Below are 51,541 nucleotides of genomic sequence, written 5' to 3'. Positions count from 1 at the left end.
TTCAATCCCAGAATATTAGTAAGATCTTCATATCTCACTTGGCCACTCTCCACGTGAATACCAAACCTACCTTCATGCTTTCCAAGTGGAATCAGGCGCAGCAGGTTCTCTTCTACCAGCAATTCCTTCATGACCAAACTCGGCAGAGAATTCTGTCCTGGCTGTATTGAGATGTTATTATGCAACATCCTGTCCTGTTTTTAAAACACCACTGGCTGATCCTGCATGTATGTATTGAGTAAACGCACCTGGAGCCCTCCTAGGGTTGGCAACAAACAAAATTTTTCCGGCTTCTTTAGCTCCATTAGAACAGTTCTCAGTTGCCAAAAGCTATCAAATGTCTTCAAAGAATGTAAATCGAGGACTAGGTGCAGAAGTACTGGCAGATGATCAACCCACAAATTCATGTCCGACTTTCCTCACCACTGCATCCAAGTTCTTGTTCAACATGTGGAATTTAATCAACAAGTCAACTGCAACAAAGATTCGGGAAGTATACAATAAGGTACACTGAGTACAGCAAGAAATACCTGTGCATGATATTCACAGCCAAACAAAAGACGCAGAAAGTCCGATTAGATAACTAAGAAGAAGAAGAAAGGTGACTTCCCACTAGTTTCAAGTTATCTCACTGCATATAACACAAAAATCACTTCGTATTATCCGTGTAGGGTAAGAGGAGCTAACTAACTACTTACTACCGATTTCTGACAAAGTTGATGGGCAGAAAACCATGTGAATAAGCAAAACTCTTCATCACCAATAATCTAAATCAACCCAAACTCCATCGACTTGTCCGGCGGAATTTTAAAAATGGTGTAAGCGATTCAAAATCGACAAGCAAACACGTTCTACCTCTGAATGCAAAGAAAAAAGAGAGAAGGCAAAAAGTGGGTATCTGCAATAATTCAAAATCAACCAAAATTGAAGAACTGGGGAAAAAACAAAATGGAATTGAAAAAGAAAAAGAAAAAGAAAACAATAGCGAAAACAACCTGATAATCAGCAGTCACTGTTTTTCTTCGTTCCAGGTCATTCTTCTACCCCAAGCTTGAATTGCTACGAGTGGCGCAATCGGAGCAGATATGGAGAAATCAGAGAAGAATTGATTTTGGAAGAGACAGGAAGTGAAGGGGGATCAAGGAATTCAGACTAAAGGGTAACGTAGCTTACGCCTGCAGGTCTAATCTTGGCCGTCGAAGATCAACATTGCCCAGGATCAAGCTGCAAAAAGACACAGACGCCATAACCATGACAAGGGATGAAAAATAGATTGGATCTCTCACAGTCTCTGCTCAGCTTGTTCCCCCATATGTGGGACTCTGATTCTAGCAACTTTGAAGTTTTTCTGGGAAAACAAGGATAGGAAAATAATAAAATATTAACTCAAAGCGAAAATAATGGAAAATCCCGAAATACACTTTCATCCACCCGTGCTTCCCTCGAAGTCTCGAACTTGTCTCCTCAAAGTTGTTCTGGATTTTATTCTCGTTAACTTTCTCTCGCCAGTTAAATTAAACTATTTTATTCTGGTTTATACGAGGCTCGCTCGCTAAACTAACATTAAAATACTACTTTTTATTTGGCCCCTTGGAAACTACCGAAGCGCATCCATCAGACCCTGGCTGTCTCACGTGTCCTCTCTTCCTGCCATGAAGTGGCTTCGTGCTGCCCTCAAATTGCATTTCCTATTCATTTGGGGAAAGTAAGCATTTGATCCTATAATTCTAGTAACTTCTGAGTTTAGCCCCAATACTTTCCCTTTTTTTGGTCATGAATCCCTGACAAAGGTACACACAGTTTTTTTTATAAAAAAAAAAAACCCCAAAAAACTTAAAAACTCACTCATCCAGTCCTAAATATAGTATAATTTTTTTATAAATAAGCCTTATTTTATAGTGTAAATACAAAAAGTCTTATATTAATAAACAAAAACAAAAGACACTAATATTTTTGTACTTTCATATTTTTGTAAGAATTCCTTATGTGAGATTTAAAGAAAAACAACATAAAAATAGTTAAAAATTGTAGTATTCTAATTTAAGTACTTAAGAAGTCAAAATTCTAAAAAAAAAAAAAGTAACGTGTAATATGGTATTCTGTAAATGTAGTTAAATGACAAAAATGTTCTTATATCTAAAAGTTTATTAACAAGTTGTGAATTGATAAGAACAAGTGTTAAATAATAAATGACAAGAAATGTATTAGTAATAAAAAGTTTTTATTAACGAGTTGTGAACTGATAATAACAAATGTTGAATAATCAATAATAAAAAATGTACTAATAATAACAAGTTTGATAGCTTTTTTTTTTTAAAAAAAAATGATACAAAGGTATTTTAGTCATTTGACTGTATTTGAAAATATCATATTAGACATTATTTTTTCTCCTATGATTTTAACTTTTAGATACTTGAATTGAAATATTACAAATTTCAACTTCTTTTTATGTCATTTTCCTCAGATTTAATAACTTTGAAATTCTTTTTATGACTTTTCCTTTTCTTTTAGATGCTTGTGCGACACTGCGACACGCGACTAGTTCCTTAGTTGAAAAGAAAACAAAAGAAATTTTTTTGAGAAAAATAGAGAGGCAAAAAAGTTGAAAAGCATGAAATTAAAAAAAATGAAAAGGACAATAAAAGAGATTATGCCAAAACTATCAGGCATAATATGTATCTAGCGACCAGCATTCTAATTTTATTTTTTAGGTGCATTCACTACATTAGTTTTATGTTTTGGTGCATCTAATACCCTGATATTATTTTTAATCACATCCAACACTTAAATCCTTAAAGTGCTAGATACATTATAAATAAGACTATAATATTGTATTTATACTATGTTTGGTATGAGAAATTGAGAGATAATAGGATGGAAAGAAAATTTTCATGAGCTCGTTTTAAAAATTGAAGAAGTGAATTATAAAATTTTAATAAAAATGTAAAATAAAAGAGTAATAAAAATTAATTAAATTTTTTTTACTCCATTTATTAAAAATTTTCCTTCCTTTTCCTCTTTTTTTCTCTCCATTTTTCTCGTACCAAACGGATAATATACCATAAAAATAAGATTAAGATATTAAATGTATTAAAAAAAAAATATCATACTATTCAATGCACCTCTGAGGGCACACATCTACCCATTTTATTACAAACAGGTATGCTTCTTGTGTACCGTGAGTGCTCTGCTAACGTGCCTGTGTCTACAAATTATTTACGTAACCTCATTTAAAATTAAAGTTATCACTTTTTCCTTCGAGGGAGCGTAATGGTCCACTCATGCAGTCAACATCCATCCCTAAAACCAGACACACAGAAACATCTAACCACACCTGACCAACTCATTAGGTAGAAATCTGAAACAGCACACTCAAAAAGCACATGCGACAAAAATTTTGGATTTTCAATGAGATGGGGGCGTCACTCACGTTAACTGGCCACCTCCATGGTGCCTTGTTTCGATCCTTAACGCTATGTTTGGTACGGGGTTTTCGGAGGGAGGGGAGGGAATTGCTCCCCTCCTCTTGTTTGGCTGGTATAATTTTTTAGAAGGGGAGGGAAACTCCTCCCCTCCCCTCGTTTGGTTAAGATATTTTTAAAAGAGGGAGGGGTTTTTCTCCCTTCCCTTCCCTTCTAGCCTCCCCTCCAAAGTGAGGTTTTTTGGAGGGGAGACGAGAGATGATATTTTAATTCCTTATATACCCTTTTGATTTGTTAACTTCTAATCTGTCATAAACATTTCTACATAAGAGAGTTCTTTGAGCATCTAATAAGAGGTTATTAAGATATTATCTCCAAAATTAGTAACATTTGTAAACTTTTTTTTCTTCTTCTAATCTAAGAGGCCGTTGGTATTTTCTTTCACCTTCAAGGTCTTTTCTCTGATTGAAATCTATCACTTGTGAGTTTTTGTCTTGATATTCTATAAGTGTGTGACTCTATCTTGTAAATCAAAATTAGTGAATTGTATTATATATATATAGTTATATCTTAACAAAATAAAAGTGAGAAAATTCATTTAAATTTTATGAGGCTAAAATAGTCAATTTTTAATTAGACAAAATAAGGTATTATTAAAATGCTCTCCTCTCCCCTCCCCTCCAATCAATCCAAACAGGAGATCATTAAATCCCTCCCCTCCCTTCCCCCTCCCTCCCCTCCCCTTTGTAGCTACCTTCCCCTTTCCTCCCCTCCCCTTCCCTTGATTAAAATCCCTCCCCTCCCCTTCCTCCATCGAGCCAAACATAGATTGGATCAATATGTAAATTGGAGAGGTGTAATGTGAGTAAACTTTATGGATCATTAGGACTCATTTTCGAATTTGCTTGCAGTGCTGCTTATTATCCTTCTGTTTATTTTATTCCTGCGTTAAATGAATGCCTTCATTTTATACTCAGACTAAACACTTCTTTTTTGGATGTTATTTGGCAAATGAGACGAATTCCCAACGATTTGACAATGTAGTTTATTATTAATTTTATTCTAATTGGTTTAGTAATTGCATAAGGTTAAAAAAAAAGTCCTCCTCATAAAAAATTATTTTTTTAAAAAAAATAAAAACGATATATGTTTGTATATTATAATAAAAGGGTATAATTAGTATAATTATTTAAATCAAACATTTTATATTACACATTATACACATTAGACAGTTATATAAATTTAACGCGAAACAAATAAAATAAATTTAGTAAAACTAAAGTATCCGGCTTTATACTGCCGCGCTCTTCTTTTTCTTGGAACAGAAGTCTTCTTGGTTTTTGTACAATTTTTACGTGGTTCATCCCATTCTCCGACTACACAAGAGGATCAAGCTTGTTTGGATTGGCGATACACTAGGCTGTTACAAATGGCTAGCGCATCATTTTAATTCCTCCCCTCATATCTTACCCACTTCTTGGCAATTTTTGCGGAAAACGAAGATCCCTTCTGAAGATGAAATGCTACTTTTAAAGACTGAACAACAAATTCCTGACTTCTAATTACTTCAAGACTCATCACTTGAACATCACTTGAACATCATTGAGATTTATCCTTTTTGTGGACATACCTCTGAATCTCCACAACATCTCTTTTAACTAGCTCTCTTTCTTAGGCTTTTCTGGTTTGATTCATCACTTGGCTTTCATTTTCATTCTGATTCTTACATTTCCTTGACTAGCTGTATTTCCTTTGGATTTTATATATTACAAGGAGAAAACCATATAATCTTACCTTTCTATCGTCTGGTTTGGACTCCTTATGGTTTTTTTCGAAAGTAATCTTTTTTGCAGGTAAAAGATTGCACCTCATGAAAGGTGGAAAATATGCAACAAAGAGGGCGATTCAACTTCTCACACTCAATCAGGATCTTCACGCTCCCATTATTCTAATTCTGAAAAGGGGTAACCCATATTTGCATTTGCAGACGCAAAAAATTGCGGTCACTCTTCATGTCTTGTTTGTTGGACATTGAGCTTCTATTTCAGAAAGACAGGAGACTAGAAGTCCAACACATGGACATTTTCGTTTACTGGAATCATCAGCATTCCCATCACTGGTCCTTTTATCCTCCAGTCATAATGCACAAATTACAGTTGCAACTGATATTGCTCTAGTTCTAAATGAAAGTCACTTGTGGGGAGCTGTGATCCTAAATGTATATAAGTCATTTGTAATATATTTAATAATTATTTTTCAAATTCACCTTTATTTAATTCTTATTGAAAAGAGAAAGAGAGAAGGGAGAGATATGAGAATAATTTATAAATATATAAAAAAAATTGGAAAAAAAATGCAAAATTGAAAATTTTTGTTAGTTTTTTGTTGTTGTTGTGGGAGAATATACCATAAGTGACTTGTATTCATTTTTTTCCTTTTACTTCTCATTATGCTGTAGCTAATGTTTTTTAATTCCCCTTAGTTATTATGTTCTTAAAGCTTATTCAAAATGGTTTATAAATAGTTTTTCAATTGTAATTTGCAGAATATAAGGTAAGTATACAAAAAGAGTTCTATATCGACTTACATAAAATATGCTTAATAGTAATTTCAAATGATAATCCAAACAAGTCTCTAAACTATTTTGAATTCTGAAAGTTATGAATGTCTTCCTCCACAACTTTATTAATTTGTTCTTAATATTTGTTTGTGCATTTTAACAACCAACTCATCATTTAACAACCACGGATCCAATCCAACTCATCACCGCACAATCATTGCACAACTAATTTCAATTGTCACAGCTTTAATTGTTGTGATTTATTGAGTTGAAGTTGTTGCTTATTCCCTTTTATCTTTATTATAACTTCAAATAACCAGTTTGTTTATAATGAATAATTAGTTAAAATTAATTAAAAATAATAAATATGTAAAAAAATACTTTTGTTTCCAAAAATATTCTTGTAATAAATAAAAAATGATAAAAGAAAAAATACAGAGAAATGTAATAAGAGAAAGTGTGCAAGTAAAGAAAGAGAATAATAATTAATGGTGAAAATAAATAAAAAAATACATGTTAAAACAAACCTAAATTAAAGCTTATGAAATGGATTACACCCCTCTTCAAATTTAAAGTTTATAAATAGGACTAGAAGAAATATTAAACTATTATTGTCACTTTGCATTTTCATTTTTTATATTTTAAATTAAGGGGTATTTATATAATTTTGCCATAATTTAATTCCAAATCACTTTATATGGACTTTTTAAGGATTAATGGTTAACCTAGAATCAGACTAGTCACGATTAAAATCAAATAATTTAACTAAAATATATAAAATATTCACATATGACTCTTAAAAGAATAATACTTAAATAAAAAGGCATTATTAATAAGTAAATGAAATATTCAGGTATAAACCAAAAAAATTCTAGAAAATAGAGTTACTAAATCACAAATATAACACAATGTTATTTTCTTAGGATTGAAGATGAAGTTATATTAGGTTTAATAAAAAGAAAAAAGAAAAAATCTAACTCAGATGATCCATCCTAAAACTAGTTAATGGACTAATTCAATGGGTTTTAAATTGTACTACCTCTTGTCTTAATATAAGATTATGTTTGACTTTTATTTTGATCCTAAATATAAGACCACAATCCACTTTTTCTCTCATATTTATATTTTTTTTCAAAGTATTCATTCTAACAATGATAGTTCTAGTCAATACACTTGATTAGTAAGGATATTTTAGGAAAGACAACACTTATTTAGGACAAATAATTAACTCAGCTTGTTTTTTAATTTTCTCAAATTAGTCAATTGGCTCTTATAATTAGGACCGGAGTAGTAGTAATTTATAAATTTGTGGACATTTTTGTGTCCTTACATTTTATTATTTCATTAAAACATTTTATTATTGATTATGATTAATATCAACTCTTCATCAATAAAAGGAGTGAAACTTAATAGTTTATAATTTTTTAAAGTTGAATAGTTCTTCTTCGTCTTATTTATATATCTATTATATTTAAATAAATGCCTATTTATGTTTTCTTTTCCTTTGGGAAAAGAATTGAATCGGAAATAGTCGCAAATTGTTCAGACAATGACGCGATGATTTTCCCCGCACCGAAGATCGACACGACGATGGTGTTTGCCTCCCATTTACATCGGGTCCAAAATCCAAATAAAAATCGAATCGAATTCGAATGCAGCGGTTGCGAATGTCGAGTGTGCGCTTTCTAAATATCACATTCACGCGCATTTGCGGACGTGTCCCCTCTTCTTTTCTGCACTTTCCCACCCCCACTCTCTCTTCACCACCCCCTCCCTCTTTCTCTTTCTACTGATTCCTTCTCTGAATTCTCTCTTCCTCTTCTGTCTCTCCTTCGATCTGCATCGATTCCATCGGAATCGGGGGCCCTCGTAATGGCCGACTTGCAGGAAAAACGCCGGAGCTCTTCTTCCAGTTCCAGCGATCTCTCGGTCAGAGTTCAGCATGAAGTGCCTGATGGTGTTGGGAGTGGAAGTAGCAAAGGAATTGGAATGGATGGTAGTAGAGATGCCGCTAATGGTGCCTCACTTGATAATGGTGGCAGTAGCTCTTCTGGTTTGTAAAATTATCTTTGTTGGACTCATCTTCTCTTCCTCCTCCTTCGTCTCCTGAGTTTATGCTTTGTAAATTAAGAACAACAGAAGAAAATTGCATTTGGACTTGTCTCTAGACAACCATTAGTCAATGGACTTTGGTTACATTATAACAGATTCCTTAAGATTTTTTTTCCCCTGAGAAGTTCTATGTCATTAATTATAGTTACCTCTTACTTGATTTCTAGAAAACTGAACGACCGGCAAAATCCGATCGAAATAATCCTTTGAAAATTTGAAGTTGGCGGCTTTGGAATATCACGGACCAACTGCCCCAAAGATAATCAATACGTGGGAGACGGGATGGGCTTATTTAATTCTAACTTGTTTGCCGTGCCAAGCGCACCTCTCGCGGGGAAGGTCATTAAGAACCTTTGGGATTTCGTCGAATGGATTATTTATCACTGTAATCCACCCCGGCAGTTGCACTTATTTTGCTATGAACATTGCGGGTTATACTGAGATTAGCCACTTGTAGTCATAATAGGCGGGATTATACGCTAGGTTATCCGACTTCCCAAGAACAAAGCACAAAGCAAATTCCAATTCCTTGTCACATAAGTAGTCAACTGTGGGGATTAATGAAGTCAACAGGGTTCACAAATGTCATTGTGGATGTAATGCTGTTAAATTAAGGATATTCAACTTCCTAGGAACCAAGCAAAGGACTACAGCTGTTGTGCGCGCGCGCGCATGCGCATGCATGCATGTTTCTTTAATGTATTTATGTTTCTGCGTGTGCGTGTGTTGTAGAAGTAACAGACAATCCGAGGTTTAGTATTGTCTTTGAGGAATCTGATATCTTTAGACACGTATCTCATGGTGGAAAAAGTTTTATATTCTTTCAGTGATATGAAACGCATCTTTTTTCTCCTCCTTTTTTGGTTGAATGAAAAATCTTATTCCGAGAGCAGAAGCATTCTAAGAGCTGCTATGTGGATTTTAGTCTCACTGACATTTGTTAGTGATGCCGTCTCACTCTACTCCATCGTAATTTGTATTGAAAATTTTTCAAAATAAATTTATCCAAGTTGGGATTTACTGACTAGTTTGGCCACTTAATGTCAAAAGCTATATAAGTACCTGGAATGTTTTATCGTTGCTTTTTAGGGAAATCTCAAGTGTTCAACAAGATTCTCTGGCGTGCAAAATATTGAACTTTAAGCCTTCATTCCTTTTATGAAATAAAGGGGGGGCCAGATATTTGTTGTGAGACCACAAAATTGTTGGAGGCTTGGCCATCAGTGTTTAATGAAAAGCAAATTGTGGAAATAGATACAGCCCAAACAACTCATATTATATGATATCCTTTAATCTTATCATTGGCATGTTGTAAAATGATTAAATGACTGTATGGATACTTATGTCATTTTGAAATGTGCTTTATTAGAATCATGGTCACCTTATGCTAAATAGTTGATTATTAGTGTATCAACGCTTAGTTACGTCATCTTGTTTTGTGTGTGTTTGTGTTATTATTGGATTTTGCATTTTCTTTGCCTCTTAACTTCATCATGTCTTCTACAGGCTTTTCTTGGTATTTGATCCTTCCAGGATTTTGTGGTTTCTTGACAGTCTAGTTGCGGATCAGTAATGATCTTTGTTCTTTGCAACATTTTTTATGATTAACTAGATGTGGGGCCTGTGCTATGCGCAGAGCCTAACACAAGCTAGTTACTATTCATATGTCAAATGGCTCTCTATAGCTTTTATAGACTATATAGATATATAGATTCTCTTCTTTACGTGCAACACACATAGATTAAGCGTTGGTTGCCTGATATGGGTGTCATGACCTCTTTGTCTATTACATTTATTTGAAAGTTTATCAGAAACTGCTTCTCTCCTTTTTGTTGGTAGATTAATTCCTACTTCCTATAACTAACCTATTGTGAGGTTCTCTGTCAATCGCACTCTATCATATCACAATTACTTTTTTTAACATTATGTTTGATGCCTTGACTTTGTTGCTCATTTCTGGGTTATATCTAGGGTACTCATGTTTACTGTTCTTGCTCAGGGATTTCTGGGAGAGGGTTGTGTAAAGTGAGCACATTACCTATAGGAATATCACATACTGATAAGTTGGAGTCAAATTCAAGCCAGTCTAAGTTGGAAAGATCCAAAACAGAGAGACAGAGACATCTACGGCCCGAGGATGCGGCACAAATTTTTGATGACAAAATTCCTGTCCAAGAGAAGGTAATTTACTGTGATCTATAAACTTTTGCCTTCCCTCACCCCATATGCTGGTTTCCAAGCATTCTTTCGTCACCCACTTCTAAAGACTAATGGTAGCAGTTTTATTACCTAAGAATAGCTACCTAATAACTAAACCAACTAAAGTGAAAATAGGCTGACTTTGATTCCATGTATCTGCTTCAATCATTATAGAACAGTTGGATATTCTAAATAGTCAAGTTCTGACAGTCTTCTTTTAAGCATAATTGGTTTTCTTGTGAGGAAGTAGGAATTCTTTGGCCAATAAAAATTTCACTGATTGGAACCTAATGAATGTTTTGGGCAAAAAAGTGGTCAATGTTAGTTTTCAACAATCACCATGCTCTTTTTGACATCATTATCATCATCATCTTATATTTTAAGCTTATCAGCATGAACCCTCAGTTAAATTTTATAATTGTGCAGCTTAAATTGTTAAACAGAATAGCTACTGTAAAGGGTGATGGAACTGTAGAATTTGAAGTTCCAGGAGATGTAGAACCTGAAGCCCTCAGGGCTCAATCCAAACATGCAGATAATGTAGTTGATGATGATTCGCTTGATGCAACAGACCTTCAATACATACCGCCATTACAGATAGTAATGCTTATTGTTGGTACACGTGGTGATGTGCAACCATTTATTGCAATAGGCAAACGATTGCAGGTACATACTCTATTCATTATGCCTCAACTTTTGCTTGTCCCCTTTTAGGGGTGGCGAAACTCCAACCCCGATGGTTAAAAACAAAAACAAGTTCTGTTCATAGTAACACATTTTATTGAATAAAGAAAGCACCATACATCAACTGGCGACATTGGTACCAGTGGTGATTCTTTGAAGGCTTAGCCTTTGGGTTTCAAGATGGAGAGCTGGTAACAAAGATCCAGAACATAAAGAAACCACATCACATCAACATATTTTCACCGGAGTCCTCTCAAATTCAAAAATAAAATTGGCAATAATTTTTTTTTTTGTTGAATTTGCTGGAAAAATGTGCTAAAATATTGAATACTTCCAAATATTGCAAGCTGCTTTATAATTATTAGTGGTGTCATGAAAATGTGGCCGGTCTGAAAGCCATAGCCTTATGTTTTTTTCTGTGATTATGGAATTCCTTGGAGCCTCTTTTGAGCTTCATTTGAATGTGGGCATGTGTTGCGAGATATTTTATTTTGTTATGGGGAAATAACATAAGGAAAACACCTAGAGAAGATTGATAGAGGCTTCCAGGTGTCATTCACTCTGAAAACATGCAGTATGAAGGTCCAGTCATTCTTTCATAACTTTCATGCTTTAAAACGTTGCTTCTATTCTTTATATCTTATCTATCATGCTGCTTCATAGACTATGACAACATAAAATTTGGTGTATGTCACTTGTAGATTGTCAAGGCTAAGTAGTCATCCTAGTTGGCAGATTAAAGAAATTGTTGTGATTCTCTTGGTTTACAAGGGGAAAGACCATATTAGAAGGAAAAAAATATTATGCATGCAGACATAATTATCCTTTCTCATTTTCATTATCCTCCCAGCAAAATTTTCCTCTTAACTTTATTTTGTTTCAATTCTCTTATAGGTTTTAGTCAGCCCTCGTTGTAGTATCCTGATCTACATGCATTGGCTGCATTATAGCATTTCAAACTTTCAAAAAATTTAGATTGGGGTTTAGAAATGAAACTGGGTGTTTGATGTCTTAATGGTATTTAAAAGTCTTTGCTTGAAAACGGGTGCCTGATACAGTATGCTGTCTTGACTATTGCTCAGCTTTTACAACTTAAAATACAATTACTCCATTTTTTCCCCTAACTGCTGCACCAGGGGTTCTCTGCTACCCAGTTTAATTCTCTGGTATTATTTCCTTCCTTGCACAAAGGTGTTAACTAGCAGCTAACTGCTATTAAGTATACTTTGATACACTACTCCAACTTCTGTTAGTGAAAGGTTTTTGTTTATTAAATTGTTCAGACTTCATGTTAGAAGAAACGATGTGTCAATTGCTCGGATAACTATCTTAGAAAAAATAATGTGTTGATTGAATTTTGAAGTTTCAAAGTTTGAATTCCATTGAAGATTCTTTGAGTTAAAATTGAGGCTCTTATATGCATTTATGTGCAGGACTATGGTCATCGTGTTAGGTTAGCTACACATTCAAATTTTAAGGAGTTTGTCCTGACAGCTGGCTTGGAGTTTTATCCGTTAGGCGGTGATCCAAAAGTCCTTGCTGGTTGTATGTACCATAAACCCATGTACATTTCTACTAAATTATCTGAGTAGTCGTTGTTTATCAGTCCTCCTGCTCATTTTGTTTTGGCTTCTTGCTTGTTGTCGAAACTGGTTTAAGGGTATCTTCTGAGGAACCTCTGTTTCAGCCTGTTTCAAAGCACTACTATATATGGTGCATTTGGGCTTCTGCTTACACTATAACAAGTGGGCTTAAGTGTATATTGATATCATCCTATTGAGGCTTTTGACCTCAATAGTGTGTCCATCTGTGCATATACATGTGCATGTTTGTGCATTACCTTTTTTTAAAAATGAAATTGTATTTTTTTTGGTGACATTTAATGCAATAGTTTTGCAAAACAGTCTAATTTGTTAGATCTTTCACATTGGGTTCTCATAACTATATGGAATTTTTTGTCCTGTTGTTGATCAAACTGCGGTTGGGATTTTTGTGCAAGCTGTGCTTGTGGGTGCTTATTTTGTTAACTCCTTTGATTAGATGTAGGCGGCTGGGACTGCTTTACCACTTCTCACACACACACACACACACAGAGTTAAAGGGGTAGGCACTGTTAGCCTGAGGTTACAAGCAGGATCAAACCAATAACTTGAAACTCTCATACCACTAGGCTACAAGGCCATTGTCAGGACAATCAATTTCTAACTGCTCCTAATTTTTGCGAAAATCACTTTCTCGGCAATGTAGGCCATTTCAAAATATCTGTTTTGAAGTTTTGGTTTTTTATTTTCAAAGTTATAAAATTTCATTGAGTATTAATTATTTTTGTACAAATTTATCCTTCATTAATTACAACAATCATAAGTCCACTGATCTCAAATTTGCTTTCTCCATTATTTAAGGATATTTTAGTCCAAAACAAATTAAAACCAAAATTTACTATAAATCTAGATCATTTAATAGCTTTCATAAATTGTATGCATAACCTTAAACGGTAGATGTTTTGAAACGGATGTTGTATGCTTTTTGCTTTTACCCTAAAATTCCCCATGTCTATCCTCTAAGTCTTGTTTTCCATTATCATTAGAGGAAATGGCAAGGATAAGAAACCCTTATGATTTGCAAGAAAAACTTAAGAAAATGGCAAGAAGTGAGGTGCTTGGTGAGACCTAATCTTTATCAGATTATTTGATCTTTTATGTATGTGTATCTTAAATCATTGTAAATCCTGCTCTGTCAACTCCCGTATGATTTTGTAACCGTTACCTTTCTAAGTTATGGATAGCTAAGAAAAAACTGGATGCCTACTCTTACAAAGAATTGGCTGTGCAATATGTTTTCTTCACCCTACTCATTTTCTAAGTGGCAAACTCTTTTGCTTGAAAGAAGCTTGTTTTCCTGAAATGGTCTAAAACAGTGCTTTTGGAGTTCAGATCATGGGATTATAGCCTTCTGTATAATTGTTTTTCTATTTTATTTTTCATTTTCCTTTCTGGAGCAGATATGGTTAAAAATAAGGGCTTCCTTCCATCAGGACCTTCTGACATACCTATTCAGCGAAATCAAATCAAGGAGATCGTTAACTCCTTGCTTCCAGCCTGTAAGGAACCTGATATTGATTCTGGTGTCTCCTTCAAAGCGGATGCAATTATTGCCAATCCACCAGCATATGGTATGTTTTCTTGATCAACACGTGTAAATACGACGGGTTGAATTTGTGCACGTAGAGAGGAGTAAAAAAACATTCTTGTATATTTCATTGATTCTGAATAAGGGGATATATACAGCAGAGGCTTATCAATCTGGGCCGAATGCTTGCCCTGATGCTTGCATTTAAAGGTGCTCCACTGATGGAACTCTTCATTAGCTAAAAGCATAATTTGTCTTACTTGCTCAATCTGATGGAAGAAAGCTTCCATAGTATTTCTTTGAATTTTTGAGACGTGACACATCTAAAAATTTTCTAGTTTATATAATTCCATATCCATTAAAATATTTCTTTTATCACTGTGAATGAAAAATAGTCTGGAAAATCTGCCTCAGAAATAGACCTTGAGCTCCACCAATAGACTTTATTTCTCATCATATTCCAACTTTAGTCATTAGATGATACGCCATGCTGTCTTGTATCTTGGTGGCTTCCAAATTTCTTTTCTCATCTCCGCTGGACATGCTATTATGGACTAATTCTGCTTCTACTTTGTAATTTTGGTTGCTGTTTCTATACTGCTCTTTTATTTGTTTTACTGTGCCTTTTCTGCCTGCTGGTTAATTATATTTTTCGACCTGTCTGAAATTGTGATGCCAATCTTTAGGGCATACCCACGTGGCAGAAGCACTGAAAATACCAATACATATATTTTTCACTATGCCATGGACGTAAGTCTCATCTATGTAATCTTGTTTCACAATTTCATCCAGTTATTCCAGTCTACTGTTATTCATTCATGTTCTTTACCTATTGATTGCGTTGGTTTTAGCTTTGTTGGGGGATTTAAATCCACATTATATGTATTTTTCCTTTTCCTTCCAGACCAACCAGTGAATTTCCACATCCTTTGTCCCGTGTTAAGCAACAAGCTGGTTATAGGGTGAGTTATTTATTTCATATCTGTTATCATCTCCTTTCATCCCTTTTATTTTTGTTGCCCTCTTGTTTCACTCAAAAGTGATCATTTGTAACTCCTTCAGCTTTCATATCAAATTGTCGACTCATTGATTTGGCTGGGAATTCGCGACATGATTAATGATCTTAGGAAGAAAAAGCTGAAGTTGCGACCAGTCACGTATTTGAGTGGTTCACAAGGCTCTGACACTGATGTTCCACATGCATATATATGGAGCCCTCACCTTGTTCCTAAACCAAAAGGTGGTTGTTTTAGGTGTCAGTTTTACTGCTTTTTATGTCAAGTCATTTATTTTATTCGGAGTTTGATAGATACAGTTTCATATCGTAGTGGAGATTTCTTGAATTCTTCATTTCATAACTCTAGTGCCTTGTGTTATGCTTATATTCTTTATGATAAAAATAATTAACTTAAAATATATATTCATTATTTTCATTGGTCTCTTTTTGTGGTTAAATGTAATGAAAAATCTAATTCTCTTGACTGGCAATAGTTGCATTAAAGGAGGATGTTTCTCAGAACTTTTGTGATAGGTTGAATTATGTCTCTTGATATGCAATTTGGATGTTTTACTGTTTTTTCTTGGTTGGCAGATTGGGGACCAAAAATTGATGTGGTTGGGTTTTGCTTCCTCGATCTTGCATCAAACTATGAACCTCCTGAATCCCTCGTAAAATGGCTTGAAGCTGGTGACAAGCCCATTTATATTGGATTTGGTAGCCTGGTGAGTCTTCTTATGTTTACTTTTTATGCCTTTGGTTCGTACATGAATTCTGTATGCTAAATCTAGCTTTAAGAATATGGTTTGGTGACTCATCATTTTTACTGTGGGTAACAAAATGGATTCTGATGACAAGGTGCCTCAAAGCATCTATCAAATGTTATCTTGCTTCCATCTGCTGTAATACATGGGATAACAAATTAAATTGTATTTTCTATTCTTAGAATCAAGGAACTTAGAACTAGTATTATCAATGAGAGCACGATCTGGTTATTTTTTCTGATCTATTTTGAATTGTGAATCTGAAAAATTAAGGAAATTATATTGCAAATCTTGAGGTAATTGTGATAAGGTTCGACTTTTGAGTATTTACATTTTTCTCTTCAAATACTAGGCATCATATGATTTATTTTCAAAGCCACTGCTAGTCAGTCGCCTTCTGATTTTGATTTGGGGAATGCTTGATTTCATATATTTTTTCCCATCCTATAGTGTCATGGAATTACTTACAAATTTTAAATCTCGTTTATCAAATGTTTTATTATTTTGTTTGTACTACTTCCTGTTCTAAATATAAGAGCTAGTTGACTAATTTGAGAATATTAAGGAAATAAGTTAAACTAGTTATTTGTAATAAATAGGTGTTGTCTTTTCTAAAATATCCTTGTTAATCAAGTGTATTGACTAGAACTACTATTATTAGAAGGACTACTTTGAAAAAAAATGCATAAATATAAAAGACAAAGTGGATTAGGGTTTTATATTTAGGACCAAAGTAAAAGTCAAACAAGGTCTTGTATTAAGGACCAGAGGTAGTATTTTTTAAGGCAATAAAGTACTTCATTGTTTGAATTTCTGCCATCTGTTTTTTGATGTTTGTAATATTCTCTCTAAAATAATGATTTTGGTTGTGCAAATGCTCTTTTGCGAGTAATAGATTAGATGTGCAGGTTTAATGTCCTGCTTGATAATAAAGAGAAATCAGGCTTGTTTTACCTCATTGCTTGTCACTGTTGCCTTCTTATTACAGCCTGTTGAAGGGCCAGAAAAAATGACTCAAATAATTGTGCAAGCACTGGAGAAAACTGGACAGAGAGGCATCATCAATAAAGGATGGGGGGGTCTTGGGAATTGTAAGGATATCGCTTATTCTTTCTTCTTCCATGATGATAGTTTATTTGCTTATTTTTGACTACGTATGCTTTTTCCCAGTGTCAGAACCAAAGGATTCAATATACTTATTGGATAATGTTCCTCATGATTGGCTTTTCTTGCGCTGCAAGGCTGTGGTAAGATTTTCTTGTTTGTTTACTCTGGTTCAGCACATTATGAAAGTAACCTCGATGTTACGGAAGCACAAATTTTCTCGTAGTTGTAATAATGGAGAACTGCAGACTTATGCTAGGCATAAGAAAGCTTAGAATTCTGTGGCCAAAAAGAAAAAGAAAAGTTTAGAATTCAATCAAGTCCCTATTTTGGACCCAAAAAGAAAATTAAGTCCATTTTGTTGTCACTCTCCCTATTTCTCCACTTTTTCCTTCATTCTTCTCTTATTTCCCCTCCTCCTTTTTCCCTTGTCCTACATCATGTAATTATCTGAGTGTGTAGCAGTTGTGGACTTTCATGATTTATGTTTATTTTATTAATCTTAATAATATACATAAATAGATACAGAAACAATGAAATTTTGAAATTTCATGCATAATTTTTATTGGATAAAATAGTAAACAAAGGTGACATTCAGGTGCATCATGGAGGCGCTGGAACAACTGCTGCTGGATTAAAAGCTGCTGTAAGGAATTTGTAGCTTCTTGGATTCTTGATATAATATTATTTGGTTATGTTTTCTTCTCATTGTTGTCCTTTGTGATAGTGCCCAACAACCATAGTTCCTTTCTTTGGTGATCAACCGTTCTGGGGTGACAGAGTGCATGCCAAAGGAGTTGGTCCTGCACCTATTCCTGTTGATGAGTTTTCGCTGCCCAAGTTAGTTGATGCAATAAATTATATGCTAGATTCCCAGGTGAAAAATAAGTTCTCTCAACTAGCCAATTTATTTAGTTTGATATTACTAAAAGCCCTGAGAGGAACCTGCTTCTTCTTAACGAACGTTGCGGGCTAAAATATTATGGCTTTGTCTATATTGGTCTGCTAATTATGCATTCATCTTGTTGATTAGTGAATATGTGGTTTTTGATTATGAAGAAACTGATGCAAAATTGCTATATTTTATTCAATGTTGATAGGGAGTTAAATAGATACATCAGTCTTGACCTAGCAGATCATCTGCCAATCATTCCAATGATTAGGCCGAGATCTTAGGAATCAAAATAATAATTAAAAGATAAGAAAATACAATCAGGATCTCAATTTAAAATTCAAACAGCAGTGGATTTAAGTCTATGACAGAATAATTGAGCAATGAAGTAAGGTTTTTCGGCCCAAGCCCATTAGGTTTAAGTCACCAACACTCCCCCTCAAGTTGGCAATGTCTAACATGCCCAACTTGCTTCTAAAACTTTCGAATTCGGTCTAGGGGCTTTGTAAGAACATCTGTGAGTTGTGAGAGTGAGCTTATGTGCAAGAGATCGATCACCTTTGACTTAGTCTTCTCCTTTATAAAATGTCAATCAATGTCTACATGCTTAGTTCTGTTGTGGTGTACCGGATTGTGAACCATTTGTAGAACAGCCATGCTCTCACACCATACCTTATGGGTGAATTAAATTTAATGTTGAGCTCCTTCAAGGCTCTAATTATCCACATGCCCTCACAAACTCCATCTGCTAGGGCTCTTAATTCAGCTTCTGTACTGCTTCTAGAAACTACAATTTGTTTCTTGCTCCTCCATGTTACCAGGTTACCCCACACAAACATAAAGTATCCCCCAGTTGATTTTCTTTCAACTCGGGTTCTTCCATGGTCTACATTACTGTATACTACCATATCTCTAGAGTCTCCCTTCGCAAAGAAGATTCCTCTTCCTGGTCTCATCTTTAAATATTTGAGAATTGTATATATTGCCTCCATATGTGCCTCTTGTGGTTGATCTGAGAATCGACTAACCACTCCAACTGCTAAGCTTATATCTGGTCTTATGTGGACATTGTGAGTGAATAAGAGGGTGCGGGTAACTTCTAGGATATGTCTATTTTTTCTTTTTGCAATCCTATTTTGTTGGGGAGTATTGACACAACTGGTTTGATGGATTATTTTATGGTCACGTAGGTATTAGTGCAAGGTATGGCCCATGCATTCCCTTCCATTGTCACTTTGAAGTGTGAGAATTTGAGTTTGAAATTGAGCAGAAATCATTTTGTGAAAGGTTATGAAGGTTGAAGGCAAATCTGATTTTTCTTTCATTAAAAATACCCAAGTTAGGTGTGTGTGGTCATCGATAAAGGTTGCGAACCATTTAGCATTAGAAAGAGATAGTATTCGAGATGGTCCCCATATGTCATTGTGAATAAGATGATATGGTTTGGTGACTTGATGAGAGTGTGGTTTGTAGGTTGATCTAGTGAGTTTGACAAGTTGGCAAATATCATAGATAAAAGGAACATTACTTCTATTCAATAAATGAGGAAACAACTTTGACATGTAATGCAAATTCGAATGACCGAGCCTATAGTGCCATAACTGTGGAAAACTTTCAGTTTGAATAATCCGATGATTGTTACTGTATTGAATCAGCAAAATATATAGAGTATAGGGGAATCTTCAACCATCAATAGTTGAGATCGTCAAATAAAATCCCATGATATCCTCCTCCTATTATCCTGTAATATAGTCCCTAATAACAGCCTAAGATATTTACAATAATAATATTTACATAATTACCACACGCCCCCTCAAGTTGGATCATAGATATTAATCATGTCCAACTTGCCTATGAATTTTGCGAACACCTCCTCAGGTTGTCCTTTGGTGAGAACATTTGCCAATTGTAACTTTGTAGGAACATAGGATGGACAAATAATCCCGCCTTCAACCTTCTCTCTGATAAAGTGACGATCAACTTCAAAATGTTTCGTTCTACTATGTTGCACAGGGTTTAGAGCCATACTCAGGGCTGCCTTGTTGTCACAGTAAAACTTCAGGGGAGATTCAATTTGAAATTGTGCTTCTTCTGCCACTCTCTTCAGCCATAACCCTTCCATAATACCATGAGCTAGAGCTCTCAGTTCAGATTCTGCACTGCTCTTGGCTACAACTCTCTGTTTTTTACTTTGCCATGTCACCAAATTTCCCCACACAAAAGTACAGTAACCGGATGTTGACCTGCTATCTTTTTGGGCCCCTGCCCAATCAGCATCCATATAAGTTTCAACACTTCTATCATCATTCTTTTTTGAAGAAGAGTCCCTGGCCAGGTGTACCTTTAAGGTACCTTAGAATTTTATATGCTGCATCTATATGTTTCTTCTTAGGAGAGTGCATATGCTAACTGGCTACGCTCACTGCAAAGGCAATATCTGGTCTAGTATGGGAGAAATAAATAAGTTTACCAACCAATCTTTGATATTGTCCTTTATTCGTAGCTGCCTCATCTTTCTCTTGTTTCTTTCTTTATGCTGCTTCTTTTTCTGTTTTTGCTGGATTCTTATCTTTTCTAGCCTTTTTCTTCTTGGTGCTGATAGGAACCTTGCTAGGCCTACACCCAAGCATCCCAGTTTCCTTGAGTAAATCTAGAATATACTTTCGTTGAGAAACATAGAATCCCTTTTTGGATTTGGCTACTTCCATACCCAAAAAATATTTAAGGTTCCCAAGGTCTTTTACTTTGAAATGCTTGTTGAGGGCAGCTTTAATTCTATTTATTTCCTTGACATCATTGCCGGTAAGGATGATGTCATCCACATACACAATGAGGATGGTTATTGAGTCACTATTTCTTGAAACAAACATGGTGTGATCTGATAAACTTTGTTTGTAACCTTCAGTCTTGAGAACTGTAGAAAACCTATCAAACCAAGCTCGAGTTGATTGCTTTAAACCATATATAGACTTTTTTAGTTTACATACCTAACCATCTCTCCCCTTATCAAACCCGGGTAGAAGCCTCATGTATACTTCCTCTTTCAATTCACCATTTAAGAATGCATTTTTAATATCAAGTTGTTGAAGGGGCTAGTTAAGATTCGCAACAATAGATAGAAGAACCCTGATGGTATTTAACTTGGCAACGGGAGCAAAAGTCTCATTGTAGTCTATTCCATATGTTTGAGTGAACCCCTTCACAACTAGTCTTGCTTTATACTTGTTGAGAGAGCCATCATCATTAAATTTTGGTGTGAACACCCATTTGCAACCCACGGGTGACATCCCCTTTGGTAGTGCAGTGATCTCCCATGTATTATTCTTTTCTAGTACTCTTATTTCTTCCATCACAGCATTTTTCCAATCAGGACTTTCTAGAGCTTCATATATATTGTTAGGGACTTTAATATGATCAAGACTAGTAACAAAGCTATAATGATTCCGTGAGAGAGTAGCATAAGATACATACTTCTGAATAGGATGCTTGGTGCATGACCGAGGTTGCTTCCTCAAAGCAATATGGAGTTCTGACTCATTTATCTCCACTGACCAAGACTGCTCAACATCATTGGTCACTAAATCAGGATCCAACACCGATTCTGAGGGTGGCATTGCCTCAGGTATACTGATCCCAACTACCTGTTTGTTTCTACGAGTGTAAGTCTTATCAAATTGTTTTATTTTTGGTTCAACTTCAGCGCTTGGCATAACTGTGGAAGGGTCATTGAGAAGCTGAATAGGATCAGAGGGAGGAACAGGTTCAAGAATAAATTCAATCTGAAATTCATTCCAACTCTTCCCCTGAATTGAAGATTTAGGGAAATAGGATTCTTGTTCCACAAAGGAAACATCTCGGCTAACAAAGAGGTGTTTGGTGGTAGGATCGTAGCACTTGTAACCCTTTTGGGAATTGGAATATCCTAGAAACACACTTGACAAACCTGGGGTCAAATTTGGAAGGAGGATGGTGTTGGTGTACAAAAACGGAACAACCAAAGACTCGAAGGGGTAGAGTGTAATCAAGATGACTGATAGAACGAGTTTCCCTAAGTTTAGCAAGAGGAGTGACATAGGAAAGAATACGACTAGGAAGACGATTTATTAAATGGGTAGCAATGAGAATCGCATCCCCCCAAAAAAACTTAGGAACATTGCAAGTGAATAGAAGGCCACGGGCAACCTCAAGGAGATATTTATTTTTGCGTTCAGCAATCCCATTCGTAAGGGAGGTAGAGTCTCAAGACTCATTATTCTATCTCGAACTTCTTCAAAGGCAGCATCAAGTCCAAGGAGAAATTTAAAAATTCGTTTTTCTTCTTTGATTTTTGCGTAGAGAGCAGCATCTTCAGCACACTTCCACTCATGCGGTTCATATAGAGTTAGCTGTTGCCATTGAACAATCAAGTCAGTGTAATATTGAGTAATTGATAGATTACCTTTCTTGAAGTCATGGAGAAACCGTTCTATCTCCAGTACAGCAGCCTTGTTTTTTATGGAAGCAAACATATCTCGTGCAACATCCCACACCTCCTTGGCTGTTTGAAAAAATGTGAAATGTGCATTATTTCTATTGTCATCGAATTTATTAACCATGCTTGAATCATAGAATTTTCTGCCTCCTAACTTGTGAACTTGTCATCAGTGATAGTAGGTTTCTGGACAGCACCAATTAGGTAGCCATATTTTCCTTTTCCCATGATGTACAGACACACACTAGAGGACCACTACATATAGTTTTCACCATTGAGTCTGTGGATGGTGATTGAAGTAGGGTTAGCATTGGATATCCCTGACTAGTCAGAAGAACCAGTTGCTACGGTCATGGCAGACGAGTTTGAAGACCCAGTCATCATAGCCATGGCAAAGGGGTGGTTGATTGACACTGTCTGGCTGTTTTGGCCGTCAAAATTCAGGCCCATACCAGACTGTATCATGGCACTCTGATACCATGAAGAAACTGATGCAAAATTGCTATGTTTTATTCAATGTTGATAGGGAGTTAAATAGATACATCGGTCTTGACCTAGCAGATCATCCAGCAATCATTCAAATGATTAGGCCTAGATCTTAGGAATCAGAATAATGATTAAAAGATAAGAAAATCCAATCAGGATCTCAATTTTAAATTCAAACAGCAGTGGACTAGGTCTATGACAGAATAAGTGAGCAATGAACTAGGGTTTTTTGGCCCAAGCCCATTAGGGTTAAGTCACCAAAAGATTAAAAAAAATCAAAGCCTACGAGAAGTCTCACATGACTATGGTATAGTAGTTAACTTTGATAGTAAGTTGCTGAATTGTGTTGCATAAGGATAATTGAATGAGCTAGAATAACTGGCCGCTTTAAATATATGCTTTTGAAATTTATATTGCAAGTCTTATTAAAGGAAAGAAAGAAATTTATATTGCGAGAAGGGGGTGGGTGGTTTTGGGCTAAATATTGAAGCAGCAGTTAGCCGCAAAAGAATTTTGCTGATTGAAAATGGAGACATTTTTTTTTTCTAGTTTTACATAGTAATACTGACAAATTGTACATCCTACTTTGTCCAAGTTTTCAAGTACATGTTCAAAGTGAGGAGTGGCTTATAGGATGCCCTATATCTGGGACATGGTACCAACTTCGTGTCCTTCCACTATTTCAATGGATCCAACACTAAACCTTTCTCACTTTGAGTTTGGGGACGTTGTGGTCAAAAGTTTGGAAGTAACATAGGAAAACCAAATGGCAGCTTGTTAGACCCTAGGGGCCTCATAGGATATACAAGCTTGTCGGTATTGTCCTATTGTCCAGGTACCGAAGGTAGAATTGGTGACCAACCTCATGTATGCATTGACTATTTTTACTTTATCTCTCTTTCTGTTAAAATAAATTCTTCTAGTTCCAAGGGCATCTCTGTGGGGGACACCATTATTTTTTTGGAGGTTTGTGAGATTTGGTTCGGTGCATTCTGAAAAAAGTTAACTGCCATGTGTCCTGACGTAAATATCATGCCAGGTAAAGGAACGTGCTGTAGAACTTGCTAAAGCCATGGAAAATGAAGATGGTGTAGCAGGCGCCGTGAAAGCATTTTACAAGCAGCTTCCTCGGAAGAAGTCAGAGGCAGAGGCAGAGGCAGAGCCAACGCCTTCAAGTTTATTTTCTATAAGTAGATGTTTTGGTTGTTCTTGATTTAATGTAAATTGTTCAGGGCCCACCTCATTCCATCTCTATTTTTAAATCACGATATTGATACTACAATCATAGGATGTGCTCAGCCCTTCATCCTTACCATAAGGTTACCAAATGCTGCGTATGCTCAATGCTTTTATTAACAAAATTCCATTTTAGTGTTAATGCATGTAATTATTCTAATTCAGGATGACTGATGTTTTATAATACGAGCAGGTGTTGAAAGGTTTTGTTTTTGTCATCCTCGTTCTGTATTTACCAATAGCTTATCTCTGGGAGTATTATTAAGTTGTACATCTTACATCCGTTCTTCTTTAAATTATTAAGTTAAAAATAATTAATGACGTTAAAATTTTTAAAATGTATCCATTAAGTTAAAAATATTTGAAAAAAAAAAAAGGAAAGGAAAGTGGAATAAATAATTGGAGTGAACATTTTTTGTTGTTGGAAAAGGACATGAAGGGTGAGGGGGGCAAGTAAGGAGTGGGCAAATGCGAGGAGTGGGTTAGCCCCATAACCTCCCAATTCAAAGTGAGTTGCAGAGCAGTCTGTGGTCAGAGCATTCATGCCATCCATTATTACTGCCCAGCTTCACCTGCTCTCATTCCCTTTTTCATTGGTCTCTTCTGCCGTTATGCTCCTCAATCAATGCTCTCTCTCTTCTGTTTTTTATGCCTCCATGAAATATTTCCTCCCTCGTCTCCTAAATATCTGCAAATATTAAAATATTAAAAGGTTAAGCCTACAGTGGGCAAAATCGCTATGATGTTAAATCTTTAGTGGCAAATTTGAACTCAAAAGTAATTTCCGGTGCCTAACGATTTTGAATGAATTTCTAAAATGAATTTGCACCTTAACCCAACATTAAAATGTAGGTTAGTGTTTACTTCCCCCCTTTCCAATCCTTCCCATTTCTCATGCATTGGTTTTTTTTTTTGGGGGTCATGACTCACATTTTCATTGTACTTTTACAAAGCGTCTAAACTTAAGACCTCATGCTTTAAAAAGACTTAATGTGTATGTTTGGTGTCATTGAGTTACGAGGCTTGGCCATAGATTAGTTTGAATTTATAATTTTAATTGTAATTTTGTTTGTCTTGTTTTTAATTTTAAGAGTATATTTAGTTTTTGTCATTCATTGTGATGATTGGTGAAGGATAAGATAAAAATGAAAAGAGATATTTTTTAATAAAATTAAACACATATTCCTTTGATTCTATTTACAACTTAGAAAGAATTTTTTTTAGTCTTATTTATAAATCAAATCATTAAACTAGTTGTTTTTTATATAACGATTTTGCATCACTAGGTAATGTAATACTCCTTTGGTACTCAATATAGTCATTTTTAACTAACACAAAAGCCAAAAAAAAAAGTTGATGTCTTAAAAACATTTTCTTTCTTTCAAATGAAATCTTAACATAGTTAACTATAGTTTGATCCAATTTTAGTTTTGATTCCTGTAATTTCAAGTCATTGATTTTGATCATATAGTTTCATAAAGATTTAATTTGAGTTTAAGTATAGGGACCAAAATTCAAATTTAATTAAATTATAAAGACCAACAATGATATTAATCCAATCCAAAACTTACTAGGGATAATTTTTGAAACAAAAACATTAATTATTCTTAAAATTCTACAAAATTTACATATATTTTAGAAATTTTTTTAAAATATGATCTATATTTTGTAATGGTGGGGAGTACTTGTTTAACATGAAATTCTTGTATAGCGGTAGATTAATATGAAGCCTCCTGTTTTTTCAAAATTCCAAATACATACACACTACTTTTTCCCTCCTATTAATGGTCTCTTGTATCCATGAAGTGTGTAACTGAAAATGGTTGGTTTTAGTCAAAATGTGATTTTGACGAAAACAAACTGAGAATCTTAAAAGCCCATCTTAATGGAGTTATAAAAACAACAGAAAAGCAGTCTTCTATATACAGAATTATAAATATTTAAAATTAATTAATTTTATAAAAGTAAAGCTATCTCCAAAGGTGGCAGGGGAAGTGATACACAGGGCCTGTTTGAGATCATAATAGAAATTTCCTACAAACACGTTTTATGTAAACTGAGACAAAATTCTTCTCACATATTTATATCATATTCCGTAAATTACTATTAAAAAGTTATTTATAAGCTGTTCTAAATGGTTTATAGTGGGGAAGGAGAAGAAGTTGGAAGGGGCAATAATTATGAAGACAAGAAGCCAAAGAAAGTCATGAAACGGCGAAGTTGTCAGATTCAACTTGCGAACTATGGAGTTGCATCATGCTAAGATTAAGATGGAATGAATAAAATGTTTTGTTTGGGAAACGCAAAATGTCTCTTATCTCTTCTCTTCCCGCTTCCCAAGCCCATACGCCTCTCTCTATTTATTGGTCACACTCCATCGCAAACAGCCTCAGCGATTCTGAACTGCCTTTTTCCGCTGTTCCCTTCACAGAGTATTGACATGGAAGATGAGGAAAAAGTAGTCCGCAAGGTCGGAGGAGGAGAAGAAGACTCTCGAGTTTTCCAGTGTCAGTTCTGTTCGAGAAAGTTTTACAGCTCTCAAGCTTTGGGAGGACACCAGAATGCCCACAAAAAAGAGAGAACGGCTGCGAGAAAGGCTAAAAGGGCATTTGAGTGTTCATCTGCCTCTTTTGCTTCTTCTCTTCCGCCTCCAATGCCTTTTGGTGCTCCCACCCATCAAATGGGTCTTCTGAATCCTACCGTGTTCCTCGCTTCAAACCTCGGTCACTTCCAAACGCATCAGATTTTTGACCACTTTGGAGCGAACGTTGCGCCTAGATTTGGCGGGAATGCTGTGTTTTATGAGGGAAGCTGTTCGAGCAGTGGGTTTTGTGAAGATGTCGGCGAGAGAGGCTTGGGGAATTGGCGCAGGAACATGTCATTGACAAACGACGATCACGGGATTGGCATAATGAGTCATTGTAAAGAGAAAGATCAAACTCTTGATCTGACTCTTCATCTATAGATTCCTTTTTCCTTTTGTTCTGGCAGGGAAGAGGTTGGGATGAAATAGTGGAGGCTAAGAGTTGTTTCTCATAATCTGTACTCTGCGTGGAAGACAAAAGCCTTGTTCTTTTTTTTAAAAAAAAAAAGAAAGATGACTGATGTTGCATTGATTGAGAATGAGTAATAAATTTCAATTCAGGCAGGTGTTCTTCCAAAGAGGAAAAACTTGTATGGAAGGTACTCTTGTTAGTTGAAACCAGACATTCTGTGTATCATGTTATGATTTTCAGAGTACCGTGATGAAAAGTACTCAAAAGTCAATCCTCCCTTCTGTGAGCACTTTGCTTATTTGGGCTTCTATACATAAAAGGAATCGGGCTTATTTGGGAAGCCCGACAATTTGACCTGTATTGTCAGCTCTGCCTAAAACTTAATGATCAAAATTAGAGAAACAGTAGTTTGAAGGTTGAGCTCATATGGGTCAAGACTCTCCACTTCAGAAGAAGCCGGTTTTCATTTTTGTTGTTGGGGAAGACAAGAGCCTTTTTTTTTTAAAAAAAAAGAAAAGATGACTGATGTTGCATTGATTGAGAATGAGTAATAAATTTCAATCCAGGTGTCCTTCCAAAGAGGAAAAACTTGTATGGAAGGTATTCTTGTTAGTTGAAACCAGACATTCTGTGTATCATCGTTATGATTCAGAATACCATGATGAAAAATACTAAAAAGTCAATCTTCCCCTTTGTGAGCACTTTGCTTATTTGGGAAGCCCGACAGGTTTGACCTGTATTGTCAGCTCTGCTTAAAATTTAATGATCAAAATCAGAGAAACAGTACTTTGAAGGTTGAGCTCATATGGGTCAAGACTGCCCCCTTCAGAAGAAGCAGGTGTTCATTTTTGTTGTTGAGAAAGCCCATATGGGGCCTTGTTTTGTGGTTTAATTCCATTGGGTCCAAAAGCCCAACAAGGGATCTCATCGCCTCATCTCTCATCAAACATTTTCATGATGGCTTTCCCTCTATTATGAATATCAAGATGCTTGCATGGAAGAGCACAAGCAAAGGTTTTTAAAAAGAATGAAGGGGTGGTTGGGGGGTCACATGGGAACAGAGTTGAGAAGTAAAGAGAAATGAATGGATAAGAGTCATAATGAATGGATCGAGGTGGCAAAAGCTGGCATTTGTCTCTCACCCGGCCACCCTCATATATTCCCCAGTACCCTTCCATGCACCCAATGTCCCACTCATCCGTCCCTCCATCCATCCTCACATGTTTCTTCGATCTCTCAATCATTTCCTCTTCCTTTTCTTTTCTTCTTATCTATTTACATAATTCATTTCAAACTATACAATATATATATGTATATATAATACCCCCCCCCTTTTAACAACGTTCACCCAAATGGCAGCCACACAATCATCTCAGGCGACTTTGCCTAAACAAAACTTTCATTAACAACGTAACGTTCATCATATATACATTCTGTTCTGTACCATGTTTGTTAATGATGATGTCCACCAACACATTATGAGCCTCCCACATTCCACGCCAATGACAGCGCCTGCTGTTTTAATTCTCCCGTTTATTTAATCCCAATATTCTTCCTCATCACTCCCATCATTTGCTAAATTACTCCTAATCATTGGTTTCATCATGTACTACGTAGTGCCTTCCATGTCTTCTTTTTTTAACACGTACAATTGACTTCTTCCACTCTTGTTTTCATCCTCCGATCCAGCGGTTTTTCATTCTTCAAACCAAGGGAATCCTGCTGGCCACATATATCCTTTCATGTACTCACCTCCATCTCAATGTTCTTTCAATTTTTAATTTCTTATATCTTTTCTAGACTTTTTTTAAAAATAAATTAACTTATGAAAAATATATAATGAGTACATGCATGTGATTCACTTCTCTCATCCATCATCCCTTCTTTTCTTTCTATTTTCTTAAAAACTCTGTGAGAATCATCTTCATGCAGCGCAGACAAAAAGGTTCTCTCTCTCTGTCTCTGCGCACATAGTATTAAATTGTGTAGGATATGTTATTTTATATACGTATCACATATATGCATGTCCTTAAGAATACACACGCCTGAATAAGGGATTGACACGTACCAAGCTACGCATTCTATCTATGCATAACTTGTGTTGCTGCATTATGGACACTTATTTCAGCAGGAACCTAAATCTCAATTCACTGCATAGATGAGAAATTAGTTTCTTCCGTTGTACCTGACTTCCCATTACTTCTGCACCTTATATATAAATATATTCAGAATATGTACCATTTATTAATTCATTGGTATGACCGAAATTTCCGACGGGAAGCACGCAAGTATATGCGGTCATCAATTAATCATCACCACGGATTAAGTGTTTTTATTTTAATTATCTTTTGTACTATTTTTATAATCATACCTACCTATATATCATATAAATGGCATGTATATTAAACAAGCTAGGCACCACAACATGCATATTCATATTATATACGAGCATGTTTCTTTTGAGAAAGAGCTAATCGTAATTATATTATAGATAGATAAGTGCACTAACTAAAAATGGAGCTTTGAAAGAAATTAAAGTTAGTTGTTTATAATACGAAGCCGGTTCACATTATGCACTATTAATTAATTAGGGCAAAGTTGTGTTAGGCTCTAGCTAGATTCCTGATGAGTTTAATTAGCAAATAAATTAGATATTGTTTTATTGGCATGTGAAAGGGTTAGGGTGTAACCTGTGGGAGATAGCTTGTTCACATGTCACTACCTAATAAGTATTGTCTTTTCCCTGGTGACTATTATTGTATGGAGCTGTTACGTTGTTTTGCAATAGAAGTGAAGTGTCTTATTAATTAAATTTTGCAATCATATACTATAATTAACCCCATTCAGAAAATTTTGAGCAACTTATTATTAATTAAATTGGTTTCTTCCCAATCCAAACTTCCAGCTATAACAACCAGCCATATGCGTTCCTGAAACAAGCAACGATGTCTACAAGTCTACAACATATGCTTCAACTCTTACGTTATTGTGAATTACGTTAATTAATTAGTTAATTAAGGAGGAAGCCATCAAACATTACCTATCAGGAACTTAATTCCTAAGGCATTATAACCATCATTTGAATACGTCATCCACATTTTATGTTTTTAAACTTTAACTACACGTTTTAATCTGGTTTTAAATAATCTATTCTTCTAAAACTAATCTATATCAAAATTCGTAGAGATGGTTGATACATTATTAACGATCAAATAAATGTACAATGTAATTCTTTTTAAGAGTGTTTTATTATGCATATTAGCGTTTTTTTTATAAAAAAAAAATTGTGTGTGTGTGTGTGTGTGATTATAGCAGACATATGTAGAATTATGATCAGCATATGACTGGGGATGTAAGGGAGTCAAGCCTTTTATTTGCTGGGGATTGCGTTTTACGTACGGCTTTTCCTTCAAAGGCAACCTCATAGTTTCCTTTTTTTTTATTAATATAATTAATCATCCGATATCTAATAGGGAAAATGACAATATTAATCAGAATTAAAAAATTCTAATTATTGAAATCTCATAAAAGAATCATGGTCCTTGTGAATTGCCAATCAGGACGTACCATGCATATTTTTTCAATTATTCAAGATCTGCAGCCACTAATAATGATCTTAGAGGGTCTCCAATTACTCCTCCGGTCCTAATTATAAGACCCAATTGACTTATTTGGGGAGATTAAGGAAGTAAGTTAAGTTGGTTATTTATAATAAATAAGTGTTGTCATTCCTAAAATATCCTTGCTAATTAAGTATAGTGGCTAAAACTATCATTATTAGAAGGATTATCTTGAAAAAAATGCATAAATATAAGAGACAAAATGAATTAGGGTCTTATAATTAGGACCAAATAAAAAGTCAAATTGGGTCTTATAATAAGGACCGGAGGAGTATCATTTTTCCTATATAATAATACTCCTCCGGTTTTTAAGATAGGACCTAATTTTTTTGAATTAGTTTTGGTCCTAAATATAAGACCCATTTCTTATATTTATCAATTTTCTCTAAATTACTCCTATGAATACTCCCTCAACCATAATCAAATAGAAGAGGGAGATTGTGAATTAAGAAAGATAATTATGGTGTTTTAGGAAAAATGAGTCACTTTTCTTATAATTAATTAACTTACCTAATTTCCTTAATCTAATCAAATTAATTAAATGGGTCTTATATTAAGGATCGGAGGAGTATTATTATTATTGAATTCAATTTGAGTATGGTGGAGTCCAATTAGAAGTAATTTTTTTAACATGATCTTTTCCATTTATAATAACCTCAAACTCTCATTTGTGGGGAAAATTGAGAATTTTTCAGCGAGACTCAACTACCGTGGGCATGTATTGATATATATTGGTATTGCTTCATTCTCTATTGATTTTTGTCCAGAAAAATCTCTATTGATTTGAGTCAAATACATTGTTTTTCACAACTTTTCCACATATTTTATTTAGCGTAAGCTACTTTTTATGGTTCATTAATGAAGGTCCAAGACCCCATAAATCGAATAGCCCAAGCAATTAGCGAAGGATTTGAATGTGACATTGTACATTATTTAACAAGGTGTTGTGTGTTTAATTTGAATTTCCTGCATAAAAATTCGTTTCGAAAAATAATTATCGATGCTAATGTGAACTCCTCCGTCATCATTGGTCAATTTTATATATATATATATATATATATCCATGCATTACTTTTGAACGCCTTCTCTTTTTGAAAAAATTGATCCGCATCTTTATACTCCTATACTCCATGCGTGATTACTTATTACTTAGTCAAACAGCTTAATTATAAATTAGTCGATTAGGATTTATAGCGCAAGTTTTCAAAGTTGGAAGCTTGAATCGTGGGAAGGCAAGGGATTGTAAGTAATTAAGTACGAGAATCAACCCAATTGTTTATTTCTTTGATCACAAATAAAAGAATAATTAATAGTACCTCCCATGTGGAGTATCTTACGTACATGTCTGTGTTTGTGGCATATATAGGAGAATTCTCTTCTAATGTTCACTCGTAAATAAGTCATACATTAATATATATGACATTTCCGAGTCAAGCTTCAATAAAGAAAAACATATATTTTTTTTGGTTGATTAATTACAAGGTGTCCTCATTAGTTTGTTGCAAATGCAGGGCATAGTTACGCCGACAATGAAAGGCTATATATATATTAGCCTATAAAATAAAACAATCGTGAATAGAACCTATTTCAATTAATTAGAGACACTAATTTGTGTTTTTTTTAAAAGTAAATTGCCTTCATTTCACTTAAAACTACTTAAATTAAATTACACATTTTTCATAGTAAAAGAATATAAATTAGATGTATGTAACTAAATGCATTGCTCAGAACCACAGTATAGGCCAACATTATCATTGCTGGAGCGACCATAATTTCATGGCTGTTAAAAACTAGAAGGTCGATTAGAAATATTTCACATCATCCCAGGTGCATAAGCCATTTGGAAATACTACCTCTGGTCCTTAATATAAAATCTCGTTTAATTTTTATTTTGGTTTTAAGTATAAGATTCTAATCTATTTTGTCTCACATATTTATGCATTTTTTTTCTCAAGGTAGTTCTTCTAATAATAATAGTTCTAGTGAATACATATTTATTAGCAAGAATATTTTAGAAAAAACAACACTTATTTATTACAAATAACTAATTTAACTTATTTTCTTAATCTACTCAAATTAATCAATTAGTCCTTATATTTAGGATTGGAGGTAGTAATATTTTTGAGTAAGTAGTGAAATGTTTTCAGCTAGCTAGGCTTCTAGTTTCCAATAGTCAAGAAATTACTGTAAGTGAAGTTAGAAATAAGTTTGTTTCTTTGGCCCAAATTTCCTATTATTGACAAAAGGACAAACATAATAGGAAGTGAGACCAGAGAAAGAAAATTTTTTATAAGGTACTTCTCTAATCTAAATGTAAGTAAGGCCGCTATATAGTATATATAAAATGGATTTTTCGTACATTTAAGACTGGATGAATAATATGCAAATGATGGATGGAGGGATGCATGGCATACTAAAACTGTGGGACCATTAATTAAGTTGAAAGTGATGATATATATATACTAATTGATATTTTTCCAGTCTTAAATATAAGACCCATTTTATAATATAATTTGTACCACATAATAGGTTTTATATTTAGGACCGAAGGAATATAATATGATCATGACAAGGAGGCATGACTTAGGGAAGACGTCCCCTTAATTAGCCCTGAGAAGTGAGAAGAGTATATATTCTGCTGCGTGTTTAACACTCATGATTTTGTCAAAGAATGGTCTCTCGCTTTTAATAAATCATTTTCAACCCCAATTCCTCCTTCATCTCATACGTACCACTTCCATTGTCAACCTCATCCATGTGAACGTTCACATAGCCCAATTGGACCATATATAGAGATGTTTGACTTATCGATTATAAGTTATAACAAAACATATCTTGATCAATTCATGATTATATTGAATAAATAAATCTTTGAAGGTTAAAGAAACTTTTTACCGTTATAACTACTTGTATATATGGAAGACCAAAACAAAGGTGGGAAATCAAATCAAAGGTGAGATCTTAAGGTCACAAGCCATGATCTTCATCCATAATCATGGGACGCACAATCTCATATTTGCGTGATTATTGTGATTCGTCACTATGTATCTATCGTCCAATTATATTTTATTATTTCTTTTATACTACCTCCGGTCTTTAATATAAGACTCTGTTTGACTTTTATTTTAATCCTAAATATAAGACCCTAATCTCCTTTGTCTCTTATATTTATGTATTTTTTCAATGTAGTTCTTCTAATAATTATAGTTCTAGCTAATATAGTTTATTAGTAAGGATATTTTAGGAAAGACAACATCTATTTATTATAAAAAACTAACTTAACTTTTTTCCTTAATCTCCTCAAATTAGTCAACTGGGTGAACCGGAGGTAGTATAATCATTGCAACTGGACCGGAGCGGCAATATATATAAATTATAAAATGCAATATGTGGCTAACATATACATAGAAACTAATATGGTATGTATAAGTTAAACCAAAAATGGTCTACATATACGTATACAAAAATAGTCACGCTCATATATATGATATATTATAGTAATAGAAAGGTGAGTGAAGAATAATGCATGTGAGTGTGCATTAGTTATAATATGCATCCAAGTGCGTGCCTGTGATGATGTGGTAGTTGAAATTAATAATATTTGCATCGCCATTTTTGGGTCAAACCTAATCTTAACTCTTCTTTCATTGTTGCTGCCCCCTTCGGCCTTCGCTATTCTTCACATTATCAAATCTTTAAGACGTGAAAGCCTGCATTATATTTTTTTTGGCCTGCATTATATTGCTTCCTCTTGTTACATATATTAATAAATTATTCCAAAGTATCATTCTAGATTTGTTATTTTCCTCAGACTCAGCGAAGGGTCACTTGGTTAATCATATGCATTTGTAAAACATATGTTCATGTATATGATGTCTAACAAATTTGATAATCGAGGGAATAAGAGAAATGAATGAAGATGATAATATGATTAGCGCGTTTTAAAGTTTTAAAGCAGAGATGGAGACAAAACCAATGAATGACCAATTAAGGCATAAAACAGAAGGCAGCTAGCGGAGAAAAGAACGAAAAGTATAATCAGAGGGACCTTTATTATTGACGTAACAGAAGCAGCAAATCATCAAAGAGCCAAAATTGAAGAACTTGAAGAGGACAGTAAGAAGCATAAATCAAGCAAGTTGGTGTAACACGTTCATCACAAGCATGCATGTTGCTCGTGTAATTAATTTAATATATTAATTAATAATAAGTTGGCCGTTCTTAATTTTGTGACCAACACTAAAGTCATTAACCCCTTTCTTTTATGTGGGCAAAATTTGATACAAGCCCTACACGTACACTTCGCTTTCTTCATCTGATCATTGATGCCCAAAATTCAAAAGCAACAAAAGTGCCTACACTACTGATCGATCTGTTAATTTTAGCTTCACTTGCATCTTCATTCAAACGCAAAAACACAGGGCACCGTTTGTGAATATATATGTGGTGTTCATTAATTATCTGATACATATGGTACTGCAAGCTGGTGAAAAATAACAGCAAATTAGTAATTAAACACTATAGATTATTTATATCGGAGATATATATTATTATGGGTCGACATACGTAAGTGAAACGATGGATGGATAAATTAAACTGCATATAAGCATGGTGAGTCCTAATCAATTAATTAGATTTTGGTTTTGCTAAAAATGTGATGTGACTGCGTAAGAGTGATGATCACTCTTTTAATTTGAAACTGATGCTTTTCGTGCACGTATCAAAAGCCTCTCTTTAAAATTCAAGACATTCTTTTGTTTTGCAAGGCAAAAAGCGCAGCCACATACACCCAGAATTCCCCATCCTATATACTACAAATCGAATTGTATTATTCATACTAACTCATAAGAATATAATTAATTAGTGAAACTGAAAAGTTTCTTGATTATTAAAAAAAAATCAAGAATCACATTGGGAATTAAACTCATGCACAGTAAGCACTTGGCCAACTAGCTGGCTGTCAATTCTGCTTTAGTAAATGAGGAAGGAGGGGTCATGCATGCTGAGAATTCTTTCTCCTTTTTAGCAGCTTCTGTTACAATAAAGGTTCAGATCATTGAAAAAGGATTTAGATCTTTGAGCCTTCTATTATTTACCAATTAATCAATCCTTTCAAATTATTTTTAATTTCTTAGAAAATTTGTTCTCAATATATAGGTCAGAATCAAGATTGCAGAAGGCTTTTACATATCTCGTAAATGAAGTATATGGATATTATTACTGCTGTCATTAAATGTTGGAAGGCTCAAATAAATTAACTGAGCCAGGCAAATTCACCCAACAGCGGCCACGACGACGGGTAAAAACTATAGTGCTAGTATGGTGGATGCGGAATTCAGTTCAATGTTGTATTTCCATATGCATCAATTTTTATGAATTACATCCATCATAATTATCATATATGTAAATAAAGTCTAGGCCATTTGCGCGCGCGGTCGCACAAATATATATATTTGCAACAAATAAATATGGTACGTACGTGCATGTTGAAATCGAGTAAAAAATATTTACTCAATTAATTGAAGACCTAACCCTGCATTTCAAATTTTCTTCTGTCACTTGTGAATACATATATAATATAATAGAAGAGAAATAAAATAAAATATATCTCACATGCTAGAATACTTTTTTTTTTTCCAGTTTTTGAAATATGAATAACTTTAATTTGATCGCTCTTCCTGCACTTAATTTGCTTTCTAGTGGCTATTTACCAACTTTTATATTTCATAGAAAATTTGAATCCAAAATTTTATTATTAATAAATTATACATAACATGTAGTAAAAACCAAATTAAAAGTAATTAAGATAATTGATTAATGGGAATTCAGTATTTAATTACAATAAAATGAACGAAGGCTAGTGAATTATTTTGATATTGACTCTGATCTTTAATTCTTAGAGTTAAATTATGCATTTAGTCATTTAACTTTATATAAAATTTTAATTTGATCTTTTAATTTTAAAAAGTATATTTTAGTCATTCAACCCTCAAATTGTTAACAAAAATGATGATATTGAAATCTTAAATATTGATAAAATATTCTCAAATACTAAAATATTAAGTTTAATTTTTAAAATAACTATAATTGTTGCAAAAACAAATCATTCAAGCCTAAAAGAGATCAAATTAAAATCTTGTACAAAATTAAAAGACCAAATATATACTTTAGCTATTATTAGAATATAATTAAAATCTTGAAAATAAATGATTTGCCAAATGGGTAAAATAAATTTGCAAGGAAGGACAGGCTGTGAGCGAGGAGATAATAAGATTCGTAATTTCGTACGGTCGTATAAATCCACGTGGCATTATGGCAGCAGGCGACCTCCATAAGGCGGGTCTTTCCCTATAAAAGCCCACCCCGCGCCCCTTTCTTCGTCATTCCCTGCCCCGCTCAACTTCATACTCCCCTGTTTCACCACACACAGCACACAAGCAGCAATGCAGATCTCTGTTTCTCTCCAATTCTTGGCCCTCACCTCTCTGCTCATGCCCCTGCTTTTACCTGCCGCCATAGCCTACCCCGTGAAAAGGTATATTCTCCTAACTCCATATCATGTCAAAGCTTCCAAATCTGGCCAATCACTCTGTTTCTTGCCAGACGCCAACTTCAGATCGGATCTGGAAAATTTGAGTCCTTCATAATATCCTCTTATGTTCTCATGACCCTTCAGCTCAGTGTGCACAATGTGATTACCGGCCAGTTTTCTTAGAAAGCTACAGCAACTCATCAATCTATTGCCAGACTCTCTGCTTTTACTTTTTAGCTCCGAAGTCCAAATCACAAAACTTGCATGTTTCTGTAGTCATTGTAGCAACTATGATTTAGTGAGCCATTCCGGGTAATTAACATTATTTTACTTCTGCGCTGCCTTTTTCCAGGTTCAATGACTCTACGAATGAGCATGCAGTAAAAAATCCGGAGGAGATAGCCACTATGGTCGATATGTAATATCTCTCTCTCTCTCTCTCTTTCTCATCATCTTTTCCTTCCCTGTGCGAATGAATATTTAATCTCACGTGGCATGTGAGTGGTTGCATTATTTTAATTTGGTCTCGGGCTTAGAACAGGGAAGTCACATGGCCTTTCTAAGCCAATACATGATCAGCAATCAAAACCCACTAGCATCTAATGATCTATTAGTAACTGAGGCGAATTAATAACTTACCCTCATTCCACTTTCATGTCATTTTCTTCTCTTTCCTGGCCATTCACTTTAATAAAAACCCAGTCAAGATGGTCAGTGCGAGTTTTAAATGAAAGCTGCCATTTTTCCCTCTCCCATTGCTTTGCTAACAAGCTACTACTGCGTATACGTTCTTTTATAGTTCAATAAAATTTCCGTTATTGTCATTTCCCAAGATTCAAGCCACATTATTAGCACAAGCGACAAGGTGTTGTAAACCTCCCCTGACTGTAGTATAACTGATTAAGAAAATCAAGTAAAGAAAGATCTATAGCTGCTGATTGTCATCAGTTGGAGGCATTAATTCAGTGAAAATTCTCATTTATTGGAGATGAATGTAGGAGGAGGAGTAGAAAGGAAAAGAGTGATGGGGTGAAGTATCTAATACTAACTTATTTAGAGATATAATTGTTGCTTTAATTAAAAGCTCACGTTCTCGAGTTCCCTTTCAAGACTCAAAGGAATCAGCCGCACCATGTTCTTTGCAGAAGATGAGATCTCTTGAGAAGTTGCGTTATCGCCTTTGTATTCTATTTGCCAGCTTAACCACATGCTTCTGTCGCCTGATCCGGCCCTCCCGCTTTTAATTAATCTCTTCTCTCTTCCCTTATTTTCATCTATTACTACCTATTGTTTAATACTACTTCCTATATGATACTCTATCTACATCTTCTTCATTATTAAATTAATTATCGACATTTAATACCTTTTGCCTTCATCCATTCTTAATTTTGAAGCCCCTTCCTTCTATTCAGAGGAATCGGATAGGAATCTATGCAGTTCCCACGTCTTTCAACCATAGATGGTGTTACATGCATGAACGATTCCTTTGTCCACTCTGTCTCTCCAGCCTGAAGATACGATTTGTGTTTTCTGGGAAAGATAATTATTATTCAGAGATACTCTAATATGAATTTAAAAAACCCAACTTTTTACATTCATTTTTCATATATTTTCCCCAATAATATATCCTCATATTGTCTCCGCGAAAAATGCTCAAACCAAATTTCCATTCTTTTAATTAGAGGATGGCCACCGACACCCCAAGTAGAGAGGCAGAATCATCAGATCTTGTCCTGTGGAGGAGAACTAAGAAAGATCACCAGTCTCTAAAATCAGGAATATTAGTTCCCCATGCTACGTCTGCAATTATATCGTATGAGCATGAGGCTGTTAATAATGCAAATCATACTTAATATACAGTACATGATACTGTGTCCATTGTCGAGTTTAGTGTGTACATTTTATCTTGACTAATAATACAATGCTTGTCACATTAATGTGACTCGTACGGAATTTGCAGGAGCATACGCAATCATACGGAAAGAAGGAATTTGGGTTTCTTCTCTTGCGGGACGGGGAATCCCATCGATGACTGCTGGCGGTGTGACCGGAACTGGCAACGCCACCGGAAACAGCTGGCCAACTGCGGCATTGGGTTCGGACGCAATGCCATCGGAGGGCGGGACGGAAAGTACTACGTTGTGAGCGACCCGAGCGACGACGACCCCGTCAACCCAAAACCAGGCACCCTCCGCCACGCCGTCATCCAAGACGCTCCCTTATGGATTGTGTTCAAAAGGGACATGGTCATCACTCTAAAGCAAGAGCTCATCATGAACAGCTTTAAGACCATTGATGGCCGCGGTGTCAACGTCCACATCGCTTATGGGGGATGCATCACTATCCAATACGTCACCAACGTCATCATCCACGGCCTGAACATCCATGACTGCAAACCAACTGGCAACGCCATGGTTCGTAGCTCGCCTTCGCATTACGGATGGAGGACCATGGCTGATGGAGATGGAATTTCCATCTTTGGTGCGAGCCACATCTGGATTGATCACAACTCACTCTCTAAATGTGCAGATGGTCTTGTTGATGCTGTCATGGGTTCGACTGCCATCACCATTTCCAACAATTTCTTTACTCACCACGATGAGGTAAATCCTCTCTCTCCTCATTCTTCCATCCTGAGTCACTGAAATAAATGGGAGAAGTAATTAACGTGTGTCGATCATCCGTTGATACAGGTGATGCTTTTGGGTCACAGTGACTCTTATGTGAGAGATAAGCATATGCAAGTGACCATTGCCTACAACCATTTTGGGGAGGGCCTTATTCAGAGAATGCCAAGGTAAATCATATGGACTTGTCAAATGATGTATTGATGGTTTTAAACTGTGAGCTTGAATTAACAATGGAGGTTGGGGGTTGTGAAAACGCAGATGCAGACACGGGTATTTCCACGTGGTCAACAATGACTACACCCACTGGGAAATGTATGCAATTGGTGGCAGTGCAGATCCCACCATTAATAGCCAGGGGAACCGATACCTTGCCCCTCAGAACGCTTTTGCTAAGGAGGTAAATTACTCTATGATATGTGGAAAAAAGGGACTACGTATTTATTTGATAGGCCATTTCAGAAACCTTAAAAGTGGGAAAAATGATGTTGACAGGTGACGAAGAGAGTTGACACGGATCAAGGAGTATGGAAAAGTTGGAATTGGAGGTCAGAGGGAGACCTTTTGCTGAATGGTGCCTTCTTCACTTCGTCAGGTGCTGGTTCTGGAGCCAGCTATGCCAGAGCTTCAAGTTTATCAGCCAAATCATCTTCTTTGGTTGGTACCATCACCTCTGGTGCCGGTGTTCTTAGCTGCCGGAGGGGTTCTGCGTGTTAATACCAAAACAAAGATAGAATAACGAAAGAAAAAGGACAGAGGAAAGGAAGAAAGTAAAGTTCTCAATCTTTTTCCTCGTTTATTGCATTTTCTAGGTGTATTGAGTGAGTTTGCAACCATTTTGGTCACGTCTGTCCCCATTTAGATATTGTAAATGGGAAAGAAAAGGGTGTACATTTCTTTTAGTGTGTCAACTGTCATCAATTTGATAGCAATGATTGCTCACAAGAGGCCATTCTCCCAATTGCTTCACTTACTGAATTGAAGGGTTGTTCCCTTAATTTTAGAGGGAAACCAAATCTACTCTCATCTCTGCCCCTTTAGTCTATTTTCGTCTCCCCAGTTATATATAGTTTGATCTTGTCTACTTGCTCCCTGAACAATGTTTGTAAGCCCTTCATTTTAGAGAACACTTGGTTTGTCCCAAATGAATGGCTAAAATGGAGAAAAGGATGTACTCGTTGATGTTATTATTATTGAAATAGCTTCTTGTGTATCTGTTTGAATCAGCATTTCCTCCTCTTCTTATGAATCGCATTTATCGCGTGCCCTTTCTCAGTGACCTGTTTTAATCTCGTTGGAAACCCATTTGTACTTCGAATATTGCACATACTAGTCCGCCTGATGGTGTTTATACTGTAATTAATATCATTTTTAAGCTAATGTTTTATTCAACTGCCATCTGTAATATAACGTGTTTGGATTCATTTCATTGATATCGTCTTGATCAGACTGTAAACGCAAATACTTCGAACATGCTTATCAAGCAAAAGTTTCAGTGCCATCTCCACAAGATACTAACTCCAGAAAACGATCGGATCAAAGTTAATGAATCCATGACACTTTTGTTTGCCACAAGATCATTTCATCAAATTTCAACCTTTATAGAGCTTATACTGTTTATAAGACGTGGACACGAAACTTCCGTATGACTGATTCTTATAGCATTGTATGTGTAATACACAGAAATGTTTCTTTGCACCCATGAACAACAGAACAGATCTCCCCTTTCTAAAATGCATTATCTAGAAAATAATTACAATCATCCACCAGAAACGCGCTCAGAAAGACACATTATGAATAAGACTCAATTAGTTATGCAAAAGCTCAAAATGGGGTACCACTTCCACTTCTAGTTTCTGCGGGGCTGTATAAAGCAGACCTGTTTCTTGGTCTGTTCTCCTCCAACTGCCTCACAATTTCATCCATGCTGGGTCTAACTGAAGCCACAGGGGCACAACAACCCATTGCTAGCTTCAAAGCCTGAATCAACCCTTCTTCCATCGGACTTCTTATCCCTCTCAAAATCTCCACATCAAACACCTCCATTGTTGTCTCCTCCAAAACTGCCACTTTCACCATAGAAGGCAAATCTACGAACTCACTTCCTCTCCCACTTTTTCCAGGTTTCTTCCCGATCAAAATCTCCAACAGCAATATTCCAAATGCATAAACATCAGTTCTTGAATTACATTTATTCATCCTTTGAAGCTCCGGAGCCTTATAACCCTCAGACTTGGCAAGTGCCACCATTTCATCTGCTACTGCTGGAACCAACAGCTTATCAAGCCCAAACTCAGTGAGCCTGGCCACGAAGAAATCGTCCACAACAATGTTCTTTGATCTGACACTTCCATGTGTAATTGGAGAATCAAGTCCTGTGTGAAGATATGCAAGCCCTCTAGCTACTCCCAATGCAATCTTGTGTCGCCTAGCCCAGTTCATCACTGGTTTTCCTACTTTGATTTCTGCCGAAAACCAAAATTGAAAGAGAGGGATCAATTGCAAGCTATATGAAGCCTTCAAATCAGATTCCCTTGATATCAAAAGTCCAAACAAATAAAGTATAAAATGAAAAGACATTCATTAGAGATTAGTTCTTGCTACTACCTTCCACTTCAGACGTAACAGAGACTGCCAATAAGCCTCATACAATGCCATGATTGCAAATGAAAAAGGGGCAGCAATTATTTTTTATGCAGTAATAAATTTTTCAAGATTGTCAGACACTTGTCAATATTTTAGGACCATGATTTAAAACTTTCAGCTGCATTAGGTCGAGTGTTTTTCTCTGTTCCCATGGCATTTTGCAAGTCCTTGGTGTCTCAAATGTGATTGTTTTGAATCATTCTTCTTCCATAGAACGAAGATCAAGAATGAAATGCATAGGCATTTGCCCATGTAATGGACATGGCCATTCAACTATTTGAAAAAAGTAGCCAACTGAAGTACACATCATTAGAGTTCACGCACCCAAACTAAAGGACCAATCTGGAAATTTCCATTTTCATCATTTGCTCAAGTGCATGTTGAGCTAGAAGGCTTCTCAATAGTCCAAGATAAAGTTTCTCATTACTAACTTTATTGATGCAACCAAACCTGGTTCAAGATTTATTGTGGAATCTTGGTGTCAAATGAGCCTCATGAATATTATTGCTCCATAACAGTATTCATTAGTGTATTGTCCTAATCTCATGTCTCTAGAAGAGATCCTCTCCATAGAAGTTCAAATATACCTATGATAGCTTAAAAACATGCGACCAAAGTTAGCATGACCTTTTTCGCGAACAATTTACAATCGAAGTTATTCCCGTAGTGCCTCAGTTGAAGAAGAAATCTAGTTCTGGGATAAATGAAAAGACTATTCCCTTATATATGTTTTGAGCACGAAGGATTAAAATTCTAATAAGCAGTGAGACACTTGAAACAATTGGTTCACCTCGAGTTTTTGATGAATGTGAAATGGCCATGCAAGGAGTTACATTTAAAACACACACAAACAAGAAGGGAAGGATCCTATAATTACCATGGAGAAGATCATGCAGGGTCCGAAGAGGCAGATAATCAGAAATAAGGAGCTTCTCCCCTCTTTTCCTTGATAGAAAGCTCTCAAAGGAATCAAATTCTCGTGGCGAATTTTTCCCAGTTGCTTTATAACGGGCAAGCTTGAAGCCGTGTCCCTGCAGCAACCTTCTCTCAATAACCTCAATGCAATGGTCCCTCCATCAGCAAGCTTTGCCTTGTACACGGTCCCATAATATGTCTTCTCCATAACTTGCCCATTTGCATTCAACACATCGTCTAACGTCAAATTCTCGCCACCCTGAAATAACATAAGCTTGCTCTCACTGCTACCACCATCACCATTACTATTATCACCATTCTCCTCGTCCTCTTCCTCCTCCAATTCATCGTCACTCTCTCCCCTGCCCTTCCTCCTCTTGTTTTGCACATACCCAATCAGCAAAGAAACTAAAACAACACTTCCTGCCATCAGACTGATAACTATACCGGCGATAGCACCAGCACTTAGTCTAGAACTAGAATTTCCACCACAACCTCTCAAGGGTGGCCCACATAAGTCTGGGTTATTCCCTTCAAAAATATCCACACCAAACTTGGGTTCCACAAAAGTTGGCAAAACCCCACTGAAATTGTTGTGGGAAAGGTTCAATTTCTCGAGCCTTAGCCCATCTAAGCTCTGAGGAATCGAGCCTACAAACATATTACTACCCAAGTCAAGCTGTTTCAACCCACCAAAACGAGTAACGAAGTCTGGGAAATTCCCAGAAAAGTTGTTGTTGCCAAAATCAAGAAATCGCAAATTCTCGCAAGAACAATTTGGCAATGCTGGTTCTGGAATAGACCCAGAGAGCAAATTTCCATGGAGTCTGAGAGAAACAAGCCCATCGCACAGATTCCAGATGGACGGAGGCAAAGCTCCACTCAGAAAATTTTCACGCAAATCGATGTCGGAGAGGGAGGAACTATAGCCGAGTTCAAGAGGAATTGTTCCAGTCAAGGAATTGAAGTTGAGGTAGAGGCTCTGAAGCATAGGGAACTCAGAAAGCTCCCGGGGGATGGAACCAGAGAGATTAGCAGAAGGAAGTTGAAGAGAGAGCAAATGAAGATGAGGGTCTTTGAAGAGTGAAAGATTGGTCCAATGAGGAGAAGAGACGGAGCAGGAGAGAGAAGAGGCATTGGAGAAGACCCACTTGAGACCCCTCCATTGGCAAAGAGGTACAGAGGAGTTCCAAGAAGACAAAATGATATCCTGGGTGTTTCCCTGTAAGGATGCTTTGATTTGCCCCAAGAGAAGTTCAACGTCAGAGGAGGCAGAAGGAGAGGGAGAGACTGTGTAGCAGAAGAAGACGAAGGAGATGAGAGCATGGAGGGAGAAAATCTTGATGAAGGCCATGAGTGAATGAAAGTGGGAGTGGGAAGAGATATGAATTATGAAGGGAGGGAAAGTTGGTGGTGGGGGCGTGTTGTGTTCCATTCAAAGAAAGGGGCTCAATGTTGATTATAATACTGGGAAAGCTGACACACCGTTTGACTATAAGCAAGGCTCATTCGGAGACTGCATGATAACTCTGTCGCCTCAACTCACTGAACTCACTCAATGCTTATGATTACTTGTTATTATGACGGAATATCTTTAGGTTCTGAGATGACAAGATTCTGTTTCAGCTAAGTTCGGACTTTTTTCCCCATATGATGTTCAAGCTGGTTTCTTTATTTCTTGCAGTATTGTTTAGTTTTGATTATATTTAAACTCTTTATATTTTAAAATTTTAAAAAATAGAGGATAAAAATTAATATTAAATTACAAAGAGATGAATCTGAATGAAATAGTATATAGTAACATTATCAGAAATTCTTTCGTTATATTTTAATTTCCATGTTTTTTTTGTTGGTTTAATAAAATTTAGAATATTTGGAAGTTGTGGAAAACAAATCCTGATGGCACGCTTAGGTTGTTGATGATTTGAATATTGAGGATAAGAACGCATGCGTTCGTGTGCGTGGTTAGCCCTTGAACGGACTATAAGATGAGTTGGCTAATTCAAGTTTCAATATGGATCTGCTTCCTTCTGTATGTGTGTATCAGTTCGATCGCATCTATCATTAGACCTATCATTTTTATATATCAACTTGTATTAATAATTTATACTAACCAGTTGACTATTTTGAATAAATTAAAAAAATTAGTTAAGTAAGTTATTTGTAATAAATATGTATTGTTTTCTTTTTAAATATCTTTACTAATAATTTGTACTGGTTAGAACTATCATTATTGAAAAGACTATATTAAGAAAAATAGATAAATATAAAAGACAAAGTGTATTAAGATCTTATATCTGAGATTAAAATAAAAGTTAAACGAGTTCTTATATTAAGATTATATATTCAAGCACCTTTGAAAGAATTTTGTGTCGTGATATTTTGAATATATTACCAGATTCATTATATGATGATTCTTTTACATCCGCATGCGCAATCAAGCATCAAACGATTATGCTGCGGCTCCGAGGCGAAAATAATAAAAAACACAAACTCACCAATGGGATATAATTCATATTTTATGTCAAATATAGACTTAAAATACCAATGACATGTTTCCTAGGTATATTTTAAACATAATATGACCGACTCCATCCGTCCACCACAAAATTACAAATGGACTTTCAATAAAAGGAGAACCACAAATATTGTCGAAACAAATAATCTAATTAATTATATGTAAACAACTATTTTGACAAATACTCCCTCTAGCTTAGTTCATCAAACATAAGGGCTTTTTTTTTTTTAATAGGCATTAATTTGAATCTGTTTGATCATTTAATATTTTTTTATACTTAATTAATTATATGTCTCCCTCATCTTTTTTTTCACCCGTTCTTTTTCCCACTTATCCTCTCTATAAGTAACAGTATTTTAGAAAAATAAATTATATTTTTTACATATTGATCATCTTTAGCCCGTTTTTCTCTCTCAGGAGATAGATGTTGCATGGTAATAATATTTATATTAGGCTATCGTAGAATAATAGTCAGGAGAATAAAATGAAATAGTGCCATCACCCTTTTTGAAGGGTGATCAGTAATCAGAAGTCGCAAGAGCAGTCCATTTTAAGGAACACATGTAGGCATGTGTTGTTGATCATTTTATTTTTTAAGATTCAAAAATACAAATAAAAATCAGAATATTTAATTTAAATCCTAAAATACAAATATTTTAAATTAATTAAAATATTAATGTATTCCAACATTTTATCATATTAACTTCCAACATTTCTCCCTTGATCTGATTATTTTTCTTATAATCACTACTCCTTGCCAGAGAAAACTTATAAAGGTGCTTACAAATCACCTACCAACAGATCCTCACATTAATAGCAGAATTTGAACTCACAACCTTATAAATTATAAGTCGATTTCTTATCAATTGAACTAATTTTTAGTGGCTTCATATAATTTTTCTTAAAAACAAGTGAAATTTAGGCACAAGGGCCTAGAAGGAGGTCTCTTTTGGGCTTTTGCATTATGGGTCGTAATGTTGGAGAACATGCTCTTATAGTTTACGAGTACATATTCATTTTTCTGCAAAATATTGGGCTTGTGAACCACAGAGCCTAAATTAATAGTGAGTGGCCGAATGTTAGTCTGACTTCAGTATCACGACGAAGCACATTTTGAGATAAAATCACAAGCGAATGTGATACTCTTGTGATTAAGAAGCACAAGGGAGCCATTAGCTGCAATAATGAATGAGCCTTGGTTTCAGGGGAAATGACATAATAGTATGAGAATATGATTCTCTTCTTGTAGACTGTGTCTGTCTCATCGCAACCATTGCGCCCATCCTGCTTTCTAAATAATTTTGCCCATTGCTCCTTGTTTTAGAATCATGTACATTCACTTCAAAATGGATTCCTTTTGCTTCTTCACGTACATTCACTTCAAAATGGATTCCTTTTGCTTCCTGCATATTTTTGTTTAACTCTTGAATATTACTGATATGTGGTTGGGCAAAGAAATCACTCCTATATCAGACCTTATTACTTATAGCAGCATCGTGATGCAGCCGGTTAAGCAGCTAATTCAAATGAGTTGTGTTTGTCAACTCATTTTTGTATTATAAAAACATTATATTTAATCTTCTAGAGGTAGTGCTCACTGTTACTGTGTATTCTTTGAGTTGAAGCAAAATAGATTAAGAACTTCGCAGGGACGATTTTATGAAGGCAGGCCATGACGCTGATTACTAAGTGAACAAGCAATAGTAATGATGTTCAAAGGGGACGGGAATCTGTGCTTTGAATGCGACGTTGGAAAAGAAGGTAGGAAAATGCCAGAAAAGCAACGCAAATTAACAACTACCTACCGCGCTTCAAAATAAAGAAGTACTGGCAGCTCCTCCATCCAAGACCCAAAATGCATGTAAATACAACACACCCCATGTTGCTCTAGTGACTAGGTTGAGGAAAACAATGCAAAACCACATGTGACATCTGCCCATTCGTATAAAACGAGGCTTTCATACTCTATATAGCTTTCGAATTTCGATTTTCAGCTCCCCGCATGTGTCTGTATATGCATATTCATATATATATATATATATATATGTATATCAGAAAACAGAACCCCGAGGCCGAGGAGGGTGGTGGTGGTAGTGGTCTCAGTCTCCCTGCATATTTTATTATTAAGACATTAACAATCTCTTGTCTCCTACTTCTAGGAGTTATCATATTAAAAATCTGTTGTCCTCTTGCTCTTACTTGGTTACTTTTCCTCAAAGCAAGTATAGTGGTAATAAACACCAGCGTTTTCAGACTGTGAGTGGAGGGAAGAGAGAGAGGGCAATGCAAGGCCAAGCGTAGTGCTTGGGGCTTGGAGTTTTTGAGGCAATGCCAAGGCCGAGGCGGTTCTTGAGCAACCACAACGATCACCACCAAATGCCGAGGCAGCAATCTTTCTCACTTCTTCATCTTCCGTTCTTCAACCTTCCTTTTTCTGCTTCTTCCTCATCTTTCGTCTTCTTCAAACAATGAAGCTCGAGTTCTACTTTCATGGCTCCACACTTCCTCCTCCTCCTCCTCCTCTGTTCCTCCCTCTTTTTTCTCCGACTGGAACCCTTCAAATCCCAACCCTTGTAACTGGTCTTTCATCAAATGCTCTTCACAAAACTTCGTCACAGAGATAAACATCCAAGCAACTGAATTAGCGCTTCCTTTTCCTCCCAACATTTCAGCTTTTTCCTTTCTCCAGAAACTTGTCATTTCAGGTGCTAACCTTTCTGGGTTGATCTCACCTGATATTGGAAACTGTCCCGAGCTTATAACCATTGATCTTAGCTCAAATAATCTTTCTGGTGCAATTCCTTCCAGCATCGGCAAGCTAAAAAACCTCCAAAATTTGAGCTTGAACTCTAACCAGCTTACTGGGGAAATCCCCAAAGAGCTTGGTGATTGTGTTAGTTTGAAGAACCTTAATATTTTCGATAACAATCTTAGTGGAGTTCTTCCTGTTGAGTTGGGAAAACTTTCAAATCTGGAGGTTATAAGAGCCGGAGGAAACAATGGCATTGTGGGGAAGATTCCTGACGCTCTTGGGGATTGCAGGAATCTGACTATATTAGGTCTGGCTGACACTAGAATCTCTGGTTCATTACCTGCTTCTTTAGGTAAGTTAAGGTTGCTTCAGACAATTTCTATTTATAATACTATGTTGTCTGGTGAGATTCCTCCTGAAATAGGAAACTGCTCTGAGCTTGTGAACTTGTTTTTGTATGAGAATGAACTATTTGGTTCATTGCCAAAAGAGCTGGGTAAACTTCAGAAACTTGAGAAAATGTTGCTGTGGCAGAATAAGTTTGCTGGAAGCATGCCTCAAGAAGTTGGTAACTGTAGAAACTTGAAGATTCTTGATGTTTCTTTAAACTCTTTGTCTGGAACCATACCTACTACTTTTGGAAACCTCTCGAATCTTGAAGAGCTCATGTTAAGTAACAATAACATATCTGGTTCAATCCCGCCTGTTCTTTCCAATCTGTCGGAGCTCATACAGCTCCAGATAGATACTAATCAAATATCAGGTTCAATTCCTGCTGAACTCGGAAAGTTGAAGAAGCTTACTGTCTTTTTTGCTTGGCAAAATAAACTTGAAGGAAGCATTCCTTCTGAATTGGGTGGTTGTGCTAGCCTAGAAGCTCTTGATTTGTCATATAATACACTCACTGATGGCTTACCTCCAGGCTTATTTCAGCTTCAAAATTTGACAAAGCTTCTGCTAATCTCTAACCATCTTTCTGGGCCTATACCTCAGGAAATTGGTACATGTAGTTCTCTTTATTCGGCTCCGACTTTTGAACAACCAAATTGGTGGAGAGATTCCAAGAGAACTTGGTTTTCTCAGTAACTTAAACTTTCTTGATCTGTCAGAGAATAATCTTACTGGTTTAGTGCCAGTTGAGCTAGGAAATTGCAACAACTGCAAATGCTGAACCTTAGCAATAACTCCCTTTCTGGTGTTTTACCTCGTTCCTTATCTTCGCTCACAAGGCTTGAGGTTTTAGATGCTTCTCTGAATCACTTCTCTGGTGAAATTCCTGCTAATATTGGCCAACTCTCTTCACTTATTAGGCTTATTCTCAGCAGAAACTCATTCTCTGGATCCATACCCTCATCACTAGGTCTTTGTTCAAGTCTTCAACTCCTTGATCTCAGTAGCAACAATCTCTCAGGAAGCATCCCACCGAAACTGTTGATATAGAAGCACTTGACATTGCTTTGAATTTGAGTCACAATGCATTATCTGGAGTAATCCCACCACAGGTTTCTTCTCTAAATAAGCTTTCTGCTCTAGACCTTTCCCACAACAAGCTTGAAGGAGATTTGGTGGCTCTTTCAGGACTTGAAAATCTTGTTTCTCTCAACATCTCCTTCAACAAGTTCACTGGCTATCTTCGGACATCAAGTTATTCCATCAATTGTTACCAACAGATTTGGAAGGAAATCAGGGCTTGTGTCCAAGTGGCCGGGATTCATGCTTCATTAGCAATTCTGCAATGGCAAAAGCACAAATGAAAGTGATTCTAAAAGAGCTGAGAGAATCAAATTGGGCATAGGATTGCTAAGTGCCTTCACCATTGCACTGGCAATCTTTGGGATTCTTACAGTGGTTCGAGCAAAGAAAATGGCTCAGGATGATAACGATTCTGAGATGGGAGGGGATTCATGGCCTTGGCAGTTTACACCATTTCAAAAATTAAACTTCTCCATCGATCAAGTTCTAAAATGTCTGGTTGACTCTAATATGATAGGAAAGGGATGTTCAGGTGTTGTTTATCGTGCAGAACTAGAGAATGGTGATGTCATTGCTGTGAAAAAACTATGGCCAACAACAACGGCTGCTAGATATGATTGCCAACGTGACAAGTTGGCAGTTCATGGCAGAGGAGTTCGTGATTCCTTCTCAGCTGAGGTTAAGACCCTGGGTTCCATTCGACACAAGAACATTGTGAGGTTCCTTGGTTGCTCTTGGAATCGAAATACTAGGCTACTTATGTATGACTACGTACCAAATGGGAGCCTGGGAAGTTTGCTGCATGAACGAAGTGGTGGAAACTGCTTGGAGTGGGACATCAGGTATCGGATATTACTGGGAGCAGCTCAAGGCTTGGCCTATCTTCACCATGACTGTGTTCCTCCCATTGTCCATAGGGACATCAAGGCCAACAATATCTCATAGGTCCTGATTTTGAGCCATACATTGCAGATTTTGGGCTTGCTAAACTTGTTGATGAGGGAGATTTTGCAAGATCCTCTAGCACACTGGCAGGTTCCTATGGCTACATTGCTCCTGGTCAGTACGATGGTCCTAAAGTTCATCTCTTTATTTTTGTTGGTCTTTAATGCTAACATATATTTATCATTTACCACTAACTGCTATGCAGAATATGGATACATGATGAAGATAACAGAGAAAAGTGACGTGTATAGTTATGGATTGTTGTATTAGAAGTACTAACAGGGAAGCAACCAATTGACCCAACAATACCAGATGGGCTCCACATCGTTGACTGGGTTAGACAGAAAAGAGGAGGAAGTGAAGTGCTAGATCCAAGCCTATGTGCAAGGCCTGCACCTGAAATAGAAGAAATATTGCAGACTTTAGGGGTGGCTTTGTTGTGTGTGAACGCTAGCCCAGAA

At 35.9% G+C, this 51,541-nt stretch overlaps 4 protein-coding genes and 1 pseudogene across 4 annotated transcripts; 4 read left to right on the top strand and 1 right to left on the bottom strand.

Annotated features, from left to right (window-relative positions):
- Positions 1-7,804: 7,804 nt before the first annotated feature.
- On the top strand, positions 7,805-24,274 carry LOC114730203 (sterol 3-beta-glucosyltransferase UGT80A2). The gene is made up of 14 exons (XM_028917234.1): positions 7,805-8,035; positions 10,094-10,275; positions 10,720-10,959; positions 12,411-12,522; positions 13,979-14,149; positions 14,793-14,856; positions 15,011-15,068; positions 15,169-15,346; positions 15,698-15,828; positions 16,856-16,958; positions 17,038-17,114; positions 17,570-17,617; positions 17,699-17,848; positions 23,860-24,274. Exons 1-14 carry the CDS (start codon positions 7,855-7,857, stop codon positions 24,031-24,033), a joined length of 1,869 nt encoding a protein of 622 aa, XP_028773067.1. The 5' UTR covers positions 7,805-7,854; the 3' UTR covers positions 24,034-24,274.
- A 2,222-nt stretch (positions 24,275-26,496) lies between these two features.
- Positions 26,497-27,031, top strand: LOC114730200 (protein LATE FLOWERING-like). Its single transcript, XM_028917232.1, has one exon. The coding sequence runs from the start codon at positions 26,497-26,499 to the stop codon at positions 27,019-27,021; it is 525 nt and encodes a 174-aa protein (XP_028773065.1). The 3' UTR covers positions 27,022-27,031.
- Positions 27,032-37,115: 10,084 nt separating this feature from the next.
- LOC114730199 (probable pectate lyase 8) lies at positions 37,116-40,792 on the top strand. Its single transcript, XM_028917231.1, has 6 exons — positions 37,116-37,207; positions 37,557-37,622; positions 39,165-39,807; positions 39,898-40,001; positions 40,093-40,231; positions 40,327-40,792. The coding sequence occupies exons 1-6, from the start codon at positions 37,116-37,118 to the stop codon at positions 40,546-40,548; spliced, it is 1,266 nt and encodes a 421-aa protein (XP_028773064.1). The 3' UTR covers positions 40,549-40,792.
- Positions 40,793-41,565: 773 nt separating this feature from the next.
- LOC114730201 (putative kinase-like protein TMKL1) lies at positions 41,566-44,746 on the bottom strand (annotated as a pseudogene).
- Positions 44,747-46,874: 2,128 nt separating this feature from the next.
- On the top strand, positions 46,875-51,523 carry LOC114730202 (LRR receptor-like serine/threonine-protein kinase RCH1; the record flags this gene model as incomplete). Its single annotated transcript, XM_028917233.1, is given in 10 exon segments — positions 46,875-46,915; positions 48,299-49,679; positions 49,681-49,816; positions 49,819-50,082; positions 50,085-50,294; positions 50,297-50,403; positions 50,406-51,069; positions 51,072-51,194; positions 51,286-51,336; positions 51,339-51,523. Coding segments are annotated over 10 exon segments (3,162 nt in total), but the record flags the coding sequence as incomplete, so codon positions are not given.
- Positions 51,524-51,541: the final 18 nt, after the last annotated feature.

The sequence above is a fragment of the Neltuma alba genome, unplaced genomic scaffold (assembly GCF_004799145.2).
Source record: "Neltuma alba isolate B1F8T4 unplaced genomic scaffold, ASM479914v2 tig00012716_pilon, whole genome shotgun sequence".
NCBI classification, from domain to species: domain Eukaryota; kingdom Viridiplantae; phylum Streptophyta; class Magnoliopsida; order Fabales; family Fabaceae; genus Neltuma; species Neltuma alba.
This window is presented reverse-complemented; position numbering and strand designations above follow the sequence as displayed.

Bases quoted from the DNA above. Each gene is read 5' to 3' on its own strand.
- LOC114730203 (XM_028917234.1), top strand. From the start codon at position 7,855: ATGGCCGACTTGCAGGAAAAACGCCGGAGCTCTTCTTCCAGTTCCAGC. The intron at 10,276-10,719 runs GTAATTTACTGT...ATAATTGTGCAG, and splicing joins AAATTCCTGTCCAAGAGAAG to CTTAAATTGTTAAACAGAAT. The intron at 15,069-15,168 runs GTGAGTTATTTA...TAACTCCTTCAG, and splicing joins AGCAACAAGCTGGTTATAGG to CTTTCATATCAAATTGTCGA.
- LOC114730200 (XM_028917232.1), top strand. From the start codon at position 26,497: ATGGAAGATGAGGAAAAAGTAGTCCGCAAGGTCGGAGGAGGAGAAGAA.
- LOC114730199 (XM_028917231.1), top strand. From the start codon at position 37,116: ATGCAGATCTCTGTTTCTCTCCAATTCTTGGCCCTCACCTCTCTGCTC. The intron at 37,623-39,164 runs GTAATATCTCTC...CGGAATTTGCAG, and splicing joins ATAGCCACTATGGTCGATAT to GAGCATACGCAATCATACGG. The intron at 40,002-40,092 runs GTAAATCATATG...GTGAAAACGCAG, and splicing joins CTTATTCAGAGAATGCCAAG to ATGCAGACACGGGTATTTCC.